Source organism: Loxodonta africana, chromosome 4, assembly GCF_030014295.1.
Source record: "Loxodonta africana isolate mLoxAfr1 chromosome 4, mLoxAfr1.hap2, whole genome shotgun sequence".
Classification (NCBI taxonomy): Eukaryota; Metazoa; Chordata; class Mammalia; order Proboscidea; family Elephantidae; genus Loxodonta; species Loxodonta africana.
Window position 1 is genome coordinate 117,541,745 of NC_087345.1, and position 72,089 is coordinate 117,613,833.

The 72,089-nt window shown below is 37.6% G+C and overlaps 1 protein-coding gene and 1 non-coding gene across 2 annotated transcripts; one reads left to right on the top strand and one right to left on the bottom strand.

Moving 5' to 3' along the window:
• Positions 1 to 3,799: 3,799 nt before the first annotated feature.
• On the bottom strand, positions 3,800 to 49,223 carry LOC100664997 (solute carrier organic anion transporter family member 1B3). The gene is made up of 13 exons (XM_023554735.2): positions 49,124 to 49,223; positions 46,008 to 46,140; positions 41,351 to 41,472; positions 40,161 to 40,307; positions 39,327 to 39,425; positions 28,918 to 29,160; positions 25,573 to 25,737; positions 21,819 to 22,014; positions 19,735 to 19,900; positions 16,951 to 17,135; positions 9,199 to 9,263; positions 5,314 to 5,431; positions 3,800 to 4,058 (listed from the first exon to the last, which is right to left on the bottom strand). The coding sequence occupies exons 1-13, from the start codon at positions 49,206 to 49,208 to the stop codon at positions 3,845 to 3,847; spliced, it is 1,938 nt and encodes a 645-aa protein (XP_023410503.2). The 5' UTR covers positions 49,209 to 49,223; the 3' UTR covers positions 3,800 to 3,844.
• LOC111748467 (U6 spliceosomal RNA) lies at positions 35,851 to 35,959 on the top strand. The gene has a single exon (XR_002784189.1). It is a non-coding gene; the product is annotated as a U6 spliceosomal RNA (small nuclear RNA).
• Positions 49,224 to 72,089: the final 22,866 nt, after the last annotated feature.

Sequence of the window (72,089 nt, forward strand, 5' to 3'; positions counted from 1 at the left end):
CTCCCACATAGGGTTCATTGAACTTCTTGGATTGAAACCTACACATCTTTCATGATATTTGTGAAGTTTTCTGCCAATTTATTTAAAAAAATTCTCTCTGTACTTTTTTTTTTCTCCTTCTATTCTGAAGTTCCTATTGTTTTTTTTTGTTTTTTTCATTAAGCATAAATTATTCCCCTTGATGATATCCCACATAACTCTCAGGCTTTCTTCGCTCTTTTTTTCTGATTTTTTCCTCAAACAAATTAGTATCAAAGGATTTTTTCTATCTACCCCATTCATTCTTTCTTTTATTAATTAAATTCTACTTCTGTGACTTTCCCTTGAGTTATTTATTTCTGAAATTTTACTGTTAATCTCCTGAATTTCTAGTTGTTGTTTCGTATGGTTTCTATTTGTCTATTGAGTTTGTCATTTTGTTCTTGTATTGTTTTCTTGAATAATGTAAGGTTTTTTTTCCTGAGTTTTCCTTGATCTCTTTGTGGAGCCTGAATATAAGTCATTTGAGTTCCTTCTCAGGTAGTTCTATTATTATTTGTCCTCAGGAAAGTTGTCTGTCCCTTTATTTTGCTGACTTGTCTGAGCTGTGTTATCCTGTTTCTTCATATGATTTGTTATTGTCTGCTGCCTCCAAGGCATTAACATGTTAATTTATTTATTTACATATTTCTTTACTGATTGTATGTTTGTTTTGTCCCGTGGTTTTTTCTTGTTTCTTTGTTTTGTTTTCATATATTGGGAGTTTTTTTTTTCTCTTTATCTCCAGAATGTCTTTCTTTCTTTGTATTATTTTAATTGTTGTTATTTTGTGGTGCTGGTCTATGCATAACTTTGGTGGTGTCAATTGACTGGGTGTGATTTCCTCTCACTAATGGGCATGGTAGGTCACACCCATGTGTGAGTCCTCTGTGGTTAGGCTTGTATGTTTTCTGTTACAGGATCGATTGAAGGTGGGAGAGTGAATTCTTTTCTGGATGTTGGGTGACAGGTGTTAGGTGGTCAGCATCCCTCCACAGACATAGTGGAACCACGGGTTCCTTCTGGGTTGGTGTTAGCAGTTAGTGCATCCTCTGGAGGTCAGGACAGGACATTTCCATAAGCCACTTTAAGGCAGTACTACCCAAATGGACAGAATAGGCCCTCTTTGCATGCATGAATTGGCATCTCAGTAGGTGGGAGATCAAGAGGTTCCAGTGCCCATGTAGTCAGCCTACAGGAACTGTTTGGGTGTGAGATATGTGATGTTGCAGCCAGGCAGCCATTGAATGAGGGCACTAGGATCTCCTGTTTATCATTTGGCAGAGGTGCAGGTGGCACCTTGCTTCACTCTGGGTTTGTCTACACGGTATCTCCATCTCCAATTGGGAATTACTTGAAGTTGCCTTCCTTGCTCCTCACTCAAGAATGCTGCTCACTTTCTCTCAAGATTTCACGTTGCACTGGGCCAACTGGCAGAGTGCCTATGATTCGTAGATCTCCTTGTTCACTGTTTTCACTCAGGTTCTCTTTTCATTTGGTGTTCAATCTAATTCTTCAATCTTGCATTTGATGCTCAGGGTTCCAGATTGTCATCTGTATCAGTTTCATTTGGTATCTCGGTCCTTGTTGCAGGGGGGCGACACGGTGTGTCTGGCTGTGCTGCCTTCTTAGGCTGTCTGTCTCAAATGTAAGTTCTTCATCACAGATTTGATTTTTTGGACATTGTCTTCTATTAACCTTATCCAATGTAAATTTTAATTATACTCTTGCATTATTTTGTTTCCTTGCAAACTTTCTTTAATTTAGTCAACCCTCTGATAAATTATTCTCTTCTTCCTTAGAATTCATATTCCTGTTTAATAAATGTCATTAGATTAAAGATTAACATTTATTCCAGATTTCTGGGTTCTGCAGTAGATCAAATGATCTGAGGTGTATTTTAAATGTTCCTCTTTCCATCACTGCACATATCACATTTATAAATATAAACTTATCAGGATAAATTTAAGTTTAAATTTATCAGGATAAATTTCTATTGGTAAGTGTTAATTTACAGCATTTTTTCATTTCATTTGTTACTGTTTCTTTCCTTCTTTAGTGAACTTCCATGAGGTAAAGTCTTTTTCTTTTTCTTTTTTTGCTTACTCTCATATCTTGCATCTCCTGTCAACAATTAATAAGTTGTTGAATAAATAGCTCTTACCTTTATGTTCTTTGTAACATTTTAAAAAATAGCTTTATAATTTATTCTCTTTTCCTATTTTTTAACTAGACAAGATTCTATCAGACTTGTTATATACCAACCTAGCTTGTGCACGGTTTTTCCAAACTTCTAGTTGCATGATGAATGAATGTTTTCTCAGATCTAAAGTTTGAGGACAGGTTAATACATATAACTTCTAGGCCAATTCCAAGTTTCTAGCAAGCATTTATGCTATGTGAGTGTGCTATATTCAAATATGCCTTTTCCTATCCTGCAGCTTGGTTTTCTGTATTTTGTGTCAAGGGCACATGTGGGCTTTTTTTTTAAAGATGTTCAGATTCTATCACCGATACATTGAATCAGAATCTCTGGAGTGTAATCTATGATAGCATTTCTTAAAATAAAGTTTCTCAGACGATTCTGATGCTAATCACAAACACACACGCACACACACAATCTGCTTTTAACCAATGGAAGTGAAAAACTACTACTACCATCTCCAGTATTCACTACAATAGAGCTGCTGCCCCTAGAAAACTCAGTATTCAAATATTTGCCCTTATTCACATTAATTCTTGCTCTACTATTTTGAAGGAATTCGGGGCAGGGCGTGGGAGTGCAAAGAAGTGAATGACATATCCTTGGGCAACAATAAACCCTCACAAAACTGCCTTCCTTCCCCCCTCCCGCCAAAAGCAAAACAAAAAACATGGAATAGGTGGACAGACAATAAATTATCTGACACAAACTACTTCTCTCAGAGAACAGAGAGAGGGAATAAAGGCACATCTTTAAGTGGACTTTGACTTTCAAGACTTTGGGAAAAAAGACAGAATGAGATTTTGACTTGCAAGTCAAAGACAATTTTCCTTAATTCATCCCAGTGGGCCCAATGGAAACTTAACACATTCTGTAATACATTGTCTGACAACCTTAGTTGGCAAGTTTCAAATTATTTCTATGTCTTCACCCATATTTTAGTGAGATCTTAGAAGAAAATACACTAGACGTTGCTAGCAAAGCACTATTTTAAGTTAGAAATTAATAATGTTTGTGAAATATATGACTTAATACATGTATTAATACTTAATGCATTAGGTTAGATTTCAGACTTGAGTAACATGGTCCAAACTGCATAAACAAAAATGCATGTACAAACCCAAAAAACCATTTCTGTCGAGTCGATTCTGACTCATAGTGACCCTATAGGACAGAGTAGAACTGCCCCATAGAGTTTCCGAGGAGTGCCTGGTGAATTTGAACCATCGACCTTTTGGTTAGCAGCCAAGCTCTTAATCGCTACATCACCAGGTTTTCCGTATATGTCTTAATTTCTAGCCAATGGTCTTATTAAGAGTTACATTTACCTGAACAAAATACTTTTTCTTCTATTATATACTAACCATGTCTTTCATTTTAAATTTTGTATGGATCATATATTCTAATTATAATCACAACTGCATAACCATACCACAACAAGGAGGACCCCCATTCTTTTTCATTTACAGTTCGTTTCATTGTAAATTCATAAGTAGGCTGATTCATTGTTCCATCATAAGACTGGAAATTCTCAGTGAAAGGATTGGGAACTTCTGCTGAAAAATAGCATCCTACTGATTCAATACAATGGTGGATGTAAACAGAGCAGCGTTTTTTCTTCCCTCAAATATATGTTTCACCATCTTCTCCAGCAGAAGATACAAAATGTCCATTATTTTTTAAGGGTTCTAAGTTTGCTTCATTCACAACTTGTTTTACTTTTTCGGATGTCTCGGCATCTTTTCCTTGATATTTTTTTTTCATGGCGTAAATGAATATAATAAATAAAATAAGTGATGAACCTTTTAAACTAAAAATTACACTGAAGTAGTAGGTTCTGTGAAAAGAGAGAAAGAAAGAAAAAAAGAATAGATATTCATTTTAAATTATGTGGAACAACTTACAATGTTGTTCTTTAGTATGCAGAAGGCCTTAAAAGAAAAAAATGTTTGAAATTACACTTAAAAATATTAAGACAGCAATTACGGTGAGTGTTTGATTATTTTAAAAGAATTATTAAGCCGTAGAAACTAAGGGTAGTTGATGATCTACCCAAGTGATTTTTATAAAGTAAGGGTGTGTTTGTAATATTTTACTTTCTCAAAGACAGATTAGTTCATCTGTAAAGGCAACAAATTGTAATGGAAGTGTACTGACTATGAGATAATACAACTGAACTAATTTTAATTGAACTAGAGATTCAATATTTAGCTATGGGCTAAATTTAGTCCACCTAGCCCTGCTGTGTGGCCTATTGCATGTTTTTAACAATAATGTCATAAAATTACCTGGCACACAGTCTATTACTGTGATTCTCAACTTTGGTTACACATTAGAATTACCTGAAATTTTAAAACTCCCATGTCAAGGCTACATCTCTAACCAATTAAGACTGAATCTCTAAAGTAGGGTACAGAAATCAGTATTTTAAAAAGTTCTTCAGGTGATTAAAATGGTAAGTAAGGAGTGATGACGAAGATATAGTAGGCCATTGCCAAACCAAACCCATTGCCGTTGAGTCAGTTCCAACTCATAGTGACCCTACAGGATAGAGTAGAACTGCCCCATTGGGTTTCCAAGGAGCGGCTGGTGGATTCGAACTGCTGACCGTTTGGTTAGCAGTCGTAGCTCTTAACCACTATGCCACCAGGGTTTCCAAGTAGATTATAGAAACCACCTTTTTCCTTTCTCCTGCCGTGGACTTATGACCAGAACGCCAACTGATCACTGTATGTCTTCCTAGAAAGTCAGAGGTCATCGAATACAGATTTTTTTTTTTGAAAGAAATGTTATAATACAAATCCAAGCTCTTCTTGTTATTAACTTTTGCTATTAGTTATCTTATTATTTGTTATTCATGTGACTTTGGGTAGGTTACTAATTCTTCTTGAAAAAGGAGAAAACTATCCATCTCCTATAGTTCTTATGAGTATTAAAATGAGATACGAGATTGCCTGACATAGTACTGAATACAAACCAAAAGCTAATTAGTGGCTATTACTACTAATATTACTATTATAGTGAAAATGACATTTCATCCTTCTATAGTCAAATGAATAGATGAATTAACAAAACACATTTATGTAACTTACCCATATAACACGGAATTATACATCCTACAAGATCCTTGCTTCCCACAACTGTTGATGGACCACTTCAAACATGTTCTGTCAATAACAGCCCCAAAATATACAGGAGCTAGAATTCCTCCTGCAACATTATATGAGAAGATGTCAACCCAACCCAAGGAAGAAGTTTCAGAATTAACTGGATAATATTCCACACTGATACATTTAAGTGAAGGAATTTTTGTTTTCTAGAAATTCATTGATACCAATTACTTAGCAATAAAAGTAAGTATCAAGGGCCAGTGAAATTTTATTGGGAGTGCAGTCTTTCCTGTACTAAAGATTGATTCATTATTTGTACATATCGTCTTCCAAGAATGAGGCTATCAGAAATAACTTTAGGTGTGATTATATTACTTAAAAACGGTTTTTACCTAACAGTTAATACCCTGTACAAAGGGCTGCTCAAGCACAATTTGTGTCATGTTCACACTCTTTTGCTAAATTACTCAATTAGATCAGATCTCTAGCCAATTACATCTAATAGCCATCTAGTCGATTCCAACCCACGGTGACCCCATGTGTGTCAGAGTAGAACTATGCGCCACAGGGTTTTCAGTGGTTGATTTTTTGGAAATAGATCACTGGGTCAGTAGCCCAGCAACCATTTCCACCACCCAGAGATTCTTGCCAATTATATAGCAGTTACCTCATGCAAGATTGAAGTTGTGGAGGATAGTCAAAATAAAAATGATGATGTTGGTAGATTAAGTAAAAGTTAAAAAAATTTGTAAGACTCATATTGACATGGACTAAATCTACCCAAGAATCAAATTTGTTTGCAATCTGAAAGGCTCAACCATATAGTAATATCATAGACTTTTTAACATCTAGTTTCGTCTCTGCTTCGCCCACCAAATGCACAAAAGAAAGAAAGCACTTCGTATGGCAGTACAGTCTTCTATAATTCGAATTAATTTATGCCTGCTTGGCAATGAGAATGATGTTGTCTGTACAAATGGAAGTAATGTTGGTTCATGTGTAATTTTTCTTAGGTGAGGAGAACTGGTACAGTGAGAGCAGAATTACTACTTCCCTAGGAAAAGAAAAAGCTCTGAGTTCAATTGCTGCAAAGGCAGGAGTTTTTTTCAGCTCTCTTTTAAGAAGATTAAAAAGTGAGTGTCTGCACTGCGACTCGCTTCTCAGAGAAGCACAGACCCAGCTTCGCAGAAGGCTAGGCTCCTGGCAATTTCTACTTTCTTTTAGACTCAGACCTCTACTTCCATTTTCTTGGTATCATTCAAGCCCACAATCCAATATTTTCTTGCTATTGAATTTGTGCATTTTAATGTCTTTTGAGGCAGCCTAGACTAGCCACGTTATGGCCCCTGGTGCCATTTTTTTTTTTCCTCCTATTTGTGTGCTGGTCACAATGTTGCATAGGTTTTTAGTGGTCTGTCCCTAACCTGATTTTTATTTTTAGAGTGTAATATTTCAGAATGCAAGGTGTCAGATTGAATTGTGTCCCTCCAAAATATCTGTCAACTTAGCTGGGCCATGAGTCCCAGTATTGTGTGATTGTTCACCATTTTATGTGATTTCCTTATGTGTTGTAAGTCCTAGCACTACTGTGTAATAAGATGGATTAGCAGCAGTTATATTGATGAAATCTACAAGATTAGGTATTGGATAAGCCAATCTTTTTTAGATATGAAAGAGAGAAGCGAGCAGAGAGACAGGAGGACCTCATAGCCCCAAGAAAGCAGTGCCAGGAGCAGAGTGCATCCTTTGGACCTGGGGTTCCTGCGCTGAGATGCTCCCAGACTAAGGGAAGACTGATAACAAGGACCTTCCTCCAGAGCTGACAGAGAGAGAAAGCCCTCCCCTGGAGCCTACTGGACTATGAGAGAATAAACTTCTCTTTGTTAAAGCCATCTACTTGTGGTATTTCTTTTAGAGCAGTGGTAGCTGACTAAGACACAAGGCCTTTCAGGAACACATATGTTGTCTTTTAAAAGAAGCACCTGTCTGCTCTTATTGCTGTATTAATAAACACTGAGACTGAGTCCTTATTCAAACATAGGCAATTTGACGGAAATTTTCAGGAACATGCTGATAGATATCTATCCTTCAGATGGTAGTTGAAGTATTTACGATTTTTCTTTGATCTTTTTTGTATTTTGTTGAACAATTTTCAAATTTTATTTTGTTACAGAAAGAATGGTAGTGATCCATATTTCACAATTTTATCAATCCCATTTACTTTTAATCAGCCTCTCGATTTTCTGTGAGAGGCCTTAGACTGATGGGTGGCAGCTGAGGTCAATATTTGAAGAAAACTAGTGGTGATTTGATGAATAAGAACTTAATTTTTCCACAAATCATAGCCATCCTTTGAAAAGTGAAAAACAAACATCGACATTTACCTTTCTCATACAATGAATGACAAGCTGCTTTGACCAAACTTGATAAATTAACTGTTTCAGGTAACAAACATGGTCTTAATCATTAATGGAATTTTAAAACTTCTAATGACCTATTTTCCAAATAGCTTTTCAGTTTTATACACCATTTGGACATGTCACAATTTACACATATATTGTTTTCAAGAAGATCATTTGTGAATTGGAAGTTTGGTATTAAACGTGTATTTTTTAGGTTCTATGGTGATATATACTGGACACATCAAATTAGGATGCACGCAAGTAGGGTGGCAAAAATCTTTTTTCCTATTTTAGGTTGCTAGGGCAATTCCCTCTTTTTTTATCCTTAAGGCCTCATTTCAGCATATCAGGAGAAGTACTAACTACCCATATTCTATTTTCATCTGCCAGCTTGGTGGCCTAAGCTGTAAGAGTGAAGTGTTGTCATTGAACCTGGAGGTAGAGAACTGCCAGGGTGGACAGAAGCTAAGAGAAGCACAGAAGAGAACCCTGGGAAGAAAACTGTAATTGAATAATACAGTGACTCCATGTTCTTCTCTCCCATTTCCTTGTGTATTTTCTCCTTGCTCTTTCCTTTTTACCTTTGAGCATCTGTGGCCTTCTCCCCAAATATACTTCTTGGATGACTTTTCTGTTGTAATTTTTCCACTCGGTTATGCCGCTTTTGCTTGCTTCCGAGGGCATTATGGATTAAAACCTTACACTTCCCTCTCCTTCTGCCATCTGTGGTTGCTCAGCGCCATGATCACTCATATGCCCTGCTCTCTTTGAATCACTAATGGATGCTGCCCTTTTTCTACTTCCCAGGAATAGGCATATAAGTTTCATTAGTCTTACAAAAGGGCTAACGGGGGTTAGATTAGAAGTTATTAAACTGCTAACAACAATAAGAAACTTGTAAGGTAAAAACACAAATGGCAATAAGAAAGAAAGAATAATTTCTTAAATCTCTCATATGAATACTTAGAAATAGCTGTCATTTGCCAACGAAAAACACAATTTCTGAGCTTGTTTTCATTCAGACCACTGCTTTAACCCAAGACGCTCATTTCTGAAGTCTGAGTTCTCATCATTTTGTATTTTTTACTTCAGATAAAGGTTAACTGCTCCAGTCTTAGAGGTCTAGGCAGCCGGAAGTGGAGTAGATTAAGTCAGCTTCTGGTGGTTCGCACAATCTCCATCTGATCAAATTGTAAGGCCTCGCCAGCTGCTTTGGGACTTAACCTCCAACAGCATAGAAGGCCCTTGACTCTGCCTACTGGAAGAAATATCTCTAAGTCTGAATGTGGAAAGACTTTAGGGTTTTCTCAGTTTTTATCATATTTCATTTATCAAGTAAATAGAAATGCTTCTTATGTATACCATTTCTTCTACTTTCCTCTAATTGGAAATTAATTACTTTCAGTCTTAGAGCTTTGGCATGAATATTTACATCACAAAGTTATAATCTTTGTATTTATTGTACCTAGTGATCGTATAGTCAGTGCATGGAAACCCACTGCAAGTGATTTCAGTTCTGGTTGAACATTTCTGAAATAAGATAAAAGCAAAGAAATATTAAACATCTCTAAAATAATTGAGTTCAGTATTAAAACATTTCTCAGTACAATTGTTCTTCATGATGGAATGGAAACCCTCAAGTGAATAGCTTGCATTACTTAAAGTTTTTTTTTCCATTGTTTTAAAAAGGCAAATGACTGAATGATAATAATTATTCTCTTGCTTATTCAATGTGTTGTGATTTCAAGACATCCTAGCAAAAATTTTCACATTTGAGTCTTATGAAAATCTTGGGATAATGGTTGGAACAGACTTTACTATGGCGAAGAAGCCAATTTTAGGAGATACTGTTATCTAAGTCTTAGAATTTTTCTAACCCCTTATGTCTGTCATTGATGTTAACAGCTAAAGTTTACATAATGCAACCAGCAAGGTCAAAAAAGTTATCTATGTTCTAGTTAAAGTGATTATCTTCTTAAAGTTAGAGAGCACATTTGTATTCTCTTAGAAATTCACTCACTCTTGCATTTAGAAAGCTATTTCCACAATTCCATTTTTGTGTTGAATGAAACTGGTGATACTATCATCCCTGTGATAACCTAATACATATCAAGAGAAATGAACTTATCTGGCTGTGGGATTGTGACTGAGTCTCAAAAATCCTCTTTTTTTTTTTTTAACCGAAATCTGGAATTAACTGGTACAAAAAGTTTATCATTATTATTATTTTTAACTACTTGGTTTAATGTATTTGTTCAGAGAGCAACATACTAAAACCCACTGTCATCGTGTGGATTCCGACTCATAGCAACCCTGTAGGAAGACCTTAGGGTTTTCAAGGCTATAAATCTTTATGGAGGCAGACTACCTCATCTTTCTCCTGTGGAGTGGCTGGTGGGTTTGAACCACTGACCTTTAAGGTTAGCAGCTGAACACTTAACCACTGCGCCACTAGGGTTCCTTAGAGAGCAACATAAATAGATTTACGTATTCAGCAAATATTTTAAGTGCCTCCTCTGACATACTATGCTAGCTCTTCTTGAGAATAGAGATAAACAATGTTTCATATCCCACAAGTAATTTAGACAAGTATTTAATCTTTCTTGGTCTCAGTTTGTTCCCTTATCTGCTAGGCGGGGATAATAATGCCTATCTCCTACTGTATTTGTGAGAATCAAATACAATGAGCTAGCTTATATAAAACACTTAAATTATATTAAAAAAAAAAAAAAAGTCTCAATAATTAGTAGCTTTCCTGAAAGGCTGACCGGGAAATTATTTGTGCAGAAAATTTAGGTTTAGAATGCTTGTATCAAACACAGACATGAAAGCAGAGCAACTCTGTCTGATAAGTCTGATGCCACATAAATTATTCCATTTCAAAAACGAAAAAAAGAAGACATTCTTTAAGCCACAAATTGTTAACCTTCATGTCCTTCTCTGCAAAACTCTTGGCTGTTAAGTGGACGGTATGTAACACTGAAACGAACGCGGCCCTCACTAGGAGCCACGATGGATTTGCTATAAACACGTCAAACGCAATTTGATTTTACATATTATCCGTCTGGTAAACAAGGCAGATGTTTTAGACATTGTGCACATTGTGCACCAAAACTGCAGCAGAAAGTATATCTGTTTAGGATCTGTACCATTTCCAAAAAAAATTTGAGACTGTTTGTAAAATTAAACATGGCTGAAAGTTAAATTAGCATCAAAACCGAAACCAAACCTGTTGCTGTTGAGTCGATTTTGACTCACAGTGACCCCACAGGACAGAGTAGAACAGCCCAATAGGGTTTCCAAGGAGTGGCTGGTGGATTCGAACTAACGACCTTTCTGTTAGCAGCTAAATGCTTAACCACAGTACCACCAGAATAATAAAACTTAAACATAGTGCAATTTTCTATTAAAAGAGAAAATAGGAGTTTTTGTTTCTGTTTTTGCAAAGGGTGGCAACACTTCTCCCAGCAGAGCTGGAAGCATAACCCTACATTTGAGTGCCTGGCCTGTAAGTAGATGTGATAACATTGTTCAAGAATGTGGTTTCTGCTGTAGAGAGACTAGCATGAGGAAACCAGCAGGAGTGAAATAAAATGCTGAATGTTAATTTGTCCATTAAACTGTCTCTCTCAAATATCAGATTTCTCAAGAGGGCTTTGGAGAACAGCAAGGTTATAGCTTATTTCTGGTTGAATTCTGTGACAAGGGCCTGAAGTGCCAATTTTCACTGCTGATGATTCATAAAGGTTGCATTTGGTTGAGATGCCAGATGCAAAACTGATATTTGTTGTCAACTTGTGCTATCACCCAGGAGAATTGGAAGGATTTGCATCTAAGGCTAATACTTCCCTAAAAAGGGGGCTTAAAATTTGCCCAAAGTCTTAGAAACTTAGTGGAAATGATAGATTTATGTGATATATAAATATATACTTATATGTATATATTACACACCTATACACTAACAATCGCACACACTCACCCACATACCATTATTCTGCAAAATATTAATCACAGCAGTGTGACTCCTATCTCACATCTGATAATGAGCAGCTCTGTGTTTGGATGGACCTCTCAGAATGAATTCACCACAAAGCATCCCAAAAAGCTAAATGCATAAAAAAAAAAAAAAAAAAAAAAAACCAAACCCAGTGCCGTCAAGTCAATTCCGACTCATGGTGACCCTATAAGACAGGTAGAGCTGCCCCGTAGAGTTTCCAAGGAGCACCTGGCAGATTTGAACTGCCAACCCTTTGGTTAGCAGTCGTAGCACTTAACTACTATGCCACCAGGGTTTCCAAATGTATTATGTTCATCTTTTTTTTTTTAATCATTAAAGAATGTTTTCTAAATACAACTATCTTCTGTTGCTTTTTTTAATGACAATTAGCCATCAGGACCTACTGCTTCTTGAGAGGATTACCAGTTAGACCTAATGAGATCCCGTCACTAGACAGAATAGATAGGAATGCTTGCCCTCTGTTTACAAAAACTTGAAGACAAGCTCTAATTAATTTCCTCGCCCTCATTTGGACTATTTTGAATTAACGTTTGTTAATCATAAGCTACACCGTGTCTCACATCTGTTAGTCACCAGCAGAAGCCAAAGGCTTCCAGATAATTTCTGGGTGCCGGGACTCTCACCCTCACATGACTTAGTGTATCCCTTAATTAATCTGTTCACCTACTCCTTTTCAGTCAAACCCTTCTATTGTGCCCCTGGAACTCATAGTCTGCTACCAGCAAAATTCTTAGATCCTAAATTCTTAGCATTCCCTTTACTTTCTTGTTCTACACAAAGCCTGGCTGTTCCCCATGACTCTTTCCACACAACTGTCTCAAGTGGTTAATTGCTCTTTTTCTCCTATATCCTGTGTTCTTCCTGCTCTTTAACCACTTCAGACTGGACTCCTTCCTCCTTAAAGACCTCTATCTGCTATTGTTAAAACATGTGCTATCATAATATATCATTACCTAACCTCTTTGTTGCAGTTATCTATAGACTTGCATGTCACCACCTCTATTGTTTCTTGACACTTTTAGCACTAGGTCTCTGTTATTTTTTCCAAGACTATTCCTGTCACCATTCCTGGTTATTTAATATCCATGTAGACAATCCTCCCAATGCTCTGGCCTCTCGGTTACTTGGCCTTCTTCACTCCAAGGGTCTTATCTCCCTCACTCTATGGTCACACCAATCTGTGTACACTTACTTAATTCTGGATTTTAAGAATCCCACTCTTCCATACCCTCCTGTCTTTGGAATTCACTCCCTCTAATACACCAACTCTAGTAGCATTTCCACTCCACAGGAGTATTCAGGTGGTTGGCTCCTCCCTTAGACCACCTCCCCTCACATGCCCTCACCTCCTTCCTCGCCTTGCAGGCTAAAATCTCATGCTCTCTCATTAGTGTCACTCCTTAAGCATATATCCTGGACTTTCTCATTCCTCACACATTTTAATGCACTAAATAAGCAAAATTCCAACTGTGCTTTCAGCAAATTCTCTGCCTTTTCTGCACCTTTCTCTGCATTTGCTGTAGAAAATCATTCAAACATGCTGAATGATCTCATTTTAAATTTATGAGCATAAACCTCAAGTGGGCCTCCGGTATAACCCTATGATATTTACTAGCCAATTTTCCCAGTCAGTTTATCCTCCCGGTCTCCAAGATTACTATTTCCCATTTCATGATTTTACCTCAAGCCTCTTTCTTTCCTTCCTCCTCATTCTCGCCTGATTACCTTGCTTTTTATCAAACAGAGAAAATTGGAAGCGACCAGAAAAAAATTTCAGTATCCTTGTACCACTGTCTTTGTTGTGGCTATTAGTTGCTGTCAAGTCTATTCAGACTCATGGTGACCTCATGTATGTCAGAGTAGAACTGTTCTCCACTGGGTTTTCAATGACTGATTTTTCAGAAATAGATCCCTGGACTTTTCTTCTGAGGTGCCTTTGGGTAAACTTGAACTTCCAGCCTTCTGAGATTGTTAACCATTTGCACCATCCAGGGACTCTTCCTAGTGCTTGTTGTTGTTAGTTGTTGTTAAAAAAAAAAAAAAAATTGGTTCTGACTCATAGAGACCCTATGTACAACAGAATGAAACACTGCCCAGTCCTGCACCATCCTCACAGTTGTTATGCTTGAGCCCTTTCCTCGTGCCTAACACTACCTGTATTTTGCGTATTTACTTGCTTATTTGTTTATTGTTTCTTTCCCTACACCTGTCGACTTCCTAATCTCACCCTCCTCCACTGGAATATAAACTAATGAAAGAGGCCCTTAGTCGCTTTTGTTCACAGTTACATCCTCAGTGCCTAGAACTATGATTTACACACATAATGGATATGTGTTGACTGAGTGAATAATAGCACTCCTGCCCAGTCTAGTTTTAAAAATAGCTTTATGATGTAAGATTTGGAAAATCATCAACACCCTGAAGTTTATATTTTTATTATGCAGTCTGCTTCACGAATGTTTCCTTTCAATATAACTAAAGGTTTATGAAGATCATTAAATGTTTTTAACAAGTAGTAATCTTGGTCTTAACCACTTTCTTAATAAGATAAAATGAAATATACCTCTTGACAATGATGGAACAGTGATCTCTATGACCTTCCTTCTCCTCTTGAAAGATTTTGAATTAAGAAGCTAAAACGTTTTGATATGGAGGCTAGTTTGGAGGTTAGTTTGGAGACGATTTTCCTATAAATTAGTGAATTTTTAATTTGGCAAATACAGAAGACTTCTCTTTTTGAATAGACAGCACCTTATATAAAGGTGAGTTATAACTATGGAATAAATTTGAATAAATAATTTGACAAAATTTGGGGTCAAGATAGAATTTAAATAACTGTAGTCAAGATTCCTGACAACTATACTTGTTTTAACAAAAGTTAGTAACACATTTGCTTTCTTCTCTCTCCATGCTATGCTTCTGGCTATTAGTGAACTTGTGGTCAATTAGCTAGGTCTTAACTCTTAAGCCAGGTCACCATACTTACACATGTATATTTTTAAAACCTATGCAAGTTTTAATGAGATCTAGTGGCACAGTGGTTAAGTGCTTGGCTGCTAATTGAAAGGTGGCCAGTGCTACCCTACCAGCCGCTCTGAGGAAGAAAGATGTGGCAGTCTGCTCTCCATAAAAATTACAGCTTTGGAAACCCTATGTTGTTGTTGTTGTCAGGTGCCCTTGAGTTAGTTCTGACTCATAGCGACCCTATGCACAACAGAATAAAACACTACCTGGTCCTGTGCCATCCTTACAGTTGTTAATCTTGAGCTCATTATTGCAGCCACTGTGTCAATCCATCTCTTTGAGGGTCTTCCTCTTTTCCCCCAACCCTCTACTTTACCAAGTATGATATCTTTCTCCAGGGACTGGTCCCTCCTGATAACATGTACAAAGTATATGAGATGTAGTCTCGCCTTCCTTGGTTCTAAGGAACATTCTGGCTGTACTTCCTCTGAGACAGGTTTGTTCATTCTTCTGGTAGTCCATGGTACATTCAACTTTCTTCTCCAACACCATAATTCAAAGGTGCCAATTCTTCTTTGGTCTTCCTTATTCATTGTCCAGCATTTGCATGTATATGAGGTGATTGAAAACACCATGGCTTGGGTCAGGCATATCTTACTTCCCAAAGTGATATCTTTGCTTTTTAACGCTTTAAAGCAATCTTTTGCAGCAGATTTGGCCAATGCAATGTATCATTTGATTTCTTTATTGTTGTTTCCATGAGCATTGATTATGAATCAAAGGAAAATGAAATCCTTGACAACATCAAGCTTTTCTCCGTTTAACATGATGGTGCTTATTGGCCCAGGTGTGAGCATTTTTGTTTTCTTTATGTTGAGGTGAAATCCATACTGAAGACTGTAGCTTTTGATATTCACCAGTAAGTGCTTCAAGTCCACTTTCAGCAAGTGAGGTTGTGTCATCTGCATATTGTAGATTGTTGCTGAGTCTTCCTCCAATCCTGATGGACATTCTGATGGAAACCCTATGGGGCAGTTCTACCCTGTCCTACAGTGTCACTATGAATCAAAATCCACAGCAGCAGGTATGCAAGTCTTTACATGCTTTCAGTTTTAGGTGATCCAGCCAACTGGCTTCTTTCTTTCCTCAAACACACCAGCATTTTCCTGTCTCAAGGCGTTGGCACCTAGACCCTTTCCCTAGAAAGACCTTCATTTTGCTAGCTACAACTTATTCTCTAGGTGTCTAGATTAAATGTCATTTCTTTTGAGAAGTACTTCCTGAGCCCCCGCTTCTAAATTCTCACCTGAATCTTAAATGGGCTTTTCCTTTTCATCCCCTTTTCTTTTCTTTCTTCCTTTTTTTTTTCCTAATTAGTACTAAACAATTGGAAACCCTGGTGGCACAGTGCTTAAGCGCTATGGCTGCTAACCAAAAGTTCGACAGTTCTAATCTACCAGGCACTCCTTGGAAACCACATGGGGCAGTTCTACTCTGTCCTAGAGGGTCACTATAAGTCAGAATAGACTCGAAGGAAATTTTTTTTTTTTGAAATAACGATTAGTAGCTATGTGTTTATTTTTAAGCGTATTTGCCTCATGCCAGTCTTTCCTGTCAGACTCCAAGCAGTATAAGAACAGATAGCCGTGTCCATTTTATGCACCACTGAATATTCTTTGCCAAGCATGGTATCTTGTCTAAATATTTGTCTAATGATTGAAAAAAACGAATAAATGTTGCTCACGTTTATCTCGTCTTCTAGGCTATTTTGAGAGACTAGGTGAAAAGCTATTCTGAAGGTGGATTTAAAACTTTGGAATATCAATATAGACTGAAGTTTGTATTATACAGCCTGGTTCCCAAATGTTTTCTTTCAAAAAATTCAATAGAAGATTCACTCTGACAGGGCCATCAGGGTGTAGGGCAGCTCAAAATTAAGATTTTTAGAAACATACAGAGGTGCTTTGATGACTGAAGCAATTGTCAATCAGCCTGTGCCTTAAAATTCTTGGTAAGAAGAGAAAGAACCGAATCTAGATTTTGTAATTGAAGAATCAAAGGCAAAATTCTGGCATCTAAGTGTTCCAATAATCCTAATATAATGAATTCTGAGAAAATTAAAATATAACAAGATATGAATAAAAGTGTCAAATACATTATGGAAAAATACGCACATTATTAGGTGAGTTTTAAAGTCTAATACGTATGAATTTGCTTTTAAAAAGCCATACTCACTTAAAAATAAGCATGAAACCAGGTGTGGCTCCCAGTGCAGAGGCAAGAGCACTCAAGACCTGCAGTGCTATATAAATGTAAAACTTCCTTTTACAGTGATCACCTCTTGGGCATTCACCCAAATGGGCAGAGTTATTTCTGTTCTGGAAACCAGATGTGTCCACACAACTACAGTTATAAAACACCTAAAAAGAATTTTTGAAATGTTAAAGAGTACATTTTCAAAATATGACCCACCCACTCACTGCCGTCAAGTTGATTCCGACTCATAGCGACCCTATAGGATAGAGTAGAACTGCCCCATAGAGTTTCCAAGGAGTGCTTGGCGGATTCGAATTGCCGACCTTTTGGTTAGCAGCCATAGCACTTAACCACTACGCCACCAGGGTTTCCCCTCAAAATATGACAGGGCCACAAATACATTACATTATATTTAAACAAGTCTCATCCATTTGAACTAAAATAATCATAGTTCTTAAAAGTACACTTACTTAATAGTTGAAAGACAAAATAGTTTCCTAGGTACCTTTCTGACAAGGAAATGTAATTCACTATTAACATTTAATTCATTCCTAATTTCAGGATTATGAAAGAATGTAAGAAATCAAAATGTATCTGAAACTATGCTTGTAATTTTCTCATTAATATGAATTCTTTTTAATATTTCTCTCCCTCCAGCTCTTACTTTCTCAAACATATCTGCTTAATCTTTTAAGCAACCCCGACTGTCAGAGACACCCTGTGAATGGAGGGATGGCCCAGAGAACACAGAAAATATGGCAACCTGGGTGGGGCCAAAATCTGAAACCAGAGTTATCTAGTAGAATGGGACAGAGTCCAGCATAATGACATATTATAGGACGAATGATGTTATTACCAGAGAAATTCAACATAACAGAATGTCATGACCAATGGTTAGAGTCCAGAAGGGAAGGATTTCTGAGCAAATGATTTCAGAAATTTAATCAGGGAGGCTGTTTACGTAGATGAATGGCTTTAATAAATTCTGTTCTGAAGCTAGGCCAAACTGAAGTTCAAGGGAAGTTTACCTCAAATCTCTCAGTGCTAAGGACTAATGACTGAAGGAGAAACTGAGATAGAATTTAAATCCATATTTGTCTGACTTTACCAAGCTTTACTTTTTCACTGGGAATAAAATGTGGGGAATCCATTATGCAGCCAGTAAAAACAAAGTTGGGTCCAAGGAACATGATTTTAAGTGGTTAGGAAGGGATGGTTGATTACTAAGGATTTGGGGAAAGAATGTCCCAACAGCCTCCATATAGCTATTACCAGTATTAATAAGATGATGTCTCCAAGGTAAACAGAGCTCTCTTTAGGATTGTAACATCACATCTTTCCCAGGCATTCATTAGTGGGCACAGGGGCACTAAGGATTAATGGAGTACTCTCAGTAGAAGGCACTATGGCCATAAATGTGAGATGTGGGCTTTTATGTACAGTCTTTGGGTCATATTTGTACAAGTTTATTAAAGTTGTGGTCAGGTTTGAATGTTCTCAGTGTCCTTCAATAATATAATTGGTGGCCTATGGTCAAGGGAAAGATGGAAAATGCTTGAAAATTAAACACAGGGTGGTGTGGCAGAGAATAGCATCATAGCTGATTATGTTGCTAATGTTGGTGATAGGAAAAGGGCCCAGAAAACAGTTTCTCAACTTTGTGAGATGTTGGGTGGATTGGAGGTGGATTGTAGTACAGCATCCCTGATCCCCAACTGTTGGGAGTTATCCAGGGGACTTAGGAGAACCCATAGTTCAGATGGAAAGGAATGCTTTGTGTGAAGAAAAATATGGCATATCTATGGATGATGAGGAGCCCTGGTGGTACAGTGGTTAAGGACTTGCCTGCTTACCAAAAGGTCAGCAGTTCAAATCCACCAGCCACTCTTTGGAAACCGTATGGGACAGTTCTACTCTGTCCTATAAGGTCACTTATAAGTAGGAATCAAGTCCATGCCATTGGGTATGGATGATGTTGGCATTAGGCAAGCAGGATGATAAGTTATCCTGGATGGGAGAAGTACCAGCTTGGGAGAAATACAAATTAGAAGTTAAGAATTGAAACTAAAGCCTTGATTACATCTTGAAAAGTCAAAAGGGTAGCGATCCCAGAGTTAAATAAATCAGAGCCTATATACAAAATCTGTCCTGGAAAGGTAGGTCGTACTGACAAAGGGTTGACTCAGGAATTTCCCCTAACTCCTGAAAGGTAAAATATCTCTAACTTAGTGGAAATAATATCCTCTAGTCAATTTTTTTTTTTTTTTAAATTTAGGAGCTTCCTAGAGACCCCAAGTACATTCAAATTCCAAAAGGTTATGTTTTCACAATCTCCAGATTAAAAAAAGGCAATCTCAAATTAGAACTCAAGCAGCAGAAAAATCTACCTGTGTCCCAAGCAGGATTTTACATGAGGCTTTGTTTACATGACATCACAACTCTCACAATGACAGACACCTTTGGAGATCTTTTTCTTTTATCTTTTTACTGAATAGTGTAGTTATAGAAAGATTTGATAATTGCTAAATTGAATCTGTGATTTTGATTTGGGAGAGGAGAAAAACTGAAAAACCAAACCCGTTGCAGTCGAGTCGATTCCGACTCATAGTGACCCTATAGGATAGGGTAGAACTGCCCCATAGAGTTTCCAAGAAGCGCCTAGCAGATTTGAACTACCAACCATTTGGTTAGCACCTGTAGCACTTAACCACTACTCCACCAGGGTTTCCCGGGAAAGGAGAGAAAATAAAAATTAATACTCACTTTAGGCTTTTTATCACTACCTGAAGATTTGCATCCTGCTAGACAAGGTGACTCATAAGTTATTCCATTTTCTCCACAGACTGGCTCCCATTGGCTTTTATCACAATTGCAATCTGAGTTGCAATAAGAAAGTGGTACATTTATATGCGATGCCACTGGTTTTTTTCTGAAAATACATGATAGACAAATATCAAGAAAAAGAGACAGAAACAAGGGAAAGGGAAAGTTGACCTTTAATTAGAGAAATTTAATAAAAGATGACACCAAATAGCAAGTTTGTTTTCAATCCTCATTAACTTTTTCATCCTCCATCTTTACCAAGACATGAATTATGACCTAAATGAGTAGAATTTAAAAAGACTTAGAAACAAGGTCTTTGTTGTTCTCTTGAGAAATTTCACATTAGCTAAGTCATTTAATTTTTCCGTGATTCAGTTCTCTTCACTAAGATAATGACATTAGACTGAGGTTCATCCCAGTTCATTGTAAAGTTCCTTGAGCCTTGGAATGTTATTTAACTAGGTTGAACTTAAAAATCTGTATTTAATCTGTATTTTTCTTTAAGAAAAGAATTTGACATGATCAAAAGAGAAACCTTAAGGAATCAATTTTGAAAAATCAAGAATAATAGAATAAATTGAGAAAGATTAGAAAATCTCTCTATATTTTTGAAATGAAACTACAATATACTTTATGATGATTCACTTTATAACACTGTTACACGTTATAGTTTTCTAACACGACTAGAATGACAAAACAGGGATTATTTTCATAATTAATTTTCTACTTCTTGATTCTAAAAATATTCTTGATTTTGGAAGAAACTTTGATAATTATTGAGAATTGATAAATTATTTTTGAATAAACAAGTAATTTAAATAAAAAAGAGCAGATTCAGAAATTATATTATCAGTAATTTTCCTAAACACACCTAATACTGAAATCCACTTTAGGACATACTACCGGAAATGGTTAGGCAGAATGGTTCAGAACCCAGTCCAGACATTGAAATCAGGTACACCTGTGTTCATACCAGTTCTGCCACCTCCTAGCAGTGTGATTACTCTTTCTAAAATCATTTTCTTCATTTCTAAGTCATAGACAATCATCACCTTCATAGGGTTTTGGGGGAAAATAAATTAATTCAGCAGTTCTCAAACTTTTTGGTCTCAGGAGTCCTTCGTACTCAAAAAAGTATTGAAGGCCCCAAGAGCTTTTTGTTTGAGTTTTATCTATTGGTATACACTATATTAGAAATTAATACTGAGGAATTTTTAATATATAAGAATACACAAATATACATATCATTAGCTGTCAGGCTATGACATCATCACCTATCTTGTAGCCTTTAGAAGATATCACTGTACATTCATGAGAATTAATATTATTATAAAAATAGTTTTGAATTCATGGATCCCCTGATAAGGTCTCAGGGTCGCCCAAGGCCCATCAAACCTCATTCTGAGAACCTATGACTAATTAATATCTTAGAAACTTATCCAAGTTACTAGCATGTCATAAATACTCAATAAATTGTATCTATTTTTTTGCTGTCACTACACTGTGAGTTCCACAAGGGAATGGATATATCCTGCAAATCTTGGCCTTTCAGGTAGCACTCAATGAAATGCTGTTGGATGAAAAAAAACTCCCATGTATCTCTAGATACTTTCTTCTGAATAGATGGTACAGTTACTAATTTTCAGAGAACTGGCTTTAGGCTGGAAACCCTGGTGGCATAGTAGTTAAGTGCTACTGCTACTAACCAAAAGTTCGGCAGTTCGAATCCGCCAGACGCTCCTTGGAAACTCTACGGGGCAGTTCTACTCTATCCTATACGGTTGCTATGAGTTGGAATCGACTTGACTGCAACGGGTTTTGTTCTGGCTTTAGGCTAAAGCCTTGCCTGATAATCAGGGAGCCCCTGGAACTAATGGTATGATGTAGAATCTGTCTGGAATCGTGTGACATTCAACAACTCACAATTTCTCTGAGTCTCGACTAATAGATGAAGGGGATATAAGATGGTTGGGCTGCAAGATCTTAAGGTTCTTTCATACAGTTGGTAAGTGATATATACAAACCCATCATAGGTCAAGGTTAGGCCAGCAACTGATTTGGTTTCACAGAGTAGGAGTAAATTAAATAGTTGAAGCACAAAACTCAAAGTTAAGGCAAAAAAGGATAATTTTGCAATTCCAAGCAAGCTAAGTTTAAATTTTTTAACTACATATCCTCCTGTAAAAAATCCAAATGAAAGAGTAGGTATGGTGATGATTCCTAGAAATAAAAGAAAAGAACAAATGTTAATTACATAAACTGGTTTTCCTGATATGTCTTTATGTATGAAATACTTATCAGCCAAATGCATCTAATATTATTTTCTTAGGTAGATGGGTGGCAGGCCAGGATAAAAGTTGAGGGCCCGTGTACCACAAGAAAGACACAAAACTAATTTCTTCCTGCCTATGCTGAGGGTTTGGTATCCCCAATAGCAAAAGTCAATGATTGAGAATATTTGTTTGTGTCTGAAAAGATGTTTTATATGAGGCACTTTTTTTCTTTCTTTCTGGAAAACAACAAAACACCATCTTCCTACCTATGAGATTTTCATTCTATCGTTTAAAATCCTTTTGTTGTTCTTAGGTACCGTTGAGTCTGTTCAACTCATAGCCACCCTATGTACTACAGAACAAAACACTTCCTAGTCCTGTACCATCCTCACCATCATGCTATACTTCAGCCCATTGTTGCAGCCACTGTGTCAATCCATCACATTGAGGGCCTTCCTCTTTTTCACTGACTCTCCACTCTACCAAGCATGATGCCCTTCTCCAGGAACTGATTCTTCCTGATAACATGTCCAAAGTATATGAGACATAGTCTCACCATCCTTGCTTCTCCCAAAGTATATGAGACATAGTCTCACCCAAAGTATATAAGACATATTCTCACCATCCTTGCTTCAAAGGAGCATTCTGGCTGTAGTTCTTCCAAGACAGATTTGTCTGTTCTTCTGGCAGTCCATGGTATTTTCAATATTCTTCATCAACACCACAATTCAAAGGTGTCAATTCTTCTTCAGTCTTCCTTATTCATTGTCCAGCTTTCACATGCATATGAGGTGATTGAAAACACCATAGTTTGGGGTGGGCACACCACGGTCTTCAAGGTGACTTCTTTGCTTTTTAACACTTTAAAGAGATCTTTGCAGCAGGTTTGCCCAGTGCCATTTTTTTTTTTTTTTTTTAATGTGTCTTTTGATTTCTTAACTGCTACTTCCATGGCTGTTGATTGTGGATTCAAGTAAAAGGAAATCCCTGACAACTTCAATCTTTTCTCTGTTTATGATGATATTGCTTATTGGTCCAGTTGTGAGGATTTTTTTATGATGAGGTGTAATCCACACTGAAGACTGTGGTCTTTGATCTTCAGCAGTAAGTGCTTCCAGTCCTCTTCACTTTCAGCAAGCAAGGTTGTGTCATCTGTATAATGCAGGTCGTTAATAAGTCTTCCTCCAATCCTGATGCCCTGTTCTTCTTTATGCAGTCCAGTTTCTCAGATTATCTGCTCAGCATACAGATTAAACAGGTATGGTGAAAGGATACAACCCTGACGCACACCTTTCTTGACTTTAAACCACGCAGTATCCCTTTGGTCTGTTTGAACAACTGGCTCTTGATCTATGTACAGGTTCCTCATGAGCACAAGTAAGTGTTCTGGAATTTCCATTCTTCATAATGTTATCCATAATTTGTTATGATCCACACAGTTGAATGCCTTTGTGTAGTCAATAAAACACAGGTAAACATCTTTCTAGTATTCTCTGCTTTCAGCCAGGAGTCACCTGTAATCATCAATGATATCCCTGGTTCCACGTCCTCTTCAGAATCCATCTTGAATTTTTGGCAGTTCCATGTCAATATACTGCTGCAGCCACTTTTGATTGATCTTCAGCAAAATTTTACTTGCCTGTGATATTAATGATGTTGTTCCAATAATTTTGGCATTCAGTTGGATCACCTTTCTTGGGAATGAGCATAAATATGGATCTCTTCTAGTCGTCGGCTAGGTAGCTGTCTTCCAAATATCTTGGCATAGACAAGTGAGCACTTCTAGTGCTGAATCTGTTTGTTGAAACATCACAGTAGGTATTCTGACAATTCCTTGAACCTGGTTTTTCACCAATGACTTCAGTACAGCTTGGACTTCTTCCTTCAATACCATTGGTTCCTGAGCATATTATACCTCCCGAAATGGTTGAACATCGACCAATTCTTTTTGGTACACTGACTCTGTGTATTCCTTCCATCTTCAAGAATCCTTTATATCTCCTCGAAATGAAGAGTTCCAACCCTTAAAAACCTCACTCTAAATTTGCTCAGTTATTTAGAATTGAACACTTGAATTAATATTTATCTTATTTATCTAAACTAACATATATCCCGAGATGGCAAACAGGCTTATTCAGGATTTTAATAATCATACAAAAATTATTTTTCCCTCTTACAACTGGAAGAGATCTATATTTATACCTATTCCCAAGAAAGGTGATCCAACCAAATGTGAAAATTATCCTTACAGCTGGACCAATAAGCAACATCATAATAAACAGAGAAAAGATTGAAGTTGTCAAGGATTTCGTTTTACTTGGATTCACAATCAACATCCATGGAAGCAGCAGTCAAGAAATCAAAAGATGCATTGCATTGGGCAATCTGCTGCAAAGATCCCTTTAAAGTGTTAAAAAGCAAAGAGGTCACCTTGAAGACTGAGGCTGGCCCACCCCAAGCCATGGTGTTTTCGATCACCTCATATGCATGTGAAAGCTGGACAATGAATAAGGAAGACTGAAGAAGAATTGACGCCTTTGAATTGTGGTATTGGCAAAGAATGTTGAAAATACCATGGACTGCCAAAAGAACAGACAAATCTGTCTTGGAAGAACTACAGCCAGAATGCTCCTTAGAAGCAAGGATGGTGAGACTACATCTCACATAATTTGAACATGTTATCAGGAAGAATTAGTCCCTGGAGAAGGGCATCATGCTTGGTAGAGTGGAGAGTCAGTGAAAAAGAGGAAGGCCCTCAATGTGATGGATTGACACAGTGGCTGCAACAATGGGCTTAAGCATAGCAATGATTGTGAGGATGGCACAGGACTAGGAAGTGTTTCCTTCTGTTGTACATAAGGTTGCTATGAGTCGGAACTGACTTGACTGCATCTAACAACAACAACAACAAGAAAATAATTTTCTATTTCATTGTCCCGCAAGGGTTATTAAAAATAAAGACTTCTAATAAAATATTCTATATGCCCTAAGAAATAGATACTATAGCAAAAAAAAAAAAAAAAAAAAAAAAACTCTTTAAAATATGGCATTTGTTTTGAATTATGTAGCTATCAATGATGTGTTTAAATGGGCTCTCCTTTTAGGAACATCTATGTCCTACTTTTTGTAAGTAACTGAGTCCTGATTTCAAAGTCCATGAATAATGGGATTATATTGCTTGTAATAAAAATGAATTTATTTTAGGATTCCAGCACTAAATTATAAGCCCTAATTATGCAGAAACCATGCCTAAATGTTCTGTTTACTACAACTTTTCCTTCAGGAGCTTATCTGAAGCTCATAACATGAGATGCAGCTTCAATTGTGGAACAATGATGGTATCACAAGATTAACAAGTTGAAGGTTGCAAAAGCATAAGTTGAAATTATGCTTATGAAAATGTAAAATTGCCTTCACACAAAAAATGAGCCCCTTCAGCAACTTGGAACACAAGTACTTGGTAGTGTACCTCTTAGCTAGCAAATAGGTAAACAATTTGTCTTACCCATCCAAAAGTTTGCATCAGCTATTGACTGACCAAACTGTTGTTCTATGTATTTGAAGATATAAGTAAAAGCACCAATAAAACTGCTGGCGGATAACAATGTCGAAAACAAGTATATAACATATAGGGGGTTTGTAAGGATGCTTTTCAAGGACTGGAAAAGGCCTATAAGAAAATACAACAAGACAAAATATATTATACTTCACCTTTAATATATATTAATATCTTAATTTTATAAATATAACATAAACTATATAAGATTTAAGACTACATAAATATGTAACACAAAATAAGCATATCCTGAAATCCTACTATCAAAAGTTTTCTATGATATTCCTTCAACTTTTAACATTTGTACATTAATATTTGTTCACTTAGCTCATTTTATCATAAAATGGCATCATATAAAGCTGTTTTTCAACTTTCTTTGTTCACTTAATATTTGGTTCTCCTTGGCACTCTACCATACAACCGATACACGATTAGTTCATTTAGCAAATATTTGGTTTTCTATTGGGTACTAGACTATATGTCACGTGCTGGAGAAATTAAAGTGAATAAGATATGCCATGTCTCTTCTCTATTATTATTAAGTACTAGTAAGTATCAAATGGAAATTTACTTAAATATACAATAATCTAAAATTCTCAGAAATACTAAAAAGTTAAAAAATCTTAAAGATCATTTTAGTAGCAGCACTCAGGTATCTTTTTTCTTAAAAATTCAGCATTTCTACCATAAAATACTGTTACGGTAAGTCGGAAAGTATTATAAATCATTTGTCTTAAGATGCAAGAAGGAGAGGCAGGGGATAATGATGCTATATCTCAAGTGACATCATCACTGTGATAGCAGGACCATCTGTTCCCATAAGCAAGCCAGTAACAAATTGATAACCTCTGTCCATGGCAAGGAAACACTGGTAGCTTAGTGATTAAGTGCTATGGCTGCTAACCAAAGGGTCAGCAGTTCAAATCCACCAGGAGCTTCTTGGGAACTCTACGGGGCGTGACTCGATGGCATTTTTTTTTTTATGATTGTCTTCACACTGGGTTAATGACCTAAGGTCCTATTTTTGCATCTGCATCATCCTCATCATCCTTATTGTGCCCAGTCAGCCATCATCCTTATGGTTTTTACACCCAATCCACTAATTTTTATAGATTTGTCTTTGATAGAGTAGAAACACAGCATACACCAAATGAAAACATCTTGATATGCTATTTTTGGGTGCAAGTTAAATTTCAAAAACTTCTATCTCATTGGACTGTTGGTAAATATTTGACAACTGACTCTGGGGAAACAAGCGCTGATCTGCAGTACAAGCAGTCCCTGGGTTATGAACGTGATCCATTCCTAACCCTGCAGGTGAGTTGGAACGGGTACATACAGTCCTTATTTAGCTTTACTTTGGTTCAAGAAATGGCTCTAAGGTGAAGGGAAGGACAACACACGATACAGGGGAAGTCAGTACGACTGGAATAAAGCAAGAGCTAAAAAGTTTCCTGAACCCAACCAAACACTTTGAGGGGCAGAGTAGCTGGGGCTGGAGTCTGGGGACCATGATTTTGGGGGACATCTAGGTCAATTGACATAACAAAGTTTACTAAGAAAATGTTCTGCATCCCACTTTGGTGAGTGGCACCTGGGGTCTTAAAAGCTTGCAAGTGGCCATCTAAGATGCATCAGTTGGTCCCAACCCACTTGGAGCAAAGGAAAATGAGAACACCAAAGACACAAGGAAAATATTAGCCCAAGAGACAAAAGGGCCACATAAACCAGAGACTCAATCAGTCTGAGACTAGAAGAAATAGGTGGTACCCAGCTACCATCAATGACCACTCTGACAGGGAACACAACAGAGAGTCCCTGATGGGGTGGGAGAAAAGCACAGAGCAGAGCTCAAATTCTAGTAAAAAGACCAGACTTAATGGTCTGACTGAGACTGGAGAAACCACTGAAGCCATGGCTCCTGGACTCTCTGTTAACCCAGAACTAAAACCATTCCCAAAGCCCACTCTTCAGACAAAGATCCGACTGGACTATGAAACATAAAATAATACTCATGAAGAGTGTGCTTCTTTGTTCAAGCAGGTACACAAGACCAAATGGGCAGCTTCTGTCAGGAGGCAGGATGAAAAGGCAGGAGGGGGCAGGAACTAGTTGGATGGACACAAGAAACTGGGGTGCAAAGGGGAAGTATGCTGTCACTTTATAGGGATTGCAACTAATATCACATAACAATACTTGTATACATTTTTGTATGAGAAATTAACTTGAGCTGTAAACTTTCACCTAAAGCACAATTTAAAAAAAGAAAGAAAAGGTTCAAAGCCTTTGCAATGCTTGAAAAGCTTCACATGCGGCAAGTGAAGGTGATTAGGATGAAGAATTTTTGCAAGAATGGATTTTTTCAGCCATTTCAAAGTGAGGGCAAATTTACATAACATTAAAGGTCAAGTAGGAGTTGTCCTTAAGTCAGACATTTGTAACCAAGGGATTGCCTTTTTATGGTAATAAGCCATGAACACAGCTAAAAATTTTACAGTCTTCTCTATGAACCAATACAAGTTGGCTCCAGTGTTGCTCTTAGAGTCATGGGGAGGAGGAGAAAGAAACAATAAAAATGGGTGAGTGGAACACGTGATGAGGGAGAACATAGACTATGAGAATCCTTAATCCTACCTCCACTTAAAGCTGGAAAGGTTGACAAGAGTTTAGGCACTACTCTGCTTTGACTTTACTATGTCACCATTTCTTTGCTCTTGAATCTTAAAACTGCTGCTGTCAACACCTTATTGTTTCAACTGTCTTTCTTTTGCTGCTACTGACTAGGTCATCCTTCCCACTATTACTTCTCAGTGCTTCTTCCGTAGCCCCCAGGGCTCATATTTGAAAGAAAAGACACTAGAATATGGTAGAGAATCATTAATTACATGACAGACTCCAACAGTCATAACTACCACAATTGCATACACTTCATTTATTAATATTTAGTTAAACAATGTATTTTTCTATATACCCCCACTCCCAATAATCTTACTATAATTACTTAGAGGGAAATGAAAATGCACTCTCTGATTTAGAAGTATCGGAATTTTTAGTTTTTTATTTCTCCCTGCTAAAGACCACATACCTAACCCTCTTCTCTTCAGACCACTGGTAAGTGCTTAGGAAATATTTACGAACTTCAATAGAAGTTTTAGAAAAATAATTCAGGTAAATTTAGTGCAGAAGAAAGCTAACTCAAGATGATTTGGGTATGATTTACCATTTTGGAATACTCATTCTTCCATTCCACTGGGATTAACGATTCTAAATTGAACAAAACTATGAAGTACTCACCAGTCATATTTCCAGTAACATTTTGTTCATAGTTGGTTAATTTGGCTGCTAACTTCACTTCTTTGTTTGTTTCGGGGGCATGTGAAGGTACTGAAACTTTCCTCTCTTTCTGTGGTTTATCCAGATTTTTGGGAAGGAAAAAGAATGGTATGGAAGAAATAACGGAAACTACCCCAGCAACAAGGAAACCAAGCCACCAAGCACCAACCCAACGAGAATCCTTAGGAGTTATTAGGATACTACCTATAATAAAGAATTAGAGAGAAAATGTCAGTCAAAAATCACTTTGAAAAGCAATAAATTCTGGGCAATAATGAGAATGACTGCTACCCTCTAGAGATGAAGAAAGTAAGTTATATTTCATCAATTCTAAGACACTATTTTCTTTTTTTTTCATACTTTGCCATCTCTGGAATCAGGATAACATCTTACAAATGCTGTTGTTCAGAAATCAGTCGTGACATTGGGATCATTGCCTGATCCTGTATAAACTTGAGGTCAAGAAAGCACCAGCATTAAAATTTATAGCAGTTTGCAAGAAATTCTCAGAGCTAATAGTGGCACAATTTTTTTTTTCCAGAAACCTGCATTTCGAACTCTCTTGATGGCACAGAAGATATCATTGGTGAAAAACTACAAACAATAAAAATTGAGTTTAAAAGTGACCCAGAAAACCTCTAATCCATTCTAGATATTTTATGTAAGTGGAATCATACAATGTTTGTCCTTTTGTGATTCATGTATTTCACTCAGCAGAGTTTTCAAGGTTCATCCATACTATAGCATGTGTTCAAATTTCATTCCTTTTTATACTAAATAATATTTCATTGCATGTATAGACTACATTTTGTTTATTCATTCAAGGGGCTGGTAGGAGGAGGGAAGGGGGAGTTATTTATTGATGGGTACAGAGTTTTATTCAGGATGATGAAAAAGTTTTAGAAATAGATGATGGTGATGGTTGTACAAAGCTGTGAATGTAATTAACGACCCTGAATTATACACTTATACATTATTAAAGTGCAAAATTGTATGTTATATATACTTTCTTATTGTTGTTAGGTGCCGTAGAGTCGATTCCAAATCACAGCAACTCTTTAAGATAGAGTAGAACTGCCCTATTGGGTTTCCAAGGAGTGGCTGGTGGATTTGAACTGCTGACCTTTTGGTTATCAGGTGATCTCTTAACCACCGTGCCACCAGGGCTCCATATATATATATACACTTTAGCACAAAAAGATATAAAAAAAAAAAAACTTACAGTGATCCAGGGATAATTTAACCATCTTATTTCACCTGTCCCCTACTTGTCTGTCAGTTTGTTATACTGCAGGGCTTGTGTGTTGCTGTGATGCTGGAAGCTATGCCACCGGTATTCAGATACCATCAGGGTCACCCATGGAGGACAGGTTTCAGCTGAGCTTCCAGACTAAGACAGACTAGGAAGAAGGACCCAGCAGTCTACTTCTGAAAAGCATTAGCCAGTGAAAACCTTATGAATAGAAGCAGAACATTGTCTGATATAGTGCTGGAAGATGAGCCCTCCAGGTTGGAAGGCACTCAAAAGATGACTGGGTTAGAGCTGCATTGAACACTAGTGACCGAAGACCAGACAAGTTGTGGAACGACATCAAGGACATCACCCATGAAGAAAGCAAGAGGTCATTGAAAAGACAAAAAGAAAGAAAAGACCAAGATGGATGTCAGAGGAGACTCTGAAACTAGCTATTGAAAGTTGAGCAGCTAAAGTAAAAGGAAGAATTGATGAAGTAAAAGAATTGAACAGAAGATTTCAAAGGGCGGCTCGAGAAGACAAAGTAAAGTATTTTAATGACATGTGCAAAGAGCTGGAGATGGAAAACCAAAAGGGAAGAACATGCTTGGCATTTCTCAAGCTGAAAGAATTCAAGAAAAAATTCAAGCCTCGAGTTGCAATAGTGTAGGATTCTATGGGGAAAATATTAAACGACGCAGGAAGCACCAAAAGAAGGTGGAAGGAATACACAGAGTCATTATACCAAAAAGAATTAGTCGATGTTCAGCCATTTCAAGAGGTGGCATATGATCAGGAACCGATGGTACTGAAGGAAGAAGTCCAAGGTGCTCTGAAGACATTGGCGAGGAACAAGGCTCCAGGAATTGATGGAATATTAACTGAGATGTTTCAACAAACAGATGCAGCACTGGAGGTGCTCACTCCTCTATGCCAAGAAATATGGAAGACAGTTTCCTGGCCAACTGATTGGAAGAGATCCATATTTATGCCTATTCCCAAGAAAGGTGATCCAACCGAATGTGGAAATTATAGAACAATTTCATTAATATTATACACAAGCAAAATTTTGCTGAAGATCATTCAAAAACGGCTTCAGCCATATATCGACAGGGAACTGCCAGAAATTCAGGCTGGTTTCAGAAGAGGATGTGGAACCAGGGATGTTATTGCTGATGTCAGATGGATCCTGGCTGAAAGCAGAGAATACCAGAAGGATGTTTACCTGTGTTTTATTGATTACGCAAACGCATTTGACTGGGTGGATCATAACAAACTGGATAACACTGCGAAGAATGGGAATTCCAGAACACTTAATTGTGCTCATGAGGAACCTTTACATAGATCAAGAGGCAGTTGTTTGGACAGAACAAGGGGATACTGATTGGTTTAAAGTCAGGAAAGGTGTGCGTCAGGGTTGTATTCTTTCACCATACCTATTCAATCTGCATGCTGAGCATATAATCCGAGAAGCTGGACTATATGAAGAAGAACAGGGCATCAGGATTGGAGGAGGACTCATTAACAACCTGTGTTATGCAGATGACACAATAGGATTATAGCGAGTATAAGAAAAAAAATCAACACTGCCTAATAATAAGTGCAGAGTAAACTTTGCATTTATTATTATGTGCCACTAAAAACACAAGTATTTGTTATTTTGTTTATGAGAAGAATGACCATAAAGTAATGAGATTCTGAAGAGGTTCATTACCTTTGTCCCTGATGAAATTATTATAGCAACCTCTTTCACTTTTAGAAATGCCCAGGTTTAGACAGTAAATTATATATCACCCTACAAAGATCACACAGTTAGTGAGGGGTGGGGAGGGAGTGGGGATTTGGACACAGGTCACTCTGAGTCAGAGCTTAAAATCTTAAGTACTTCATTACAGGAATCACAAGGTTAAAAGTAAGAAGAGTCTCTAGGGCAGAAGCCAAGAATTCTCTTTTCTCTCCAGCCCTCTGCACAGGCTTCATTCCAGGATGTTCCCCAGACCAGGAATAAAGCATCCAGTATATTCTGTATGCAGAAGGCCTCCCTCTCTTCTTATCGGTTTCCTGTCTGTCCTGTTTTATTTTGCTTTTTTGTTTTGTTTTTTATTCCTTGCACTTTCTAATCTGGATAGTTCTCATTTTGATCTTTTCACAATCTATTTAGGATTTCACAATTAGCATTTAAAGGCAATTGTGCTCCAGTTCAAGGAAGTTCTCTCGGACTTTATGACATATAAAAATACTAAAAATCTGTTCAGTGCATTTTAACATAGAGGTGCAGATCATTGCAGTGACTTGAGGAAGTACAGAGGGTTTCCTCTGGAGTGAGAGAAGGCAGGCAGTTGACATCTACTGAGTGCTAATCACAGAAGGATAGGCCCCTCCCACTCCCACCCCACCTATTGGTAATAGCACTGTAGACTTCCCCTGGGAAGGCACAGCTTCTTTGAGAGGAATGGAGCTGTTACCCAGACCTGGCAAATCTGTGAGTTACCGTGAGGACTTCTGGGATGGGCCTGGGGATACCGCCTGAGCCACTGGGAGTCCCTTCCGGGGCTTCCCTGAAGGTGTTGGGATAGAGACTTTCCCTTTCAGTGAGGAAAGTGAATAAGGGGAGAATGTAAGCTTGGAGCTGTTGGTGGACATCTTTGCCACCTCATGGGGGAGTAAGAGAAGGGTGCTGGCACAGAGAGAACTAGAGGCAAAGATGGAGAAAGATTCCTGATGATGTTATTTGAGGAGAGCACTATAGCTGACTTTTTAATCATGTGGCCCAGTAAATTTCTCTGTGCATTTAAACTAGTTAGAATAATGTGTCTGTCCTCTGTAGTTGAAAGAGTTTTAAGCACTGAAGAAATTCTCTAGGGAACTTAGTGACATTAGAATAATTATGAAGAAGACCGGGGCATCGGGATTGGAGGAAGACTTATTAACAGCCTGTGTTATGCAGATGACACAGCCTTGCTTGCTGAAACTGAAGAGAACTTGAAGCACTCACTAATGAAGATCAAAGACCACAGCCTTCGGTATGGATCGCACCTCAACATAAAAAAAAAAAAAAATCCTCACAACTGGGAGCAACATCATGATAAACAGAGAAAAGATTGAAGTTGTCAAGGATTTCATTTTACTTGGATCCACAATCAACAGCCATGGAAGTAGCAGTCAAGAAATCAAAAGACACATTGCATTGGGTAAGTCTGCTGCAAAGGACCTCTTTAAAGTGTTGAGAAGCAAAGGTGTCACATTGAACTAAGGTGTGCCTGACCCAAGCCATGGTATTTTCAATGCATCATATGCATGTGAAAGCTGGACAATGAATAAGGAAGACTGAAGAAGAATTGACACCTTTGAATTGTGGTGTTGGCGAAGAATATTGAATATACCATGGACTGCCAAAAGAACAAACAAATCTGTCTTGGAAGAACTACAGCCAGAATGCTCCTCAGAAGCAAAGATGGCGAGACTGTGTCTTACATACTTTGGGCATGTTGTTAGGAGGGATCAGCCCCTGGAGAAGGACATCATGCTTGGCAGAGTACAGGGTCAGTGGAAAAGGGGAAGACCCTCAACGAGGTGGATTGACACAGTGGCTGCAACAATGAGCTCAAGCATCACAATGATTGTAAGGATGGTTCAGGACCAGGCAGCACGTAACAACAACAACATTTCACCTGTATTTTCGTTTTAATGCATATATATGTGTGGTGTGTAAATTGTATATCTAAACTGGTATAAATGAGTTTGTTTCAATAAATGTAAAATAAACTTTCCAAGTAGTAAGAAAGCACACGTGCACACATGCGTACACACACACGCGTGCCATAGAAGTTTGAACCCAATTTAAATGGTACCATTACTCTTTGATTAAAAAAGAAAACTCATTAACACGAGAAAATATTGATTTGATTTAAAATTACCTGGAAATAATTTTTTTGTTCTATTTTATATACTTGGTTTTTAAGTCTGCACAACCTGGGTTTAAAATTAAATGGTCCTATATAAAAGCTGAGGAAACCCTCGTGTCCTAGTGGTTCAGTGCTATGGCTGCTAACCAAAAGGTCGGCTATTCAAATTCACCAGGCGCTCTTTGGAAACCCTGTGGGGCAGTGCTACTCTGACCTACAGGGTTGCTATGAGTAGGAATCGACTTGACTGGCAACGGGTTTGGTTTTAGTTTTTTATTTAGAAGCTGTGGTGGTGCAGTGGTAAAGAGTTTCAGCTATTAAAGAAAAGGTCGGCAGTTTGAATCCACCAGGTGCTCCTTGGAAACGGTATGGGGCAGTTCTACTCTGTCCTGTAGGGTCACTATGAGTCGGAATCAACTCATTGACAATGGGTTTGATTTTATGTAGGAATCCTGGTGGTGCAATGGTTAAAGTGATTGGCTGCTAACCAAAAGGTCAGCAGCTCAAATACACCAGCCTCTCCTTGTAAACCCTATGGGGCAGTTCTCTTCTGTCTTTTAGGGTCACTATGAGTCCAAATCGACTTGATGGCAATGTGATTTTGTTTGATCATTCCATGATCAACAATTCATGTAAAAAAGCCCACCCTTTGCTTAGCAGCCATAGCACCTAACCACTACGCTACCAGGGTTTCCTACAATTCATCTAACAACCCATTAAAACCCATTGCCGTCGAGTCGGAACAATTCATATAGACTCTAGGAAATGATTGCTTAAATCAGCGACTCACTCTACAGGCTAAATACTTATTTACAATCTGTCAAGATGCCAGTCTGATGACATTTTTCCTGCTCTATCATTGGCCTCCACATAGGGACTAAAGGCCATAAACTTTCTAGATATGGCCTGCCAAAACATTTTCCTTAGCTCATATACTGCCTTAAAAATTGGGTAATTCCACATGAAAATCTGAATTTCCAGATTTTCTTGAAAACCAATCAGAAGATCTTGTCAATGCTGGACCCAAATTTCTGCACAAGGAAAATAGGCTGGGGCTGAATACCCCCTGCACTTTTGGCGGGGGGGGCACTTCACCACCACCAGTTCTTCCCAGTCCATCCACCACACCAGAGTTTCCTATACCTGACACTCTTTACTCATTTGTGTTACCTCTTTGGCTCCTCCAGGCGTTGGCATTTGGCAAAAAGTACTTTATAATATGTACATGTCATACTTATCAGTGAACAAGGAGAGTTGTAATAAGGTCTGAACATTCAGCAGTTAAAAATAAAACCACCAGGAATTCTAAAATGCTGTGAGTACTGTTAAGTCCTTGGGTTACAAATGTCGGACTTACAGACAGCTAGTAAACAAAAAAAAAACCAAACCCAGGGCCATCGAGTCAGTTCCGACTCATAGCGACTCTATAGGACAGCGTAGAACTGCCCAATAGAGTTTCCAAGGAGCGCCTGGTGGATTCGAACTGCTGACCCTTTGGTTAGCAGCCATAGCACTTAACCACTATGCCACCAGTGTTTCCAGACAGCTAGTACTTGCCCTTTAATGTTATGTACATTTGCTGTAATTTTGAAACTACTGAACCAACCCCTACTCACAAAAAATTCTTTATCACAAGCACCTTCGCTTGCTGCTCATGCAGCTTTTAAATCATTGAAAAGGCTTTGAGCCTTCTTTTGCACTAATCCAAAAAAATTAAACTCACTGCCGACCAGTTGATTCTGGCTCATGGAGCCTGTGCTCGCTTCGGCAGCACATGTACTAAGGAACTGGAATGATCCAGAGAAGATTAGCATGGCCCCTGCACAAGGATGACATGCAAATTCCTGAAGTGTTCCATATTTGGAAACCCTGGTGGCGTAGTGATTAAGAGCTACAGCTGCTAATCAAAAGGTCAGCGGTTTGAATCCACCGGGTACTCCTTGGAAACTCTATGGGGCAGTTCTACTCTGTCCTATAGCGTCGCTATGATTCGGAATTGACTCCACTATAAAGGGGTGGTGGTGAGAACAGAGTAGAACTGCCCCGTAGGGTTTCCAAGGCCCGTAAATCTTTACAGAAGCAGACTGTCATTATCCTTCTCCTGTGAAGCTGCTAGTAGGTTAGAATCACGGACCTTTTAGAGAGCAGCCAAGTGCTTTAACCACTGTGCTACCAGGGCTCCCTTCACTAAAGTAAGGCTAAATAAGAGCCGTATGCACCTTTTCTGATGTAGCTACAAATTCGACTTAAAGGCACACTTAGGAATGATCTATTTGTAACCAGGGAACTGCCTGTACAGAGGGGATTTCTGAGTACAGAGGGGAGTTTTCTGAGTACAGAGGGGAGTTTTCTGAGTGCAGAGGGGAGTTACAAAACTATCACTCTAAACACTGTTAGCACCTATTTCAGTACTCTTTGTGATTAAAAAAATAAAAATGATGAATCAAAGGTGAATGAGTAACAATAATGTATAGTATGCTGCTGTTGTTATCTGCCCTACAACTTTGCCCAACTCATGGCGCCCCCATGCACAACAGACCAAAACACTGCCTGATCTTGCTCTATCTCTATGATCTGTTCCATATGGGACCATTGTGATCCATAGCGTTTTCACTGGCTGCTTTTCAGAAATAGATTGCCAAGCTTTCCTTCCTAGTCCGTCTTCATTTGGAAGCTCCGCTAAAACCTGTTCAGCATCATAGCAATACTCAAGCCTCCATCAATGGACAGGTGGTAACTGCTTATGAGGTGAATTGGCTTGGAATTGAATGCGAGTCTCTTCCATGGGAGGTGAGAATTCTACTACCGAACCACCAATGCCTCCCCTGCTCTAATCCACCCATCTAAAATACAGGATATATAACATTTCATCAGGTAGTTGTTTTAGCTTTATAGTAGTTTCAGGCTACTTTTGGCCTAATATGAGGTCAACTGCACTTGGAAGATGAATCCTTTGATCTCCTTGCAGTGATCCGTTGAAGACTCGGTGAAATAGAAAGTCACATTTGCCTATTCATACACACTAATCAGTTATTATATGTTAAGATAGACATCTTTCTGTCATGTTCTAAAAGAGATGACAGACAAGTTCACAAATATTTATGATTCATTATGATACAGGCTAAAGTAAACTGATGGTTTTGGTGATCAGTAGGACCAGAGAGGAGGGAAGAGGCATCTGACTTTGGGCCAGCAGGAGATGGTGAAATAAGGCTTCTCTGAAGAGGAGCCACATTTTGGAAGAAATTTTAAGGGTTATGCAGACGGAAAAGGGAGATAAGGTTTTCCAAGTGTAAACTCAGAGAAGTGTGAGATGACAGGGCATATTGAGAGACCTATGATTAGTTAGGCATTGTTAGTACATTATATTGTTGTTGTCGTTAGCTGCCTTTGAGTTGATTCTGACTCTTGGCGACCCCATATGTGCAGAGTAGAGCTGCTCCGTAGGGTTTTGGAAGCACACCTCTATGCCTATCTTCCAACATGCCTCTGGGTGGGTTCAATCCACCAACCTTTCAGCTGATAGTCAAGAGCTTAACCATTTGTGTCACCCAAGGACATCGTGGGATGTATTTTACAGAAGAGTAGAAGACAGAATTGAAGAGGGAAAAAGTAATAGGTCATAAAGAGCCATATATGCCATTCTATGGGGTTTGGCTTCTATCATTAAGTGCAATGTGAAACCACTGAAGAATCTTAAATAGGAGATGATGTGGATCATATATATATATATATATATATATATATATATATATATTTAAATGACTCTGGAAACAGTGTGGTAGGAAAATGAGAATGGATGAGATTGGAAGCAGAGAGTATAGGTGAGAGGTTGTACACTAATGTAAACAATAATTGAACTAAGGTAAAGATATTTATCCAGAGACAGAATATAGGGAGTTTTAAGTATCTATGAGAAACCCTGGTGGCGTAGTGGTGAAGTGCTACGGCTGCTAACCAAAGAGTTGGCAGTTTGACTCTGCCAGGCGCTCCTTGGAAACTCTATGGGGCAGTTCTACTCTGTCCTATAGGGTTGCTATGAGTCAGAATCGACTCGATAGCATTGGGTTTGGTTTTGGTTTTTGATGAGATATCTAGAAAAAAGAAAATGAGCAAGTACTAGAAATATCCATTAGGACCAGCTATAGAAAAGTATCCAGTTGTTGTTGTTGGTAGGTGCCGTAGAGTAGTAAATTAGATAAAAATTGATTTTGTTTCATTAGTGGTAGAAGCCAGATTACAGTGCGTTAACAAGTAGATGGAAGATGGGAAAGTGAAGACTTCTCATTTAGATTGTTTTTTAAGGTGCTTAGCTATGAAGAAAAACAGAAAATCAGCTAGACAGTGTTTTGAGGGATTAAACAAACTGTATTTGAAAAAAATATGAGACTTGTATATGTTTCCAGAGAAGAGAGGGAAGATGGAGAAGTTGAAGATGCAGCTTGGAGCAGGCAAAGGACTGCCGGAAGTAGATATCAGAAGAGGCAGGAAGAGGGACTCTGAACGCCCAGGTGGAGCTATGAACATTGGTTGAAGACAGAAACCTTTTCCACTGAGACAGGAAAATAAGAAATAAAGATAGGCATATGTGTAGGAAGGATGGTCTGAACTTGAGGCAGTACCCATAACATGGCCTTTATTTCTTCTATGACATAAGAAGGAAAGCACGGTCCAAGAGTGAAGAGGAAGATCATAGTTGTCATTTATGTATGAATTCCTTCATACACTCATTCAACAAGCACTTCTTAAATATTGCCATATGCCAAGCTCTGTGTTAGGTCCTGAGAAAGTGGCCAAAAACAAAGTGCACAATGGAGTCTGTCAAAGCACTCCAGGCATGAGTCAGCCAAGTCAACCAAAGAAGCTTTTAGCAAAGGACTTTGCAACTTCTGCACTGCAACATCCAAACCAGAATCAGTGCAAAAAAAGGAATCTACCTGATCTTGTAGTCAATTCTGGGAGAGGAACATTTTCAGTTTGGTTGTTTCAGATCAAGTAATCCCAAACAAGTCTGTTAAAATCTTCTCATTTTATAATTAGTTGTAAATTCATGATGTAGATAGAAGCTTAATTTTCTTTTTATTCAGAGTATTAGTACATTTATTCCCTTTATGTAAATTTGGAGCAATAGTAAGCAAAGGACTATGGAAAGAGCGAATTCAATTATTTGGAAAAATGGTGGCTTTCACATGAAATTAACTATAATGTTACCTTGTTCTGGCTGTACTTACTTAAATCTACATATCCAAAATCCACATATAGTTTAGCAAACAGAGATGTCAGGGTAAAGCCAATGATTGGACCAATCATAGCTATTGCATGTAAAATACCTGAAAATATAATAAATGAATTTTATTAGATGCCAAGAATAGATGGTTCTTATTTTTTCAATATGTCTTTTAAAGTAATGTTGTTGTTGCTAGGTGCCATTGAGTTGGTTCTGACATAGCAACCCTGAGTACAACAGAACGAAACACTACCCAGTCCAGGCCATCCTCACAATCGTTGCTATGCTCGAGCCCATTGTTGCAGCCACTGTGTCAATCCATTTCATTAAGGGTCTCCCTCTGTTTCACTGACTCTCTGCTTTACCAAGTATGACGTCCTTCTTTAGGAACTGACCCCTCCTGATAACATGTCCGAAGTATGTAAGATGAACTCTCGCCATCCTTGCTTCTAGGGAGCATTCTGATTATACTTCCTCCAAGACAGATCTGTTCATTCTTATAAGTCCATGGTATATTCAATATTCTTCACCAACACCATAATTCAAAGGCATCAATTCTTCTTTGGTCTTCTTTATTTATTGTCCAGCTATTGCATGCATATGAGATGACTGAAGATACCGTTGCGTGGGTCAGGCACACCTTAGCCTTCAAAGTGACGTCTTAGCTTTTTAACACTTTAAAGAGGTATTTTGCAGCAAATTTGCTCAATGTGAATTACATGACACATTTCTCCAAATAATTTTTTGGTAAGTAAAAAATGAATTTAGTAACACACGATTATTTCAAGGGTAGACACGGGAATGGTAATCACACAATCTAGTATTTTCTGTACATTACCTACATAAAAAGAAGAATGTCCTTCTTTAGCAAAATCATCAAGGTAAGAAATCCCCAAGGGTCCTACTGGGGCTTCCCCAATTCCACGAAGCATATTCCCCATTAATACATACATCCACATGTATGACCCAGTTTCTTTTGCACAACCTATGAAGACAAAAAAGGTTAATGTTATTTTAAACACTAATTAGATCCTCCCTACTAGAAATTCAACTATTTTAACTCCTTATTTCATTAAGAGGTTGTTTCTTTTTTCTAATTATAAGAACAATTCATATTCACTTTACATAGTCTGAAAATACTGAAAAGCACAAGGGAAAAAAGCAAAAATCATCTGTAATCCCACAACACAACAGATCTATTTCTACTGTTTGTTGTATACCTTCCACGAATTTAGCGTATTATATACTTATTCAGCTCATATTGCAATTTTTTAAACTTACTATCATATATGATAATTTTTTATGTTATCGAAATGTTTATATCATGATTTTAATGACTGCATAATAGTGTATTGAATAAGTTTCATAATTTATTTACTCAATCCTCTGCTTATGAATTGTAAAATATTTCTATTTTTATTCTATTAGTGATGTCATTGCTATAATTGTAAATAAATCCTTGCACACATTCCTATTTTCTTAAGATAAATAAAAGTAGATTTGCTGAGTTAAATGGGTATGCATATTTTTATTCTTTAATATTTAATGGAAATTAGCCTCTAGAACTTACAAATTTACACACTCCCAGCAATACATAAGATGCACCTTTATGTTTCACCTCATTTCTTCTTATTTTAATTTTTTTCTTATAGGTTAAAAAATCTTTAACTAATGTTATAATTTGCCATTATAATTTATAATGCTTGTTATAATCTGTGAAAAAAATTAATTGATATTATAATTTGCCTTTAAAGCTATTTTTTTCCTTATATTTGTGGCACTTTCCTCTTCTTTATTTTAAATGCATATATTCTTTGCCAATTTTTCTGCTGAAACCTTTCTCTTTTCTTATTTACTTCTAAAAAGCTCTTCACATATAAAATATATTAACACTGATTTTGACTCTAGGTAAGATGAAAATGTCCTATTGCTTTTTTAAATCAATTTGGATGATATCACAATCATTTTTATTAGAGATATAAATCTATAAATTTTAGAATGATTATTAGTATCACTATTAATTCTTACCTTTTCCCACTATTTCAGGTGATGTTCTATTGAGTAATAAAGTTTGATCAATTAAACAGGTTGACAAGCTTGATGTTGAGTTTGCTGATTGATCAATATTGTTTTCTTTAGAATACCTATAACTGTAAGAACATTATTGGATTTAAAATATTGCTTATCTACTGAATATTTTCATATATTCCAGAAATACATAGAAATTTTTCTCTTTATTTTTACTACTCTCTTCTTCAAACAACCAGAATAATTTTTCCAGCCTGTATTTTAGGAGAGGTAATGGGTGAAAGAGAAATGAGAGAGCCCAGTAAGAAAAGTCGTTTGATAGTCCCCAGGCAAAATGGTTATCATGTTGCTTTCATCCTAGGGGCGTGTATATTTTGAACCAGATATGAAACATTCTGGTTTCAGAATTTATTTTTCAACTACTAACTGCAACTATCTATTTCTTCGATTACACTCTAAACTTCCTGATAATTTATGATGATATTTAATAAACTTTAGGCAGTATTTTCCAAATCAACCTGAGGCACATCAATACATCTACTTTTTCTATCAACAACATGAAATAAAAGATGATTTCTGTCCTTAAGGCATTTCATACTCTCTCAGAGAAACAGATACGATAAAATATATAATAATTTTAATATACAAGGTCCTGAGTTGTCACAAAGGAAAAAAAATCAGCTTTGTTTGGAAGTGAGGATGGGTGAATTGGAGAAGAGTTTATAGGGAAAATGACATGTGAAATGAATCTTAAAAGATGGCTAGGAGTTTAACAGGCAGGCAAAGCAGAAAAAGTATTAAAGGCTACAGAAACAGTGCAAAGGTATGGCATACTATGGCACATTTGGAGACCTGCAAATAGTTTGGTGGGACTAGAGCATGGTTCTCAATTGTGGGAAGCAATGGAAGATAAAGTTAGGCAGATAGTCAAGGATCAAATCAGTGAGTGAGCTTCATATGTAAATGAGTTTAGATATTAACCCACAGACAAGTGGTATCAATGTTTTTGACAGTGATGAGCCATAAGAAATACATTGTGCATCACAATCACAATATACATACCACACATATGGGCATTCACAAATATATGTACAACCAAAACAAGAGTTTCACAGAACCATATTTATCCCCACAGACATTTTATATTATTCTATTCTACCCTATTTTATTAAAAAAAATGTTGGTCCAATCACCTGGATTGATTTATTGATCCACTACTGGTTCAGGATCTGAAGTTTGAAGAACACTGCTTTAGGAAATTTGAAATTTTAGTCAGGAGCAAAATAATTAGTTTTTCATTTTAAAATGAATACTCTTTGTAGAATATGAGTTAGAGCAGAGCTGAAACTTGAGCAAAAAATTCAGGCCAGAGATAATGGAAGCTTCCACTATGTTAGTGACCAAAAAAAAAACCAAACCATTGCCGTCAAGTTGATTCCGACTCATAGCGACCCTATAGGACAGAGTAGAATTGCTCCACAGGGTTTCCAAAGAGCGCCTGGTTGATTTGAGCTACTAACCTTTTTGGTTAGCAGCTGTAGCTCTCAACCACTACACCGCCAGGGTTTCCATGTTAGTGACGGGGGGATGAAAAGAAGAGGGCAACTTTGACAGATATTTAGGAGGTAGAATATGAAGATTTGGTGATCATAGTCATCTGTGTTAAAATAAGAGTCCAGGATGATGGTATGGATTGAACTGTGTCCCCCAAAAATGTAGGTCCACTTGGCTAGGCCATGATTTCCGGGATTGTGTGATTGTCCTCCATTTTATTACCTGATGTAATTTTCCTATGTGTTGGAAATCCTAACCTCTGTGATGTTAATGAGGCAGGATTAGAGCAGTTATGTTAATGGGATGGGACTCAATCTACAGAATCAGGCTGTATCTGAGTCAAACCTAAACCTCTACATGTTAATGAGGCAAGACCAGTGTGGGGTGTATCTTGATTCACACTCTTAGTTAAGCTACACCCTACTCAAGTCACACCCCTGCTTGAGTCACACTTTTTATTTTACAAGAAATAATAGGAAAGAGAAGCAAGCAGAGAGGAGAGGGGCCTCACTACCACCAAGAAAGAACAGCCAGGAGGAGATCGTGTCCTTTGGACCCCAGGTCCCTGCCCTTAGAACCTCCTAGAGCCAGGGGAAGATCAATGCCAAAACACATGGAGAAATCCAAGGAATGCTGAGCCCACAGATGTTGAAAGGAGACAAGGATCTTCCCCCAGAGCTGACAGAGAGAGAAAGCCTTTCCCTGGAGCTGATGGCCTGAATTTGGACTTCTAGACTTCTAAATTGTGAGAATAAATTTCTGTTTGTTAAAGCCATCCACTTGGGATATTGCTGTTATAGCAGCACTAGATAACTAAGGCAGATAATATCCTTGGCTTTGGTTTGAGTTCCGTTGTGGCTAAAGGAACCATTACTGAAACAGAAAATGTGAAACATCTGAGAAGCTGGTTTGGGCACAATGACAAATTCAATTTTGAGTATGTGATGGGAAATGCTTATGGGATGTTAGACTGGAAAGATCCATAGGTGGCTGATTATATAGACTGTGAGTGTGAGAAAAAGTCGCTGTATATAGGTGATAATTGCATTTCTAGGCATGCTGTCCATAAAGACCATGTAGAATGAAAAGGATGGGCATGATGACCAAAAACCAAACCCATTGCTGTTGAGTTGATTCCAACTCATAGAGACCCTAAAGAACAGAGCAGAACTGCCCCGTAGGGTTGCCAAGGAATGCTTGGTGGATTTGAACTGCCAACCCTTTTTGGTTGGCAGATGAAAGGGTCAAATGTTAAAAAAAAATAATAATAATATGGTGACCAAGAAGTATGATTATTATACTTGGTAATGAAGGAGTAATTGATGTCTTTGGCAGAAACTGCTAATTGTCTCTCAATATCCGTTCTTCTCTCCTTCCAAAATAACAGAAATTTTATCTGGGAACATGGTGACCTGGAATAAAGTCTAATTTATCCAATATTTTTATATCTGGGCTCTGAGATATAAGTGAATTCTGGCCAATGGGAAGTTGGTAGAAACGTTGTGTTTCTGGATATGTTTTTTATGCCTCAGCATGTGTGCACCCTTCGTTTCTTCTTTTCTTTCTTCCTTCCTCCATTCTATTACTTGGAATAATGTTGCCACAATTTGGACCATGAGGTTAAGGCCATGCAAGGCAGAGCTGTGTGATAAAAAGGAGCATCCCTGGACTGGCAACATTAACTTTTACCTGAAACATAAATTCTACCTTATTTAAGGTTCCCTGGGTGGCACGAGAAACTGGAATCCCTGGTGGCGTAGTGGTTAACAGCTACAGCTGCTAACTAAAAGGTCAGCAGTTCAAATCTCCTTGTGCTCCTTGGAAACTCTATGGGGCAGTTCTACTCTGTCCTGTAGGGTCGCTATGAGTTGGAATCGACTCGACAGCAATGGATTTGGACGGCACAAACAGTTAAGTGCATGACCACTAGCCAAAGTGTTGACAGTTCAAACCAACTCAGAGAGGCCTCAAAGACAGGCCTGTCCAATGTCACAGTCTTAAAAACCCTATGGAGCCGTTCTACTCTACACACATGGGGCTACCATGAGTCAAAATCAAAATCAATGGCAACTAACAACAGCAACCTTATTTAAGCCCTTGCTATTTTCTTCCATGAGCATCATAACTATACAGTGATGCTAGGGAGTTAGCTTCAGTGGAAATGGTGATGGGAAAACCCATATTGCAGTGAGTTGACTGGTGAAGCCTTATCAAGTAAATCGAAATCTTATAGGTAAAGACATGAAGTATATATGTTATACTTAATAGTAATAAACAGCTTATTTCTTTCCTATGGAATTGTACACCTTATTTAATGCTATCCATGTTTCAAGGTCTATGAAAGCTGTGGTCTATAAAACAACAAGTTAATTATTACAAAGAAAATGTGTATCATTTCTACACATACTTTGTGTGGTATCATTCTCACAAAGCGAATGTCTATTTAAAAGGAAAAAAATAAAATAAAATTCTACTACTAATTTATAGGTGAATGATAATTGTGCATACTAAAAATAGGTATTGAAATCCTGCCGCCCTATACCTATAAATATGATCTTGTTTGGAAATAGAATTTTCCTTGTTATGCTAATTACATCTTACATCAGTAGGGTACCTTCTATATCTACCATATTTTATGAAAATTTGTATAGCGGTGCTTACAAAAATACCTCTCTGGGGAGAGGGATGGTTGGCAAACAAATGTTTTATAGGATGGAGTAGAACTGTCCCACGGGGTTTCCAAGGAGTGTCTGGCAGATTTGAGCTGCCAACCTTTTGGTTTAGTAGCCATAGCTCTTAACCACTACACCACTAGGGTTTCCATTATTTGTGTAAGAATACTTTAATCACTTCTGAGTTACAAAAAGAGCAGATTAGACACACATGGAGAAGAGGAAGACAGATGATTAAGACAAATACACCCACAAGGATTGCTGCCAGCTACTAGAAGCTGAAGTAGACAAGGAAGGACATCTCCCTAAAGCCACACCCTGAACTCAGACTTCTAGCCTCCTGAATTGTGAGAAAATAAATTTCTGTTTTTCAGTAACCACCCACTTGTGGTATTTGTGCTACAATAGCACTGGATGACTAAGACACTTACTATCCCATGAAGAAGTGTGGTAAAGCAGTCAAAATACTTCCAGCTCCCATAATGGTGCAACCAATTCCAATTAACTTTGGTCTGTGTAGCTTGGATCCAAAGTAACTTACAAATACAATCACCAACAAATTTCCTAGAAAGAAAACAAAATTATTTTGATATGATCCATTTCAGCAAATATTGACTTAATCCAAGTTTGTGCCCTTGAAATAGCAGACCCCAGAATGAATGCAAATAAAGCAAAATACATGGTACCTTCCCTCAAAGACCATTTAATTGAGAATTGAATGGTAATTTAATTGAGAAGGTGAAACTCACCTACATTAGAGCACTCATTGTAAAGTTCTACGATATTCATAACAAGTAGAATAGGCTTTTAGATATGAAATAAATCACTTGACTTGCATGATGAAGTAAAAATTTTTTTTTGAAGAATTTGGGGTTAACTGGATTTTATTAGAAAGGAGAACAGTGGAGAAATCCCCCTCACTTGAGACAAAGATATTCATTCATGCATTTATTCATTCACTTCTAATATTTATTAAATGCCTATCATGTACCTTGCATGGGGTGAAACAAATTAACAAAAATGAATAAAACAAAACAAACGAAAAAATCCCAAAACAGTAAACCACGGTACTTGCCCTCAAAAAACTTATATACTAATAAAAAATAGATGAACAGAGGTGCTATTAAATCACAGAAAGGGGAGCTTAATTTAATTAGGAGTTTATGGACCATTTCTAGAGGAAAGACTATTTGAGATTTAATGTTGAGTAAAGTGTCTAGATTAAAAAGGGCAAGAAAAACATTCCAAGTGGAGGTAGCCATGATCAATACTGACCCACCTGGAGCTACATGTAAAATAATGAACAGAGAACCAAGAATTACTGAATATTTGATGAGAAAAAAAAAAGAACTATAAACACCAAGCCCAAGCAATTAAATACTTGAAAGAAGAAATGCTTTCTGAAAATCCAGTTAGTGGCTCTAGAGAGATATGTTACATCCACAGAATAAGAAGTAACCAACTAAAAATAATGAGAAAAATTATTGGTGTAAATCCAAAAATATGATAGAAAAAAATGTACAAACTGGAACTGGACATGTCAACATGGAAGATGGCATCAGAGAAGATTAATGGAACAGAAAGAAAAAGGGGTATAAATTTAGGGAAAAAAATTAATGGAAAAAATTGTCAGAAAATTTAATACTCAATTTATAAATCTTTTAGAAAAAAAAGAAAATAGAGGCAAAAAGAAAAAATAGAAAATAAATTTCCTGAGCTTAAGGAAGACTTAAGTCTTCAGATTAAAGTTCCCATATTGACTGAACAGAAATAATGTAAAAAAGTAATGCTACATAAAAAAAAAAAAAAAAAAAATCCTTTGCCATGGAGGTGATTGCAACCCAAAACGACCCTATGGGATACAGTAGAACTGCCCCATAGGGTTTCCAAGGAGCGGTTGGTAGACTTGAACTGCTGACCTTTTGGTTAGCAGCCATAGCTCTTAACCACCACGCCACCAGGGCTCTCCAGTCCTAGATAGAGGCTGCTAAAATTTGTGTAATTCAAGGATAAAGCAAAGATACATATCAGTGAAGGAGAACCATACTGGTAATGATTTCTCATATACAATATTGGGTGTCATAAAACAGCAGATAAATATTGAAAATATTCTGAGGAAAACAGATCTTGAACTTTTACTTCTATTCCAGACAAATAACCACTCGACTATGATAGTGAAACAAGCAAGGGCTTAGTAGATATGCCAAGTGTTCAATTCTTTCTGGAAAAAAAAAGTTACTTGAAGATGCACTCCAGAAGACCTCAAGACGTGACGTGAACTCACAAGTTTCAAGAGACAGTGGTGAGTAAAGAAACCAGTAAAACTTAGTAATGATTCCAAATATTTGCTGCTAAATAGATGCAAATTTTAACAAAAATATTAAGAATTAATTCCTTAATAGAAAGTGATATACAGTGAAGTAAATTATAAAGCTAATAGCATTCTAACACTAAAATTCTGGATAGCTTTAATAAAACTGGGAAAGGGAAGAGCGAAGTAGATGTCGGTGTACACTCTTTCAAATATCAAAAAGTCAGAATTCATATGGAAAAGATAGCTAGGTCATACTTTACACAATTATTTTTTAAATACTCACTAGTTAAATAAAACTAAATAAACAACAAATGTGGAAAATATTTGCAACCTATACAACAGATATAATTTTGGAGTCCCTCTGAATCATTAAAAAATGGGTGGGGGGGGAGGAAAAATTGGAAGAGGCAATGAGCTTCCAATACATAGAATCAGAAAAAATGATATTTGATCATTATATAAAACCTCACTATTATTGGGGAACAGGCCCTGGTGGTACAGTGGGTGAGTGCTTGGCTGCTAACCGAAATGTCAGTGGTTTGAATCCACCATCTGCTCTGCAGGAGAAAGATGTGGAAATCTGCCTTGGAAACTCTATGGGGCCATTCTACTGTGTTCTACAGGGTCGCTATGAGTCGGAATTGACTCACAGTTTTGTTATTATTGGAGAAATTCAAATTAAAATGAAGACCACAAGCAATATCTTGGAAGTTCTCAAAAAAAAAAAAGTGTTTTTTTAATCCCAAATTCTATACACAATTTAACAGTAGAAACCTAACTTAGGTTGCTCGAGGAGCTCCCCCTCTCTCCTCAAATCACCAGAATCATAGTTCTGTTTCTTCCAACTTTTCCACCAACCAGAGAGAAAGGGAAGGCAAGGCCCACAGTATGAATTCGCATGCAATGAGTTTGTGTTGGTCAGGGTTTTTCAACCATGTCACCATTGACATTTTGGGCTGGATATGTTTCTTTGCTGTGGGGGAATATCCTGTACATTGTAGGATGTTTAAGAGTATCCCTGGCCTGTACCCACTAAATGCCAGTAGCGCTCCACTTTCCCCAGTTTTGACCACCAAAAAAGCCTCTGGATATTGCCATATTGTCCCGGGGTGGCGACGGTGGTGGTGGAGGAATTCATCTGTTGAAAAGCAGTGGTGTAGAGCATGTATGAACAGTTTTTTACTTTTGCAAATCTGCTTACTAAGTAATAATTAAAACTGAAATAAAAATTACCAATTTCAAAGCTTCCATCAACTAAGCCAACAACAGAAGAGGATATATCGAATCTCCTTTCTATCTGAGTAATGGAACTTTTCATAATGGATGTATTTAGTGCTTTAGAAATAAAGGTGAATGACAGGGCCATGAAGAACACCTAGGAAAAAGCAGATGGAAAACAGAAAAAAAAAAAAAAAAGTTAATCAAAGGCCTAGATAAGGTTTATACGTGCATGGAATTTAAATAGCTTTCCTTCTTTACTCAAAAACATTATTTTTATCATCAAAAGCATAACCAACTTTATCCTATACTAATTTGTACTTCTCTGTCCTTGTAACCTTAACATCACTTTACTGATAAAGCATCGTTTTCTAACTTGGATACAGCATTATATTATTAGAGCAATGCAGTCAAGGTTGATAATTTTTTTTTTTAATAATTTTTATTGAGCTTTAAGTGAACGTTTACAAATCAAGTCAGTCTGTCACATATAAGGTTATATACACCTTACTCCATACTCCCACTTACTCTCCCCCTAATGAGTCAGCCCGCTCCCTCCTTCCAGTCTCTCCTTTCGTGACAATTTTGCCGGTTTCTAACCCTCTCTACCCTCCTATGTCCCTTCCAGACAGGAGATGCCAACACAGTCTCAAGTGTCCACCTCATACAAGTAGCTCACTCTTTGTCAGCATGTCTCTCCTACCCATTGTCCAGTCCCTTCCATGTCTGATGAGTTGTCTTCGGGAATGGCTCCTGTCCTGGGCCAACAGAAGGTTTGGGGACCATGACCGCCAGGATTCTTCTAGTCTCAGTCAGATGCTTAAGTCTGGTCTTTTTATGAGAATTTGAGGTCTGCATCCCACTGTTCTCTTGCTCCCTCAGGGGTTCTCTGTTGTGCTCCCTGTCAGGGCAGTCATCGGTTGTGGCCGGGCACCATCTAGTTCTTCTGGTCTCAGGATGATGTAAGTCTCTGGTTCCTGTGGCCCTTTCTGTCTCTTGGGCTCATAGTTACCATGTGACCTTGGTGTTCTTCATTCTCCTTTGATCCAGGTGGATTGAGACCAACTGATGCATCTTAGATGGCCGCTTGTTAGCATTTAAGACCCCAGATGCCACATTTCAAAGTGGGATGTAGAATGTTTTCATAATAGAAGTATTTTGCCAATTGACTTAGAAGTCCCCTTAAGCCATAGTCCCCAAACCCCTGCGCTTGCTCCACTGACCTTTGAAGCATTCAGTTTATCCCGGAAACTTCTTTGCTTTTTGTCCAGTCCAGTTGAGCTGACCTTCCCTGTATTGAGTATTGTCCTTCCCTTCACCTAAAGTAGTTCTTATCTACTAACTAATCAGTAAATAACACTCTCCCACCAGCCCTCCCTCCCCGCCTCGTAACCACAAAAGTATGTGTTCTTCTCAGTTTATACTATTTCTCAAGAATTTATAATAGTGGTCTTATACAGTATTTGTCCTTTTGCATCTGATTAATTTCACTCAGCATAATGCCTTCCAGGTTCCTCCATGTTATGAAATGTTTCACAGATATGTCACTGTTCTTTATTGATGCGTAGTATTCCATTGTGTGAATATACCACAATTTATTTAAGGTTGATAATTTTTAATCAATGCCATTAACTGATTCCTAAGATCCTAGGTAATGATATCGGATAGTCAGGATGATAAGCTATTCTTTATCTGCAAGTGAATGTGTAGACTAACTGTGAGGCAAGTTACTGGACACTGTAAAAAGTAGCATTTCCAGGAAGCTAGCTCAAAAATGGAACTTTGAGGAGGCAAAGGGAAGCTCTACCAGCAACACAAATGACTGACATTTAACCTTAGATTCAGTGGTTACAGATATTTTATTTTAAATTTCGTTTTAACAAAACACATTGATTCATCCTTTCTCTTGAAGCTCACATCCACATCCATGAGTAAATCTCTCCTCTCGCTTCCTCCTACACTACTGCTTGTAGCCACAGTCATGTCTAGTCTGGATTATTGCAATAGCCTCTTAAGAGATCTCCCTGCTTCTGCCCTTCTCCTCTGTCTCTTCACAACACAGTAGCTAGAGTAATTCCCTGAAAATGAAAATCAGATCATGCGCTCGCCCTGTTTTACTGTTCACTCATGGTAAAATCTTAAGTCTTTCCAGTGGTCTAAATACCAGTTGCCATTGAGTTGATTTCAACTCATTTTGACTCCATGTGTGTCAGAGTATAATTGTGGTCCACAGTTTTCAGTGGCTGATTTTTTGGAAGTAAACTGCCTAAACTTCCTGCTGAGGTGCCTCTGGGTGGACTCGAACATCCAGCCTCTTGGTTAGCAGTTTGCACCATCCAGGGACTCTTAACAAACATTATGTCTTCTATAAGAATGTGTGAAATGAGAGAATCACTAAAGATACTCTACAGGTTCTTTCTATACATTCCTGGAGAGTTGTTCTTTTTTATCAATATGAAATACCACTTTTTGTGTCTTTAATAATTTTGATCTTGAATTCTACATTGGACAATACTAGTATTACTATCCAGTACCTGTCTGTCAGTTTGTCACACTGTGGTGGCTTGCATGTTGCTATGATGCAGGAAGCTACACCACTGGTATTTCAAATACCAGCAGGATCACTCATGGTGGACAGGTTTCAATAGAGCTTTCAGAGTAAGACAGACTAGGAGGAAAGGCCTGGTGTTGTACTTCTGAAAATCAGCCAATGAAAACCTTATGGATCATAACAGACCATTGTCCGACTTACTTGCTTTGGACACATCATCAGGGAGGATCAGTCGCTGGAGGGATTCGTCGTGTTTGGCGAAGTAAAGGATGGGTAAGTTTGAGGGAGACCCTTGGCGAGATGGTTTGGCACAATAGCCACAGCAATGAACTCCCACCTGCCTGGGATCATGAGGATGACAAAGGACCAGGCAGTGCTTCATTCTGTTTTACATAAGTTCTCCATCGGTTGGAGTTTACTTGAAGTCAGCTACCTGTTGTCTCTGTATCTAGTATTACTGTCTTGATTTACTTGTATTAACATTTGCCTGGTACACTGCATTTTAATTTTTTTTCTTAAATTTTAACCTTTTGTGTCATTTTATTTTAGGTATCTTGTTGTTGTTGTTAGGTGCCATCGACTCGGTTCTGACTCATAGCGACCCTATGCACAACAGAACGAAACACTGCCCAGTCCTGAGCCATCCTTACAGTAGTTGTTATGCTTGAACTCATTGTTGCAGCCACTGTGTCAATCCACCTCGTTGAGGGTCTTCCTCTTTTCGTTGTCCCTGTACTCTGCCAAGCATGATGTCCTTCTCCAGGGACTGATCCCTCCTGACAACATGCCCAAAGTATGTAAGAGGTAGCCTCGCCATCCTTGCTTCTAAGGAGCATTCTGGTTGTACTTCTTCCAAGACAGATTTGTTCGTTCTTTTGGCAGTCCATGGTATATTCAATATTCTTCACCAACACCACAATTCAAAGCTGTCAATTCTTCTTAGGTCTTCCTTATTCACTGTCCAGCTTTCACATGCATATAATGTGATTGGGTCAGGTGCACCTTAGTCTTCAAGGTGACATCTTTGCTCTTCAACACTTCAAAGAGGTCTTTTGTAGCAGATTTACCCAATGCAATGAGTCTTTTGATTTCTTGACTGCTGCTTCCATGGCTGTTGATTGTGGATCCAAGTAAAATGAAATCCTTGACAACTCTAATCTTTTCTCCATTTATCATGATTTTGCTCATTGGTCCAGTTGTGAGGATTTTTTTTTTTTATGTTGAGGTACAATCCATACTGAAGGCTGTATATGTGCACCATGAATTTCTACCTCTATGTCTTTGCTTATGCTACTTTCTTTTCAGAAATTCTATGTCTTTTCCACATCTGCTTGTGACAGAACAGTCTATCCCTCAAAGCCCAGCCCCAATGCAGCCTTCTCTAAGATTTCCAGGTCAATTTTTCCTACCACCCATCCAGAAAAAAAAAAAAAAAGAATTTGAGTTCTGTTCTATATTTTTCCTCCCGTGCTATCAGGGTCTATCTATGGTGGCCCTGATCAGAACACTCGGTTCTGACCAACCAGTCACCATTTAGTTCTTCTGGTCTCAGAGTACGTGAGGTTGTGGCTTGTGTAGTGTTAGCCCAGTAGACTAGTGTCTTCTCTAAGACTTTGATCTCCTTCTTTCTGTTTTACTCCTGATGAGTAGAGACGGACGAATACTTGTATTTTAGCTGGCTGCACATAAGCAGAAGCTACTCACCTCACTAGGAGGCAGAATATGAACTTCGTGAACTATATTATGCCAGTTGACTGAGTTGTTCCATGACACTAATACCCTAAGGCTTCAAACCCAGAAAACCAATCTTGCAAGGTGTTTGGTTATGTCTGAGAAGTATTTGTAACTGTGTCCTCTATGAATATATATACGTGCACACACATACTTGTATGTACACTTACATATAGATACTTCTATCTGTGCACACATTTGTATAACCTGTACCTACCCACACACATATATAACTATGCACATACATATGTGACCATACACTAATTTTGGGGTTATTGATGGTATTGTTGCCACATTATATACGTCATATTCTTTACCACAAATATCCTTTTCTCTTGTGAGCTTCTTAGTGACATCATTTATTTTGGTCAAGCTGCGCTCCTTACACCCATATTTACTGCTACTTTTCCCATCAACAAAAATAACAAGTATCTACGATCTAGAGATTGTTCCCTGCCCCATCCCTGGTAACCACCAATGAACATTGGTCTTTGTATATATATTTTTTCTTGTCTTCTTATAAAAGTGGAGTCATACAATATTTGTCCTTGTGTGATTGACTTATTTCCCTCAGCCTTATGTCCTTCAGATCCATCCATGTTATACTACATTCTGTGGACTTATCATTGTTCTTTATGATTGTGTAATATTTCATTGCATGTATGTACCACATTTTGCTTATCCACTCATTGTTAATGGGCACTTAAGATGTTTCCATTTTTTTGCCATTTTGAATAATGCTCCCTTGAATATAGGTGTGCATATGTCTGTCCATGGCTTTTTTAAATTATATCTCTAGGGTATATGCCTAGTAGTGAGATTGCTGGATCATAAGATATTTCTATTTCTAGGTTTTTGAGGAAGATTCATACCATTTTCTTAGTGGTTGTACCATTTTACTCTCCCACCAGCAATGGATAAGAGTTCCAATCTCCCCACATCCTTGCCAACATTTGTTATTGTCAGTACCATTTTAGCTGGAATGAGATGGTATATCATTGTAGTTTTGATTTGCATTTTTTTTTTTTTAATGGCTAGTGAACCCTATGGGGCAGCTCTCCTATGTCCTATAGAGTTGCTATGAGTCAGAATCAACCAGATCACAATGGGTTTGTTTCAGATTTAATGGCTATTGATCATGAGCATCTTTTTATGTATTAGCTGACCCCCTTGAATGTCCTCTTTGGTGAAGTGCCGTTCATGTGCTCTGCCCATTTTTTGATTGGATTGTTTGTCTTTTTGTTGTTGAGTTGTTGAAGTTTTCTATATATTTTAGAGATTAGACTCTTATCAGATATGCCATTCCAAAGATTTTTTCCCAGTCTGTAGGTTGTCTTTTTACTCCTTTGATAAAGGTCTTCTGATGAGCATAAGGTCTTAATTTTTATGAGGTTCCAATTATCAAATTTGTCTTCTGCTATTTGTGCATTTGTAGTTATGTTTGTTAGCCTGTTTTTAAAAATAATTAGGTCCGATACTTTTCTCTCTGGAACTTTATAGTTTTAGATTTAATATTTAGGCCTTTGATTCATTTTGAGTTAGTTTTTGTGTCTAGTGTGAGGTACGAGTCCTGTTTCAATTTTCTGCAATTGGATATCCAGTTTTGCCAGCACAATTTATTAAAGAGTCTGTTTCTTTCCCATTGAAAGGACTTTGACCCCTTGTTGAAAATTAGTTGTCCACAGATGGATGGGTTTAAATCTGAGTTCTCAATTTTCTATTCCATTGGTCTATGTGTTTATCATTCAATCAATACCAGGCTGTTTTGATTACAGTGGCTATATAGTATGTTTTGATATTGGAGAATGTGAGGCCTCCTACTTCTTTCTTCTACAATATTGTTTTGGCTATTTGTGTCCTCTTTCCTTTCCATATAAAGTTGGTAATTAGTTTTTTCATTTCAGTGAAGAATGTTGTCAGGATTTGTATCAGAATTGCATTGGATCTGTAGATCACTTTAGGTAGTACTGACTTTTCACTCTATTAAGTCTTTCAATCCATGAGCATGAGATGTCTTTCCATTTATATAGGTCTTTTTTAGTCTCTTGTAGTAGTGTTTTATAATTTTCATTGTATAAGTCTTTTATATGCCTGGTTAGGTTAATTCCTAGGTATTTCATTATTTTAGGGGCTACAGGGTGATCTTTTAATAAGTATAACTACTCCAATTCCTGAGTTCCTTGGGTAATGCAAAGAGTTAACTCCCTCAGCTGCCAACTGAAAGGTTAGAGATTAGAGTCCATCCAGAAGTGACTCAGAAAAAAAGACCTGGTGATCTACTTACAAAAAAATCAGCCACTGAAAACACTATGGAGCACAGTTCCACTTTGACACACATGAGGTTGCCATGAGTCAAGAATCGATCCTATGGCAACTGATAATGGTATTGACAATTTCACTGCCAATATGGGTGAGTAAGTTGCTCCTAAAAAGATCCTTCAGAAAGCAATGACTATAAACTCTGAGAGTTGGTGGTGGCGAGGCAGGGGGGAGGAGAGTGGTGGGATTTCAGAAACTACCTGAAGGCACAGAAGAGCAAACAAATGCAGGCAGATTCTGGAGGGGAGTTGACACTTAGAAGAAGGATATGTAGAGTCAGTTTGTCGTTTTTATGGATTTGAGATAAGGCCACAGTTAGCACCTCTCAAAGAACATAAAACTCTTTTAGAAAACTCATAGTCTTTTTGGTCTGAAGAATGAGAAGGCAGAGTTTAGAGTAACCTATATATTTTTTTTATACCTTACTGTACTGTAGCCATTGCCATGGAGTCGATTTGGACTCATAGCGACCCTATAGGACAGAGTAGAACTGCCCCGTAGGGTTTCCAAGGAGTGCCTGGTGGATTCAAATTGCTGACCTTCTGGTTAGCAGCTGAACCCTTAAACACTGTGATACCAGGGCAACAGGGTAATCACATCCACCTAAAAATGAGAGATGAATCTCATAAAGGAAAGAGCCAGAGAAGGAGATCTCCAAATTCTGTATATAAAATCTGTCCAAATCTTTGGCAGATTCCTGAGCCATACATGAAAGGGGCAACTGAAGGCAGGCCAACCTTTTTAGTTATCTACTGCTGCTATAACAGAAATACCACAAGTGGATAGCTTTAACAAAGAGAAATTTATTCTCTCACAGTCAAATAGGCTGGAAATCCAAATTCAGGGGAAGGCTTTCTTCTCTCTGTCAACTCTGGAGGAAAGTCCTTGTCATCAACCTTCCTATGGTCTAGGAGCTTCTTTGCACAGGTACTTTGGGTCCAAAGGATGCACTCTGCTCCCAGTGCTACTTTCTTGGTGGTATGAGGTCCCCTGTCTCTCTGCTTGCTTCTCTCTTTTATATCTCAAAAGAAATTGGCTAAAGACATTATTCTTGTAGATCTCATCAATATAACTGCCAGTAATCCATCTCATTAACATCATAGTGATAGGATTTACAACACATAGGGAAATCACATCAGATGATAAAATGGTAGACAATTATACAATACTGGTAATCATGACCTAGCCAAGTTGACAGATATTTCTGGGGGACCCAATTTGATCAACGGCACCAACTGAAGACAAAAATAACTGAAATGAGATTTGAGTTACTGCCTAAAAAATAGAGTTTGCCATTTCAGTTCAACACAGTTAATTGCCTTATTAAAAAAACAAAACCAAACTACACTGTTTGGAAGATTATAACAATGTCCAAAATCACCCAACATATGAAGAGTCAGGATAATGGGAATAATTCTCAAGAAAAAGAACAATCAACTAAAACCAACTCCAGTGAAATGCAGATGTTGGAAGTAGACAAAGTCATTAAGGCAACTATTATATCTATGATCATTTACATAAATGAAAATAATCTCACAATGAATGAAAAGATGGGAAATTTCAGCAAAAAAAATAGAAGCTATAAAAGGAAATAAAGTTAAAGTCACAATAGTGTTTACAACAATATCAGAAACTTCACCTTTGTAGAATGAACTTCCAAAAGCCCTACTTTGATACTATAAACTGAGCTAAAAACAAAATCAAACAATTATTGGAAACAACTGATTTTCTATTTGAAAAATCTGATGACACTGATGTAAAACTGTCATCACTTAATTGTTTGCTCAGTTATTATTCTGCTAATGAAGCCAACACATTAATAGTTATCAATATGCTTAAGAACTCAGGTAAGACTAGAACCTAGGTGAGTATATGTACTCATTAAATGTTTGTTGAAATTTAATTTAATCCCTCGGTGTTTCCACAATACTATTTTTAGAATTCTTAATTTTTTTAACTTGTTCATTTCCTATCAATTTCATGATATAGGACATTGCTTTAGCTTATTTTATTGAAATGTGTTGGTTGAATACTACAAATGTGTTTCACCTTTCTTTGTCTTCAAATACTTCTTGAAAACTACATTTAGTGCTTTACCTGCCCTCCAGATACAAGTTATATACTTCTTTAATTAATTTTTATTTCGTAGTGTTTGTAATCTAAGATTAATGTGCAATTTGCTTTACTGAAATAGATTTTTTCTTCTCATTTTCACACCGTACAATTGCTTACACAAATTTGTAGTTAAAATGTCTTGCGTGTGCTTATCATTAGCTCCCAGCTTCCATAGTTTTATTTTAATTTTTTATTTAACATAAATATTATAGATTTAATATACTATTTCCAAACAAGATTGTACTAGACTTCACTGGTGTGTTTTAGAAAAAGCTAGGGCCTAAATACATTATTTCTCTTTTTCACATGGTTTTATTTCCCCTTCTTTTTTTCTCATCCTTCCCTCTCTACACCCTACTTTGCTTAGCTCCCTGCAGTGTTTCTGCTTGACAAAATAGAAAAATATCCATGGACTTGGTGTACGTGTGATGCAAGGAAACAGAATGTACTTCGAAATCAAAAGATCTGAACCCACTTCTGTCCTTTTTTACTTAAAACAACAATAATGAAACCATTCATAATTCACTGAACTTCAGTTTCTTCATAAATAAGAGGACAATAAGTACTAACTTACTCATTTTCAGAGTTCAGGCTCAAAGGAATTTTGTGTTTGTGTATGTTCGTAAATGCAGTGAACATATATGGCATTTTAAAGTCATTATTGATTTCATTTTTTAAAATTCTTCTATCTGATTTTTCTTCGACTATATTGGTGCCAAGTGTTTTATCTTCAATCTCACTGATTCTGACTTCCATTTTCTCAATTCCGCTCCTCTGACTTTCTATTGAGTTATCTAATTCTGAAATTGTTAATCTTCTGAAATTCTGGTTGCTGTCTCTCTATGGATTCTTGCAGCCTATTAAATTTTTCGTTATGTTTTTCTTAATTTCCTCCACTGATTATCTGCCTGTTGCTTGGCTTGTTCTGCATTTTGTCTGATCTCCCTCCTGATCCCTTGAAGGGTTCTGTAAATTCATGTTTTGTATTCTGTCTCTGGTAATTCCAGGAATACCTCTTCTTCTGGAAGATTCTTTGTTTTTGAGAGCTTGTAGAAGCAATTATAGTCTCCTTTATGTGATTTGATATTGTCTGTTGTCTCTGCACCATCTACAAGTTATTGTATTAATTTATATTATGTTTGTTTACTGTGGAAACCCTGGTGGTGTAGTGGTTTAGTGCTACGGCTGCTAACCAAAGGGTTGGCGGTTCAAATCCACCAGGCGCTCCTTGGAAACTCTATGAGGCAGTTCTACTCTGTCCTATAGGGTCGCTATGAGTTGGAATCGACTCGACGGCACTGCGTTTGGTTTTTGGTTTTGGTTTGTTTACTGTATTCTAGCTTCTTGTTTTGTTTTGGTTGATATGCCCAAATTGGCTGCTTGAGAAAGCTAGCTTGATCATTTGCACATTTGAAGCTCTAAAGTCCTGTCACCAGATGGCTAGAGCTGTTACCAGGTATATGAGCCTAGGAGTCCATTTACTTTTCTTGTATGGATTCAGCTCAGGTGTCCACGTAGCCAGTCACCAAGTATGTCATGCAGGCTCTGTCCAACAATCTTAGAGGAGCAGGGGTGATTGGTGTAGGCACAGGTATCTGGTTGCAGCAAGGGGTCAGTCTCTGAGCAAGGCAGGGGGCTGACAACCATCCTCCAAGTGTCTGTGAGGAAGCACGTCCCTGTTTCCTAGAGTGCACAGGTGGGTGGGTTCTGCATTGGACCATTGGCACCCAATGCTTTTGGTCATAAGGACTGGGAGGAACTACTTATCTTTGGATCCCTGTTGTGGGTGGCTAGGTGGTGTGGATGGAGCTATTAGTTCTCAGTCCCCGGATGTGGGTAGGTGAGGACACTGGTTCCTAGGCAGAGTGGTGTCAAACGTCAAAAACCCACCTCTTCACCACACATCTGAATCAGTTAAAGTCAGTTCTCAAGCACATACACCACTGCAGTCCGACAACAATGGCTTAAGCTCCTGAAATGGGCCCACAAAGGTCCATGCAGGGTTGAAGGGCATTTAAAGTCTGTGGATTGTTTATGCCTGGACAGGAGCCGCTTCTGCCCTGAGTTCCTAGTTTAGGTAAGTTGGCAAATTATCTTTTCCTCCAATTGTTGATTTATTCCTTCTCCAAGGCTGGGAGAATGGCTCAGAGCATGCAGCAGATCCTATCTCAGGCCCAGGGAAATCGACTGCTACTAAAGCCATCTTGGGGGCTGGGGGTGTGGTAAATTAGATGCAACTACTTAGCTTTTGCAGAGAGCACTGTTCTCTAATTGCAGAGGCATGTGTAGACTGTGCAGCTAGCTGTCTGTCCCTGAGGAAACCACATCCTGAATGCCGTTGGCGCCACTGTGGTCACACCAGGGGATCATGCCTGAGGGGTTCCGTTTCCCACTGAGTCAGGTTCAGCAACTCCTCGCCACTTCTGAACTGTCTCTCTCTCCCCCTGCCACTCAATCTGATTTCCCAACTTTTCCTTTGATGTTCTGGGCACCTAACTTGTCATATATATAATCCATTCACTTGTTTTTTTAGGTCTTTGTTGTAAGAGGGATCACTGGAAGGATCTGACTACACCTTCTTGGCCCCATCTTGGTCACTACTGATTTATACTTTTTTTTTCCTCTTTGGGTTAATATAAAGCTTGTTTCTGAAACTTTGATCCATTTACAGTTTCAATTTACATCAACTGTTCTCATCACTAGGAGAAGAGGAAGAGTGTTGTGTGGCATGGCCCTCCCTACCACTTCTGTAAGATATATTAGAAACGTGTATTATAGAATGAAAACATTGTAAAGGGCTTGTCTGATACATAAAAGCCAAAACCAAACCTGTTGCTGTCGAGTCGATTCTGACTCATAGCGACCCTATAGGACAGAGTAGAATTGCCCCATAGGGTTTCCAAGGAGCACCTGGTGGATTCAAAATGCCAACCTTTTGATTATCAGCTGTAGCTCTTAACTGCTATGCCACCATGGTTTCCTGTCTGATACATACTCGTGCATAAATTGGGTGGTGTAGCCACCCCAAAGATTTGGTCTATATTTATATTGACTTTATGCTTTTAAAAAATATTTGCATATCTTCATAAATCTTCATTTTTTTTATTTAATTTTACCATATATCAATTTTAATACATTGAAACAGGCACTTTGAAAGAAAAATTCGTGTTCTTACTCTTTTTGTTTTCCTTTTATTGACTAATTGTTGTTGTTTGTTGTCATTGAGTTGGCTCCGACTCATGGTTACCCCATGTACAACAGAATGAAACATTGCTAGGTTCAGAATTATCTTCATGATTGTTGGTATGCTTGAGTACATTGTTGCAGCCACTGTGTATTTTAAGGGCTTTTCAACCTAGGTGGCTCCTCTTTCAGCACACTATATTGGAAAACATTCTGTTGTGATTCATAGAGTTTTCACTGGCTAATTTTTGGAAGTAGATTGTCAGGCTTTCCTTCCTAGTCTGTCATTCTGGAAGCTCAGCTGACACCTTTCCATCATGGTTGATCCTGCTAGTGTTTGAAATATTGACGGCATAGCTTCCAGCATCATAGCAAAACACAAGCCACCAGAATATGATAAACTGACATACAGGTGGTAAATTACTTAATTATAGGCAATTACTTCCCTACCAGCAGTCATTTTGGCCAAACATTTATCTTATGGTTAATACCTTTTGCAGTTCCTACAGACCTTGGGATTTTTACTTTCTGTATGTTTGAGTGCTTTCTTATTTGATTCAGTCAGCCAAATTTTATGTATTCACTGTCATAATTCTTAGCATTTTGTGATATCCTAGCAGTTGCCTATGTAATTGACATTAGTTGCTTAAGAAATTTAAAGTTCTTTAAATATAAGTTCGTCTGTTATAAATTGTTTCCTTAATGTAATCATTTTAATACAATATTTAAAAATATACTAGTGGCCCTACTGCAGTGTTTCCCTTGTTATGCAAAAGATAAAGATATGAATTCAAACATAAAAAAGTGTTAAAAGGAACATAGAAAGGAAGAAGTTGGCATAATAAAGTAAGGTGGTCATAACAAGTACAATACATTCAATAAATGTAAGTGGAGGGAGGCAGAGCAAACATGGTACTATAGACAGAAGCACAGCTGTCCCTCCACAGCAAAGACCCAAAAAGCTAAGTAAAACAGAGGCAAAAGTCACTCCTAAAACACTAAGCATCCAGTGAAGACATAAAGAACTCAACCAAGCACAGAATGGGATAAGAAACTGACAGAGAACAGAGAGTGAGGACAGATACAAGTGGAAGCCCCTGATCAGCTAACGCAGCATGGATTTGCCATCTTGGACTCCTGTCAGAGATTGGCATACAGGGAGTGGTAGAAAGCAGCTTCATGGAGCCTCAGCAGGATAGAGAGCACCCAGTAACCGGCGATACACACTTTCCCACCCCCCCCCCCCCCCCGCTCAGCCTCTGCCACTTCCCAGTGGGCCAGTCTGCTGCTTCTCAGTGGGCTGAGCAACCACAGCCTGAGAGACACCGGCTCCATGCTGCACAGACTTGCCCTGCTCACATGGGCCAGCTCCTTCAGTGCCATTTCTTTGTTACTTTTTTCCATTTCTTTTGGTTTCTTCCCTGCCTCTCTCCTCCTCCCCCTCCTTCCTCTTGAGCACCTGACTCTGTGTGCCAGCTTTGCTTCCTTTAGACATGCTGTGAAGTGTCACTTGGCTGGGGAACTGCTCCTCTGGTCTGTGCCGCCACGCTTGTGGGACTGCTAGAGGCTTTCTTTCCTTTTTTTTTTTTTCCTTTTTTGTTTGTTTTTCTTTCTTTCTTTTTATTTTCCTTCATTTTTGACTTCTTGTCTCTATTTACTTTCTTTTTCTGTCTTCTGAATATCCGGTGCTGTGTGCCATCTCCACCCCTGCTAGCCTGGCTGTACTATGTGGCTTGGGAGTTATTTCCCAGTCTGCACGACTGTGTTGGTGGGATCCCTGGGGCCATTTTTATTTAATTTTTTTCTATTTTTCCTTTTTGTTTTTCATTTCTTGGTTTCTCATCTCGCCACTCTAACAGTAGGCTCCCTCAGCACAGCTTCTTCTACTTCTTCTTCTTCTTTTTTTTTTTTTGGATCCTGCTTCTCTCTCCTCTCTCTCCTTTCCCATACCCAACCTAGCTCCACACATCACAACATTTCCCTCCCCTCCCTCCTGCCTATGTGCACTATGTGATGAGCATAGCACCCCCAAGCAGCACAGGCATGTCCTACTGGAACCTGCCCTGCAATGACCCCTGGCCCACCTTGTAGCCCCAGTACATGCCACAAAATCCCATCTCAGCCCCTCTTATTCAGCTCGATGTGCCCTCCTGCACCATAGCTGAGTGACTGTCCTTGCCCGCTGGACAAGGAGGTGAAAAATATTGTGCCCACAGATGAGCAAACAATAAAGAATGCACAGCTTGCCTGCTCAGACATAACCAAATAAAACAGAAAAGCAGGATGAAACAACCAAATCTGCAATCAATAAGTTATGAAAATAACCACTGAATGTCCCGAAGACAGCAGGCAATATCAAAGCATGTAAAAAAGACAGAACAGGATGGTTCCAATAGGCATCCAAAACAAAACACCAGATGACCTTCCAGTAGAAGAAAAGGCACTGGAACTACCTGATAGGGAACTCAGATCTCTAATATTCAGGGCTGTTCACGAGTTGAAGTAAAAAGCAGACACAAATCAGGAAAAATTAGACAAATTCATGGAAAAGGTAGACAAATTCAAGGAAAATACAGACAAAAAATGGCAGAATTCAGGAAACTACCACAGGAACAAAATGTCAGAATAAATTCACAACTAGAAATCATACAAAAACAACAATTAGAAATCTAAAAGATAAACAACAAGATTTCAGGAATGGACAATGACATAGAAAGTATGAGGAGCAAGTTTGAAACAATGGAAGGCAGGATCAGCAAAACTGAAGACAAATACTTGGATACCATTTCATTTGAGAAAAAATCAGAAAAAAGAACAAAGCAAAATGAAGAAACCCTGAGAATGATGTGGGATACAATCAAAAGCAAAAATCTGCAAATGATCAGAGTTCCAGAATAGGGGGAGAAAATGGAAAACACAGAGTGGGTCATTGAAGAATTGTTGACAGAAAACTTCCTTAATATCATGAAAGATGAAAAGCTGACCATCCAAGAAGTACAATGAACCTCATGTAGGACAGACCCCAAATGAAAATCACCAAGGCATATCATAACCACACATGTTAAAACCAAAGACAAAGAAAGAATCTTGAAAGCAGATCAAGAAAAACAAAAAAGTCACATACAGAGGGGAAACAATAAGACTAAGCACTGATTACTTGGCAGAAGCCATGCAGGCAAGAAGGCAATGGATGACATATATAAAACCTTGAAAGAAAAAAATTGCCAACCAAGAATAATACATCTTGCAAAACTCTCATTCAAATATGATGGTAAAATTAGGACATTTCCAGATAAACAGAAATTAAGGGAATATGTAAAAACAAAACCAAACTTACAAGAATTATTAAAGGGAGTCTTTAGCTTGAAAACAAACTACACTAGACAACAGCCTAAATCTAGAATGCAAGATCTCACCAGCCAGATACCAACCTAGGAAATGAACTCTTCAAGGACTCTTCCAAACCAAAAGATTCACAACAGAGAACCAGAGAGGTTAAACTGTACATGATGAAAACATCAGAACAATAAAAGAGGGAATAAACAGTGTAGGTAGAGAACTTTCTCAGGGAGAGGAAGGCAAGGTGATACCAAGTAATAATAGATTGGTTCAAACCTAGAAAGATAAGGGTAAATTTCAAGGTAACCACAAAGAAAGTATAAAACCTAACTCATCAAAATAAAAAAGAAAAACATAAAGTCTCAGTAAAAAGAAAATCTACAAAAACAAAAGAAATCCACAAATAAAGGAATTGAGGATGGGAGAATAAGAGGAACAAAGAAAATGTCAGCACCACCAAAAAAAGCACTACAAAATGACAGCAATAAACTCACACCTTTATCAATAATTACACTGAATGTAAATGGCCTAAATGCATGTATAAAGAGACAGGGAATGACAGAATGGATAAAACATCTGGATCCATCAACATGTTGTCTACAAGAGACACACCTTAGAAACAAAGACATAAATTTATTGAAAATCAAAGGATCCAAAAAAAAAAAAAAAAAAATCAAGGAAACAGCTACCAAAAAAAAGTAGGAGTGGTAATATTAATTTCAGATAAAATAGACTTTAAAACAAAATCCACCATAAGAGACAAAGAAGGGCACTATATAATGATTAAAGGGACAATCTATCATGAAGACATAACCATAATAAATATCTATACACCCAATGACAGGGCTCCAAAATACATAAAATAAACTCCAACAGCATGAAAAGAGAAACTGTTCCACAATAATAGTAGGAGATTTCAACATACCACTCTCAGTAAAGGACAGAATATCTAGAAAGAAACTCAGCAAAGGTACAGAAGATCTAAAGGCCACTGTCAGCCAAATTGAACTTATAGACACATATAGTCTTATATATACTTATATAAGTCTTTTATACTTATAGACATTTCACCCAACAGCTGCAAAGTACACATTCTTTTCCAAAGCACATGGAACATTCTCCAGAACAGATAACATCTTAGGCCACAAAACAACCCTCAACAAAATCCAAAACACTGAGTTAATACCAAGTAAAAAAAAAAAAAAAAAATTTTTTTTTTTTTTATATTCTTTGACTACAATGTCATCAAAGTAGAAATTAACAATGGGAAGAGCAAGGAAAAAAAACCAGTTACATGGAAACTGAATAACACCCTGCTTCAAAACTACTGAGTAATGGAAGGACTCAAAGATGGAATAAAAAAATTCCTAGAATCGAATGAGAATGAAAACACATCATACCAAAACCTTTGGGACACAGCAAAAGCAGTCCTCAGAGGTCAATTTATAGCAACAGATGCACACATCAAAAAAGAAGGGACAAAATCCAAACATTACCTGCACAACTGGAACAAATAGAAAGAGAAGAACAAAACAAGCCCACAGTCACCAGAAGAAAGGAAATAATAAAGATCAGAGGAAAAATAAATGAAATAGAGAATAGAAAAACAATAGAAAGAATGAACAAAACCAAAAGTTGGTACTTTGAAAAGATCAGTGAAATTGACAAACCACTGGTCAAAATGACAAAAGAAAAACAGGAGATGATGCAAATAACCCAAATAAGGAATGAAATAGTGAATATTACAACAGACCTAACTGAAGTAGAAAGAATCATACCAGAGTTTTATGAAAAACTATATTCCAACAAATTTGAAAACCTAGAGAAAATGGATAAATTTCTAGAAACACACTACCTACCCAAGCTAACACAAAATGATGTTGAAACTCTGAACAGGCCCGTAAGAAGAGATTGTAAAGGTAAAAAAAAAAAAAAACTAAAAAAAAGCCCTGGCCCAGATGGTTTCACTGGAGAATTCTACCAAACATTCAGAGAAGAGCTTACATCAGTTCTATTCAAACTGTTTCAGAACACAGAAAATGAGGAGATGCTTCCAAATTCATTCTATGAAGCCAGCATAACCCTGATACCAAAACCAGGCAAAGACACCACACACACACACACACAAAATTACTGCCCAATATTTCTCATGGATATAGATGCAAAAATTCTCAACAAAATTCTAGCCAATATATTCAGCATCATATCAAAAAAATAATATACCATGATTAGGTAGGATTCATACTAGGTATGCAAGGATGATTCAACATTAGAAAATCATCAACTTAATCCATTACATAAAAGAAAATAATCACACGATCACGTCAATCAATGCAGAAAAGGCATTCGTTAAATGTCCAACACCCATTCCTGATAAAAACTCTGAATAAAATAGGTATAGAAGGGAAATCCCTCAACATAACAAAGGGCATCTACACAAAACCAACAGCCAACATCATTTTTAATGGAGAGAGGCTGAAAACATTCCCCTTGAGAACAGAAACAAGACAAGGTTACCCTTTATCACCACTCCTATTTACCACTATGTTGAAAGTCCTAGCTTGAGCTATAAGTCAAGAAAAAGAAATAAAGGGTATCCAAATTGGTAATGAAGAAGCTGTTTGTCCCTATTTGTGGATGATATGATACTATGCATAGAAAACCCAAAGATTCCATGAGAAAACTACTGGAACTAATAGAAGGATTCATCAGAGTATCAGGATACAAGATAAATATATAAAAATCAGTTGGATTCCTATACATCAGTAAAGAGAATGATGAAAAGGAAATCAAGAAAACAATACCATTTATAATAACCCCTAAAAAATAAAATACTTAGGGATAAATCTAACAAGGGTTGTAAAATACAAAGAACATTACAAAATACTATACTGCAAGAAACCAAAAGAGATCTACAAAATGGAAAAACATACCATGATCATGGGTAGGCAGACTCAACATTGTGAAAATGACAATTCTACCCTAAGTAACCTACAAACACAATGCAATCCCAATCCAGATACCAACAATATTCTTTAAAGAGATAGAAAAATTAATCATTAACTTTATGTGGAAAAAGAAGGGGCCCTGGACAAGTAAAGCACTATTGAAGAAGAATAAAGTAAGAGGACTGGCACTACCTGACCTCAGAACCTACTATACAGCTACAGTAGTCGAAACAGCCTGGTACTGATACGACAGATACATTGACCAATGGGACAGAATTGAGAACCCATATGTAAATCCATTCATCTACAATTAACTGATCTTCGACAAGGGCCCCAAGTCCATCAAATGAGGAAAAGACAGTCTTTTTAACAAATGATGCTGTCAAAACTGGATGTCCATCTGCAAAAAAAAAAAAAAAAAAAAAAAGAAATAGGTCCCATACCTCACCTCATGCACAAAAACTAACTCAAAATGGATCAAAGACCTAAATATAAAGCCCAAAACTATAAATATCACAGAAGAGAAAATAGGATCAATGCTAGAGGCACTAACACACAACATTAACAGGATACAAACCACAACTAACAACACATAAACTCCAGAAGATAAGCTAGATAACTGGGGTCTTCTAAATATTAAACCCTTATGCTCCTCAAAAGACTTCACTGAGAGAATAAAAAGAGAACCTCTAGAGTGGGAAAAAATCTTTGGCTATTACAAATCAGACATAGGTCTAATCTCTAAAATCTACAGAAAATCCAACATCTCTAAAAGACAAAAAAATCCATTTAAAAAGTGGGCAAAAGAAATGAACAGACACTTTCACCAAAGAAGACACTCAAGCAGCTAAAGACACATGAGGAAATGCTGGTGATCACTAGCCATTAGAGAAATGCAAATCAAAACCACAGTGACATACTATCTTACCTGAGCATTACTGTCACAAAAAATAACAAATGTTGGAGAGGCTGCGGGGTGATTCGAACTCTTATGCACTGCTGGTGGGAATGCAAAATGGTACAACCACTTTGGAATACAACATAGCGCTTCCTTAGAAAGCTAGAAATAGAAATATCATATGTTCCAGAAATCCCACTCCTAGGGATGTACCCAAGAGAGATAAGAGCTGTCACGTGACTAGACATATGAGCACCCATGTTCATTGCGGCATTGCTCACAGTAGCAAAAAGATGGAAACAACCTGATGCCCATCAACAGATGAATGGATAAACAAATTATGGTACATACACCCAATGGAGTACTATGAAACTATAAAGAGCAGTGATGAATTTGCAAAGCATCTCACAACATGAATGAGTCTGGAGGGCATTATGCTGAGTGAAATAAGTCAATCACAAAAGAACAAATATTGTATGAGACCACTACTGTAAAAACTCATGAAAAGGTTTACATACAAAAAGAAACAATCTTTGATGGTTACAAGGAGTAACTCTGGTGAAGGGTAAGACAATACACAACACTGGGAAAGCCAGTACAACTTGTACAAGGCAAGGTCATGGAAGCTCCATAGACACATCCAAACTCCCTGAGGGACTGAATTACTGAGCTGGAGGCTGTGGGGACCATGGTCTCAGGGAACATCTAGCTCAACTGGTATAACATAATTATAAAGAAAATGTTCTACATTCTGTTTTCATGAGTAGTGTCAGGGGTCTTAAAAGCCTGTGAGTAGCCATCTAGCATACTCCACTGGTCTCACCCCTTTGGGAGCAAGGAAAAATGAAGAAAACTAAAGATACAAGGGAAAGATTTGTCCGAAGGACTAATGGACCACATATACCACGGCCTCCACCAAACTGAGTCCAGTACAACTAGGTGGTGCCTGGCTACCACCACTGACTGCTCTGACAGGGATCACAATAGAGGGTCCTGGACAGAGCTGGAGAAAAACGTAGAACAAAATTCTAACTCAAAAAGAAAGACCAAACTTGCTGCCCTGACAGAAACTGAAGAAAACTTGAGAGTATGGCCCCCGGACACTCTTTCAGCTCAGTAATGAAGCCACTCCTGAGGTTCACTCTTCAGTCAAAGATTGAACAGGGCCATAAAACAACACAAGACTAAAGGGGCATACCAATCCAGAGGCAAGGACTAGCAGAAAAGCTGATAATAGGGAACTCAAGGTTCCAAGGAGGGAGAGTATTGACATGTCATGGTGTTGTTAACCAATGTTATAAAGCAATATGTGTACTAACTGTTTAATGAGAAACTAGTTTGTTCTGTAAACCTTCATCTAAAGTACGATTAAAAACAAACAAACAAACTCATTGCCGTTTAGGCGTTTCTGACTTATAGGTACCCTAAAGGACAGAGTAGAACTGCCCCATAGGGTTTCCAAAGAGCGGTTGGTGGATTTAAACTGCCAACTTTTCAGTTAGCATCTGTAGCTTGCCATAGCTCTTAACCACTGTACCACCAGGGCTTCGCTACACCACCAGGGCTCCTTGAAATGGAGCGACAACTTAAATATAAGAGCTAATATCATCTAACTCTCAGAAGAAAAACTTAGGGCTAAAACTTTATGACTTCGTATTTGACAATCAGTTCCTGAATATGACCCCAAAAGTACGAGAAACAGAAGAAAAAAGAGATTAACCCAAATGAAAAAATTTTGTGCATCAAAGAATATTACTAAGAAAATGAAAGCCCGTATTATAAAAAAAAAAAAAAAATTTATAATGGGAGAAAATGTTTGCAAATATATCTGATAACGATTTAATATCCAGAATATTAAAAAAAAATTCCTACAACTCAACAACAAAAAGAAAAGCAACCCAATTATAAAATGGACAAAAAACTGGAATAGACATTACCCCAAAGAAGATATACAAGTGGCCAATAAGTGAATAAAAAGACGCTCAACATCATTAGTCACTGGGGAAGTGCAAATTGAAACTGAAATGAGATACCACGTCACATCCAGTGGAATGTGTGTTATGAAAAAAAAGAAAAATAATAAGTGTTGCTGAGGATTTGGAGAAACTGGGATTTTCATTCATTGCTAGTGATAATATAAAATGGTGCAGTCCCTACTGAAAACAGTTAGGTGGTTCCTCAAAAAGTTATAGAATTACCATAAGACTGAGCAATACCACACCTAGGTATATACACAGAAGACTTGAAAACGGGGGTTCAAACGCACACTTGTTCACTAACATTCACAACATCACTATTCCCAGTAGCCAAAAGATGGAAACGAGCCAAGCATCCATCAACAGATAACTAAATGTAGTATACACATGCAATGGAATATTAATCCACCATAGAAAGGGAAGTTCTGACACATGCTGCAACATAGTTGAACCTCAAAAATCTGCTAAGTGAAATAAGTCAGACATAAAGAGACAAGTACATATGATTCTACTTATATGAAATATCTAGAGTAGGCAAATTCATAGAGACAGAAAGTGGGTTAGAGGTTACCAGGGTCTGGGGAGGGGGAAATGGGTGTTATCACCTAATGGGCAGATTTTCTGTTTGTGGTGATGAAAAAGCTTTGGAGATAGATAGTGATGATAGTTTCACAACATTATAAATGAAATTAAATGCCATTGAACTGTATACTTAAAAGTGGTTAAAATAGCAAATTTTATGTTGTACATATTTTACCACAATTAAACTACAAAGAAAAAAAAAAAGGGACACTGGAACGGTGTCTAGTATATAGTTAAGTGCTCAATCAATATTATTATTCTTTCTCAGGTTGTCCCTGGTTGCAGGTTATGTGTATCCGTGCTTTACACACAGTGCTATCTTGCTAACACCCAGCTATTCTCCAATCGTGCAGCAAGGTATCACTCTGGAAATCTTGTTTGCTTCAGCCATGTTGTTGTCATTTCCCTATGCACATGCAAACCAAATTACTGTAAGACTCATTGTTCAAGAGGAGAAATAATCCAGCACATGATATTACCCCTGGACAACAGAATGTTGAATAATTGCATTAACCAGTATCTTTTTCAATGACTAACATTCTCCTTAAATATTATTCAAATATATCACCAGAACAAGTTTTTCCAATAATCTCTCAAAACAAAAAGACTTCATGTTCCCTGAAGAAAGTTAAAAGAGACCTTATGTAACATTATTGCAATTGGGTCTGACCTCTGTCATCTTTATTCAGCTGGCCAAGAAGACAAATATGACTGAGTAAAGAAACTTAACATATTGGTAAAAGGTGGCCGTGATTGATTTCTTTATTTCCTCAAAACTTCCCTACGGGGTTTTAAGGGCTTTCACTTGGATTCAGTTTTCACGTTACACACTAGGTGATTTCAGGCAAACTTCTCAGCTTCCAAGAGTCTTAGTTTTCTTTTCTATATAATGGAGAAAACAATTATCTACTATCACATAACCTTGTGCTCAAAGGGTCCTTTTTCCTGTTTATAAAAATTCCAATACAGTCTATATCACTTAATGTCCCACAGTTTTGTGTCAAAAGCAAAGGGTAAAACTATTAACTTTTACCAACACGCATATGGAAAAATTAAATTGATTTCCTAAGTCATCTCCAGAGCTTGGGGTCAGGTCTTTTGATTGTTATTTCAGGTCCTTTTTTATCAGGCTGTGTTATTGAAATTATCAGTATAGAAACTGCTGTATTTTAATATATATGTATCTTTTTATCTGCTTATTGACTATTTGTGTGTATATATGTCTAACTATATCAAGACCACAAAGTGATCCATAAGACCAATTAATCTTCCAAGTTTATTTATCAATTGTAAGAATTTTTCTTTTTTTGCATGCTACCCACTAACATTTTCTTTTTCT

What these genes read in the sequence shown, in the direction of transcription:
- LOC100664997 (XM_023554735.2), bottom strand. Translation starts at nt 49,208, where the DNA reads ATGAAAAGTTCCATTACTCAGATAGAAAGGAGATTCGATATATCCTCT. An exon ending in TGTTACTGGAAATATGACTG is followed by an intron (nt 25,738 to 28,917) that starts GTGAGTACTTCA and finishes ATTTTCTTATAG; the next exon opens with GCCTTTTCCAGTCCTTGAAA. An exon ending in CTAACCTTGACCTATGATGG is followed by an intron (nt 19,901 to 21,818) that starts GTTTGTATATAT and finishes ATGTATTTTCAG; the next exon opens with AAAAAAACCAGTGGCATCGC.